Source organism: Larus michahellis, chromosome 16 (genome assembly GCF_964199755.1).
Source record: "Larus michahellis chromosome 16, bLarMic1.1, whole genome shotgun sequence".
Classification (NCBI taxonomy): domain Eukaryota; kingdom Metazoa; phylum Chordata; class Aves; order Charadriiformes; family Laridae; genus Larus; species Larus michahellis.
In genome coordinates this window covers 5050031-5118741 of record NC_133911.1, presented here as the reverse complement: position 1 = coordinate 5118741, position 68711 = coordinate 5050031, and the positions used below count along the sequence as shown (strand labels likewise).

At 47.1% G+C, this 68711-nt stretch overlaps 4 protein-coding genes across 13 annotated transcripts; 2 read left to right on the top strand and 2 right to left on the bottom strand.

Moving 5' to 3' along the window:
• The first annotated feature begins 26613 nt into the window (after positions 1-26613).
• GPR157 (G protein-coupled receptor 157) lies at positions 26614-40793 on the top strand. 2 transcript variants are annotated; one of them, XR_012583978.1, is made up of 5 exons: positions 26614-27676; positions 33953-34166; positions 36627-36821; positions 37344-37601; positions 39942-40793. XR_012583978.1 is itself a non-coding variant. In XM_074560765.1 (5 exons), the coding sequence occupies exons 1-4, from the start codon at positions 27155-27157 to the stop codon at positions 37557-37559; spliced, it is 1002 nt and encodes a 333-aa protein (XP_074416866.1). In that variant the 5' UTR covers positions 26925-27154; the 3' UTR covers positions 37560-37601; positions 39942-40793. The 2 variants fall into 2 exon arrangements, 1 of the variants encoding a protein (XP_074416866.1); XM_074560765.1 differs by having other exon boundaries at positions 26925-27531.
• Positions 40794-40940: 147 nt separating this feature from the next.
• Positions 40941-55673, top strand: SLC2A5 (solute carrier family 2 member 5). Of its 9 annotated transcripts, XR_012583977.1 has the most exons (14): positions 40941-45485; positions 47106-47204; positions 47625-47785; positions 48279-48403; positions 50080-50232; positions 50310-50435; positions 50728-50915; positions 51313-51423; positions 51915-52016; positions 52167-52257; positions 52429-52504; positions 52949-53174; positions 53638-53765; positions 54415-55673. XR_012583977.1 is itself a non-coding variant. In XM_074560760.1 (13 exons), the coding sequence occupies exons 1-13, from the start codon at positions 45429-45431 to the stop codon at positions 54495-54497; spliced, it is 1500 nt and encodes a 499-aa protein (XP_074416861.1). In that variant the 5' UTR covers positions 40941-45428; the 3' UTR covers positions 54498-55673. The 9 variants fall into 9 exon arrangements, 8 of the variants coding, with proteins under 8 accessions (XP_074416861.1, XP_074416865.1, XP_074416860.1 ...); XM_074560760.1 differs by lacking the exon at positions 52949-53174; XM_074560764.1 differs by lacking the exons at positions 52167-52257; positions 52949-53174 and adding an exon at positions 49627-49684.
• A 601-nt stretch (positions 55674-56274) lies between these two features.
• On the bottom strand, positions 56275-67896 carry CA6 (carbonic anhydrase 6). Its single transcript, XM_074560794.1, has 8 exons — positions 67818-67896; positions 65616-65798; positions 61276-61424; positions 60784-60879; positions 60169-60235; positions 59733-59890; positions 58478-58581; positions 56275-56377 (listed from the first exon to the last, which is right to left on the bottom strand). Exons 1-8 carry the CDS (start codon positions 67894-67896, stop codon positions 56275-56277), a joined length of 939 nt encoding a protein of 312 aa, XP_074416895.1.
• LOC141732067 (serum amyloid P-component-like) lies at positions 56584-58387 on the bottom strand. The gene is made up of 3 exons (XM_074560383.1): positions 58360-58387; positions 57804-57902; positions 56584-57270 (listed from the first exon to the last, which is right to left on the bottom strand). The coding sequence occupies exons 1-3, from the start codon at positions 58385-58387 to the stop codon at positions 56624-56626; spliced, it is 774 nt and encodes a 257-aa protein (XP_074416484.1). The 3' UTR covers positions 56584-56623.
• Positions 67897-68711: the final 815 nt, after the last annotated feature.

Sequence of the window (68711 nt, the reverse complement as noted above, 5' to 3'; positions counted from 1 at the left end):
CAGGGATTTGCTACCTGCAATGGCAGCAGCTAATCCTACTAGCGAGCTCTGTCCTTCACCTTAGCTACTATTCTTAGTTCAGTCCCTACTGGATTCTTGGCAGAGCAAATGCTAAGGCTTGGTCTGTGCCTTTGGAGAGATTAGTTGAACGAGTGAATTTGGAAGCATCTTCCCTCTCTTTAAGAGGCAAAGCCATGCAGGAGACTGGAGACCCTGCTTTTCTGAGGGAGGTAAGTCAAATGTTGGTGGAAATACTAAGAAAGCGGTGGAAATGCTGATGGATGAACTTGGTGAATTGTCGCTAGCCCGAGGCAGTGGACTGAATGACTTAAGTTTCTCATGACTCTTTGCTCTTTTGTCCTTAGTACAGAAATCTGTCTTTTGTCTTCTTGCCTTTTTTTATCTGAAGCTGCATCTCCAGCGTGCTGGTCTTTACTTGCTCCATCAGCTAATACACAGAATCCCTGTGCCGTCCAGGCCCTGCTCTTCTGAGTGGGTGTGACACTGGGGAGCAGTGACACGGTCCAGGAGATTAACATCTATTTGAAGAGGTGTCTGCTGCTTAGAGGAGTAACGTGACTGCTGTGTCCTCTGTAGCATTCTTCCCTGAGACTACAGGGACAGGATTTAGCATTGCAGAAAAGTAGTGCCTCAACTTTGGGCTTTTGCAGCCTAGTGGCCTCCAGTGTGTCTCAGCCTGTCAGTGGTACGAGTCCTTTCTAACAGGCCAATTGCAAACCACGTCAATGTGTTGAGGTGTAGCTGCGCCTGGCAGTTATTGCTGGATGCTGTCTCCCCTGCAGCGTGGAGATCTGGGGGCTGTGTGTGTCCCTGCTTCAGTTTCTACCTGATCAGGAGGGAGAAAGAATATCGCTAAGAGAAAAAAAATCCTGATCTTACAACAGGTACCCGTCTGAGCAAGGCCAAACAGACTACCGGAATGAATAAGGCACTTCAGTTTGAGCAGTCAGATGTTTCAGTCGCCACTGGAATCATACTCAACTGCCTGGAACGTCATCCCTTGCTCTGTGCTTCAATTAGTTCGGTTCCTTATGTTAATCGCTCTGCTTCTGTTTCCTGGTTCTGCAAAAAGGGGAAAAGTTCATAGGCTGTTGTACCCACAAAATGGTTCATGAGGGAATTTGACAGTGTTCTTGGAGGCCAGGAGCTTCTGGGAAATTATCATAGAATCACAGAATGGTTTGGGTTGGAAGGGACCTTAAAGACCATCTAGTTCCACCCCCTGCCCTGGGCAGGGACACCTCCCATCAGACCAGGCTGCTCAAAGCCTCATCCCGCCCGGCCTTGAATGCTTACAGGGATGGGGATGCTTTTGGTGATGCCTAAACAGCTTTTTGGCTGTTTAAGCCAAAGCTTGTATACTAGACCATTACCTGTGAGGTGGTCTTTTGTTATAACTTAAAATATTTCTCCCTTCTTGGGCAAAATATGCCTTCACAAGTCCTCAGAAGTGTTTATTGATACCTTTATTTTATTCCCTTCACCACCTTCACTGATTACTTTTATCTTCAAAGGCAGCACCTCTGTTTGGCAACAGTGATGTGCTATGAACACAGCCAGACTGCTGCCAGCAGCCCGGGCCACGCAGGACCCCGACAACCTGCCGGCCATGGGGGGGTCGGGAAGGCTCGCTGAACTCTGCAGAGACTTGTGTCTCATCAGGGCTCTTCTGCTCTTGTTGCTGGATCTTCAGCAGTCTTTCCAGATACTCTCTCCTTAAACGTGAAGCAAAAGGAAAGCCCAGCATTGACAGGTGCATTTGTAGAATGTGACTGCTAAAGAACAATCCAAACACTACAGAAACTAGATTGAGGATTAAAAAGACCTGGGTCCTTCATGTGGCTGCAAAAGTGGTCACTTAAATTTGCAAGATGAGTGGGAGCGCCAATAATCCAGCAACTTAAGCATTTGGTGAATAGCAGTATGCTCACAGGTGCTAAAGGCTTTGCTCCGTGTTTACCTGTGTGCAACTGAAGAGACTTTGTCCCCATCTCATTAGCTGTAATTAGTCTCTACAAAGTATGCATGTATGTCTGCAGCAGTCTTGCCGGAAGACAGCCTAAGGAGAAAGTACAGCAGAGGAGCTGAGGACAGGATCTGTTTCCAAGTCGGCGAGTTCATGACAGCTCCTTTAGCAGCCTGAGAACTTCTCTTATGCTTATGTTCGCATTCCAGGTGGTTAATGTGTCTTAGTCTCCAGCCCTTGCGCATCCTGTTGCTGCGAGTAAAACTCGAGCAGAGAGCTAGCTGCTAGAGTGAAGTAATGAGACGCTTAGACCCCAATCACATTATCTCAAGTTGAGTTGGCAGGTGAAACGTGCCTTCATAGTCTTACGCTATAGCGTATGAGAGGTAGCTGATTCAGGCTAATGCTCTGTCAGTGTGGGCTGGTATTTGTTGTGTTAACCCCTGTTAGGACAAACTATGAGCTTGTACACACGGACAGTTAATCCAGCTCTGCTGAAGCATGGCATTCCCTTAGCTAAGCTAAGGGAACTTGTTCAAACATATGACATTGCAATTGGATGCCTTCCACATTCACTTGCTGCTAAAGTTTCCCAGCTCAGATGCTAACCAAGGTATTTCCGCAATAGAAGATGTAAAACAGGTTATTGAGGTTTGTCAGGTTTGTATGAAGACCTTGGGCTATGTTTCAGCCATGTCTTACTGAGCCTCTGGGAAATGCTCATGATACGAGGTAAAAGGGCCTGTTGGGTAGGCACAAACTACTTATATAATAAATACAACCACAGACACAGTAGCTGGTGTTGTACATACAGTATTTCTGTTCACAGGCCACTTTTCTGCAATTAAGGTAACTGGATCCTCTGCTCATTAGCTACAAAGTCCTCTGCTTATCTGCCCTTGCAAAAGACATCTGGAAATGGGTACTTTGGGGAAACCCTGGTTTTTTTTTTTTTCCTAATTATGAAGAATTTCGCCATCTATATGTTAAAGTGATGTGTTTTGAGGGGAAAGAAGTCACGTATTGGTGACTTGTGACTGATGGTTTGCATTAAGTGTTTGTGGATCTGCCTCCATAGTGGTACCACTGAGGGGAAAGGGTGGGAACGGATGGGGAGGGGTTGGGACCTTAAAGGGGGTACCGAGACTGCTGTTTTCCCTTGCATTATTTGAGAATACTCTTTTACCCTTGGCAGGTGAAGTGGTAACTTGGTGTCATGATGTCTTGGCCACAGGGTGGAGATCAACGAGCTGACACTCAGTGAAGAGGGCAGGTAATTTTCCTGTGCATATATATTTCTTTCTCATCTGGCATTAAAATCTACTGCTAATATCTGTACACAATGTGGGCTTTTAACTAGTGCATGATACTATGATTAAGGATAACTGTGAAGGTAAAATGTAAGTTAAAGTAAATTCACGTTCAGATCGTAGTTCCCTAAAGTCTGAGGACAGGAAGGATCTACTAAGGTAATCTGACCAGTAAGCAGTGGTAATTCATTTAATCTACTAAATTGCTGGGCTGAAGCAGAATGTCAGAAAGGTGATTCACCTTGATTTAAAGATAAAATAATCCACTGTTTGCCTCGCTACTGATTTTCAGTCCCTAACGCGGTTTCTCTGCGTAGTTCAAGCTCAGCCTCTGCGCCTCGCATTTACCCACTGACTCTTCTGCTCCCCTCTGCTGCTGCAAAGAACGAGCCGCTCCATCCAGCATTTCCCTCTGGGAAGGGTCCCACCCTGCAGTCCGTCGGCTTGGTTTGGCAGTAAGGGCACTACCAGTGAGACCAGTTCAAGTGCCCCCAAGTGTCAGGAGAGCCCTAAACGCTCAGCAAGAGAGTAAGCTGAGCTGGAATTACAGCTCAGCTTCTAGTTGCTGTTTCTGTGCTCTGGAGAGCTTTCATCAGCGAGACCCATCCTTAACGAACTTTGCTTGGATGGGATCATCGCCGTTTTGAAGTGGCGACAGCTCATTCAGGTTATAGGCAGCCATTGCCCCTTGTGTGGCAGGATGCCAGTCCTTCCTCAAAAAACTGTTCAGTCATGGTGCCAGCATGCCTGTAGGAAGCCTTGGATTGCTGGCTTCCAAATGTGCGCACTTAACAAGGTCATGCAGCTTAGTCTTTCTGTTCAGCTGTAAAGTGTCTCAATTGTCTGGGAAATGACAAAAAGCCACTTGTTCCTGTGGTGGTCGTGCCCAGCAGTGAATAAGAGTGTATTTCCAGCCATTAAATCTGCTTGGGGTCTGTCAGATTAATACCTGCCCGTGCTTGGTAAATCTCAAGCATTTGGCTTCAAACCCTGCTCTTAAAGGGAGCTTCCCGGCGTGCCCTAACCTGTGCGGGTACCACAAGGCCAACCCAAAGGAATCCACGTGCAGCGTAGATATAAGGGTGGAGGCTGGCGCTGCCACCGGTGCACGCCTGGGGAGCCTCCCCTGGTGCTGCGGGCGGTGTGCTGGGGAGCATCCCTCGTCAGGCACACCGCAAGGGTGTGCGGCTGCTCTGCGGGAGGGTGGGGGGATCACAAAGCCCAGAACGAATAGGGAAAAGAAGTCATTTCACACACACAAGCGTAGAAATTCATCTAAGCTGTCCCCACGCAACCTGCTTCCTTCAGGCCACCTTTCATCTTTCAAGTTATTCTTCCCTTTTACGCCACGTTGGTGGGACATGTTCATCTTACTCTGGCTTTTTCTGCTCTTCAGGGCCAGAGCACAGTCTAAGAGCCCTGCAATATACAGGGAGAAAAACAAGGCAGCCACGAATAAATCCAGCATCAGTAGAAACGCGCAGTTTAAAGGGCCTTCTCTGATGCAGGTCTGTGTGGGCAGAGTACAGCTGAGTCACTGACGCCATTTCTCCTCCTCTGTAACAGACTCTCTCAGTTCGGTGCCAGAGGGCCACTTTGGCACATCTCTTCATTTCGGTAGCCCAAATGCGGGTTGTCAAAATGGCTGCAGTCACCACGCTTGTGTGCTCTTGGCCATTGTTGGCATGCGCCAGGGTGAATGCGTGTGTGCAAGCATACAAGTTCCAGCATGAAAATATTTCGTGAAAACTCAGTGTTTGTAGCACTTCCTCAGTTAGGGATACAACTAGTTGCTATTTGTGGCTACCTCAGCAAGCAATCTCTTCTTATTTCTTATGAAAAACATAGAAACTATTAGCTTAAAGCAGAGATGATAAAATATTTGCCATCTGGATTGAACGTGGTTTGCACGCTTCCTTTTGTATTTTAATGCAGTAGCTTTTACATTTGCTTCCTGTGTAAACTGAAGTGCAGAGACTCGAGAAGTCTGGAGACTTGAAATATTTATTTGTACCAAATCATCCAACCTCTGCGTCAAACTCTGAATTAGGAGGTGGGAGTTGGGAATGGCGCTGGGTGGGAAAACCATGGGATTTCCTGGGCTGCAAAGAGCTCTCCACTGTCTCATGTGGAAAAGAAAGGCTGTTCAGGAGTTGGTGGGATTTGGTAGGATTTTTTTATTATTCAGCCGTCACTTTAGAAGTTGGAGTAAGGCGGAAGCCTCAACCGCATGGAGAGCCCTGATGAATTGTGTCAGCAAATGCAGAACTGGCCCTTTTTGCTGCCTGTCGCGGTGGGCGCTCATCGACACCCCGTGCTCCTTTCTGGGGGGAGTCTCCTCTGCATCCTTCCCGAGTGGAAGATGTGGGGGAAAGGAGTGAAGGGCTCATCCCTGTGTAGTACAAGCTCAGGGAAGTCTGTGCATAAGGCTAGTTTATTTTTAAAGTATTCTTATGGACATGTATTGAAAAAAAAAAAAAAAAAAATGCTTTGAGCTGTCAGATATCCCACTCACCCCGTCATGCTGTATGTCTTGACCCCTTTTTCTTCCCCCAGCTGCATCTTCACATCACTGCAGGGAAACAAGGGCACCTGGAGGAAAGCAGAGGAGGGAAGTGCCGTTTGCTGCTGCAGCAGGGGACAGCCTCAGGGTAAGTTAGCCTGACCTCTCTGGGCACTGGGAGCTTCAGAGGGGCTCTTAACTGTTGGTTGAAAAATGCTGTAGCATTGGGTGGTCTGTACAGAAGCCTGTTTTTTGTTTTTGTTTGTTTTTTTTTTTTAAAAACCAAACAAACCAAACCAAACACCAAGAAGAACCAAACAAACCAACAAAAAAAAAAAAAAAACAACAAAAAAACCCCAAACAACCCAAAACCCAACAACCAAACCAGCAAACTTTGTTTCATTTTGCACAGGCTTTTTCTTGTTATCAGGGATGGATTTAACGGGCCAGATTCTTTACTTTCTCAAGCAGGTAATAGTGGAGTTATCCAGTAAGGCTGCTCTGAGCCTGTGCTCTGCTGAAATTGGAATCTGGCCCTGCAGCTTTATTAAGAAAAGTAAATGTGAACACTCACTGATACAAAGGAGAGGAAAAATATCCGCATTGTGCGAGTGGTGAGGAGGCTGCTGCAGCTCTGTCTCTGAGGGGGCTCCTTTTTAATTAGCTGTGTACACAATAAGTGCTTCTCTGGAGAATGAATGAGGTGCCTTAGTGCCCCTCCACAACCCCACTACCTCTAACAAAATTGCAGGGGGGGGAATATTTGGGATGCGTGGACTTAAGCTTTGTGGGCTGTCAGGAAAAAAGCCTCAGACCCCGAGGGATGGGTCCGGTTGTGTGTGCCTTTAAACCTGGGCTCCTGCACTGATGGGTTTCTGGTGGCCTTGCTGCAGTATGTCTCTGTTGCCGGTTCGCTTTTTCCAATTACTGGAGCCTCTGATGTGATTGTGAAGTTGTGGGTTACATTTCTTTGCCAGGAAGAGTCCTGGAGATACCCCTCGTTCTTCCTTAACGCAGGATTCCCTCAGTGAAACAGATTAAATTCAGCCCTGGCACGAGCGTGCTGAGGTCGAAGTGCTCCCGTTCGGTGTTATTTCAGCTTCCCTGAAATCGAGGATGTGGCACTGAAGAAACTCGGTCCTGTGCTGGCCCAAATGGCTGTGTGCTGACCTCTCCCACCAGCCCGCGGGCCGTGGGGACCGTGCCTGGTCCCGAGCTGTGACATCCAGAGGGCCGGCTTCTCTCGTAACCGGGCAGGCTCAGGAAGAGCCTTTATTTGGGCTTGTCTGGGCTTGTTCAGGCCTGAGCCTGCCTTTGTCCCTGCGATCACAGGGATCCCAGTGGATCAGAGGGGATCTGCCTCTGCGACTCACAGCTGCTCTGCTGACCAGACCTCCTTGAGAGACCCCGGCAGCCTCCTGAACCGGAGCCTTCCTGACCTTCTCTGTCTCTTCAGGTAAGTGCAGGCTGCGTTTGTGCTTGTCCCTGCAGATGTGCTGTGTGTCTCTGCCCGTGTTACACTCTCTGTCAGCTTTTCTGCAGAGCCTGTTTGTGTCCGACCGGGGCTGTGGAGGTGGTCGTGGTCTGTGCAAAAATGTGCAGCTAGGTAAACTTTCAGAGGTCTGGAAAGTCAGTAGGAGAATGTTACAGTAACTGCCCTTGCTAGTCTGTCCTGATGGAGAAAGGGGTGTTTCCTTTACCTTCTTTTCTTTGTCTTTCCTCTTCTGTAGCCCCCTGCCTTCAAGCTCTTCATACAGAAATGCACATTGGAGCTGGGGATACTGGTGAGTGCCTAGTTTTTGAGATCCCGGAAAGTAATAGCACCCAAAAAAGCAGCTGTGTGCTCACACTGTGTGAATGGGCTGCAGCTGGACCGGGAAAGCTGAGGATGCTAGCCAGCAGCTCGAGCCCAGTGAGCAGTGAGTGATTCTGGTGAGTTAGTTGTTTGACTTCTACGTTCAGGAGACAAGGTAAATTAGTTTGTGTGGTATTATCCACTCTGTGGCTCATTGCCATGTCTAGCATTTACATAGGGGAGCATGGAAGCTGAATGCTTAATTCTTTGCAAGGAGCTGGCAGCTCTCCCCTGCTCCTGCTACACTTAGCACAAAACTGCCCTCCCCATCCTATTCCCAGTGTCATTACCCTGCTCAACACGTTGCCTCCACGTTCATTTTGTAATGGAAATGATAAATAATATAGCTCGGATGCTGGTATCACCTGATGCTCACGTGGGGAAGAAGGCTCTGTTACGCTGTGTTTGGCTTTGCTCCCCTCTGCTCCCATTCAGTCCTCCTGAGCACCGGCAAAGTGAAGCTTGGCTTTACCCGCATCTGGGTGCCCTGAGCATCACTCACCTGCTTATCATGAGGTTTCGTGTGTCTGTGCAAACTGTCCATGGGACTATCTAGATAACCGCTACATTACATAGGAGGGCACCTTTCCATTACTTTGTGGAAGGGCTAGCTCAGATAAGAATTGAAAAAGACACTAGGAGTCATTTCAGATCAGAAGTACGTACGTACCAGTCCATTGGAGCTAACTGGCTACACCAGCCTGGGCCCAGGGTTTGGTGTTACCTCCCCTGCTGCCTTTCAGGGGCATCTCTGCAGAGCAGGTGGGCTGAATGGATTTGAAGTTTTTGTCTGTATTTTGAAGACAGGCCCACCCATGCTTAGGTCTTATATCTCTGGTATAAAATGTATTTATTTGTAAGCAACGTACCTCTCATCTGTACAGTCTGGTTTGGTATTTTCTTAGCTGTACGTATGCCAGTGTGTTTTGGAGTTTCCACCTAGTGAGGGTGAGTTTGGTTGTTACTGGATTCATAATTTTTAAGTGCTGTGGGGTGCTGTCTTGTTTTGTTTAGTAGACCAGAGATAAGAAGGGTTATTTTGCGGGACCTGAAAGTAAACATGTAATATCTGGTTCTGATGAATGCCATTCTCTTCTAGTGACTACTTCGCTTCTACCATTGATGGCATTGGCATGCAGTAATGTTAAAGGTGCACCATTCCAGCAAGGAATTACGCTTGCGCATGCGTTTACATTTGCAGACAGCTGCAGGAGTTTCAGATTGGGCCTTAACCCTTCAACACTGACAGTTCCAGTGGGCACACTGGTCAGACAGCAGCTCTTCTATTCTTTGAGGAACTTGTAGTCTAACAGAGGAATGGATCTTGTGGGTGGAGTTGCATCTGAGACTCTGCTTCAGGCCTAACGAATCCAACAAAGCCACGTGCAACTGTTGGCTCTGGGCTCTGCGAAATGACCTACTCAGTCTAAACTCCAAACAGAGTAAGAGGGGCGAAGGATTCTTAAATAATGAGGCTCCTTTTTCTTCCCTCCCACTTGCTGCCCCCTGCACCTGGCCCAAGGATGCTGAGTACAGGCAGGTCCGGTGACTACGTTTCTGTCTTGTCATCTCACACTGTGCTTCGTCCCCCAAGAGAAAGTTAACTGACCTATTTTAAGTAGCTTCACAAAGCTGATGCGCAAAAGAAATATTTGAGGGATGAGTGATGTTAAAGTAGTAACATGAGGCTAAAGTCACTGCTTGAGCAGCTCCGCTGATTTTGGTGGAGTAATCCTGGGGGTGCTTGTTGCTTCATCAGATTGGGATTCTCCAAAACTAGTTTTGTGGGGCTTTTTAACATTCTTCTCACTTAAAAAGGCTGACAAAAACGTCTATCTGGGCAGACAGAACTATGGATAAGCTTTAGGAGGAGAGTTTGATCAGAGCAGAAAAGGAAAAGCTCCTCTGAACACAGTAGCTTATGAATTGTGTGTTGCTGCTAGCTGCCCGTCATGTTCTCTAGTACTTTGCTCTGTTTCAAGCTGTTATGTATCATGGAGGACGGACAGGCTTGTAATGTAAGTGACACAATAGTGGATTTCGTACCAATAATGAGGAGAGAACATCTTGGTGCACGTTCCTTGTCTCAAAGAGTGCGGGATCTAGAGGATTTTTAGTACAGATTTTGAAAAATCTTTTCCTTGTGCTCAATTATACTATGGCCTTGGGAGGAAGATGGTTAAATGAGAAACAATACATCAGTGTGTTCTTGCTGAAAAGGTGTCAGTCCTCCTTTTTATAAAAACCAGTTATTTCTGCCTGTTCTCTATAGCTGGATGGAGAGGACTTCTCAGCAGGCTTCCTTGTACGATTAAGATCTCATTTCAAGCGTATGATGAAACTTGCTAGTCCATTTTGTAGGCAAGTCTGTGTTTCCTTGTGTTTTGAAGGTAGAACACCAGTAATCTTCCAGTAACTGGTACAGACCATCTCTTAATGCAAACAGAGAGAAGTTAATAACACATGAGCCATTGTTTTGTTTCCAAAGAGAGTCTCAGCTGAAGGGGCTTATACAACTGCGGGACTCTAATTCAAGCCTTCAGTTCTATGTACTTTTTTTCTGTTTGCATTTGAATGCATTGAAGGAGCAGTGACCAGGCATCAAAACACTATGCCCAGCCTGTCTGAAGTGACCTTCTCCCTGAAATAAGAATCCGTCACCCAGTGGACAAGAGAAGGCTTTGGTAAGAGGAATTAGAGCAAACAAATTGTATACTGCTGAAAATGGAGTTTGAATCTTTTGCACTCGAGCCTTCTTGTAGATGTTCTCCCCTTGTGATGTGGATCTACTGCTACACCTCTTCACAAGGGAGGCAGCTAAGATGCAAGACTCTTACCTTGTCTAGGGTATCGCAGTGCGCTCATGATTAATCGAAATGCATCTTACAAGGGACGACAGTCTTTTCCCTTGTGCAAGTAGATATAGCCCATGTCAAGTTTTGCTAAACACAGGCTTTAATCACCTCGAAAGCCAAGGTGAAGCTAAAGGCAGGAGTGATGTCTGGCACTGTTTCAGTACAGGTAACCTTGGGCAGGGGGAATGTGGGGAGGAAGACGTGCTTCTGGGGAGCACCTGGGAGTAACTTCCCTCGTTGTGTTGGAGGCATCCTATTGCCCTTTCACCAGCCTTCGGTGTCACAAGGTGTATCCCATCTCCTTGGGCAGATGGGAAGGCCGGATAACATGCTGATAATAATCCCGATCTTCACATCTCCCTGCACATTTTGGTGGTGCATGGTGAGCATCTCAGCGTAGAGGATGGTTGCAACGTCAGCCACTGGTGCATGGGACTCTTCTGCAGTTCTCTGGCTATTGCGGTGAGTGGCGGACTGAGCAGTAGTGGGCGTCAAAACGTGAATTTCCCTAATGCAGCTCAGACAAGGGGAGAAGCTGTGCAGGCAGCACACCCTGTTTGACACCTGGCTTCTTGCATTGAGGCAAAGATGTACAAATGGGTGGGTCTGACCTTGGAACAAAAGACAGGCATGTCCAGAAGGAGACTCTATAAAGATCCCTCGAAGTTCTGATAAAGGAGGAGCCTGAGCTTAATAAACCGGAAAGGACAGCACTGGCTTATTCTCCGCTATGAATCAGAGTCAGTAAAATCTCTGCTATGAATCAGCCTTGCAGTGTCCTCTCTGTCCCAGCAGACTGAACTGGGGGACAGGTCAGGAACTTTTTGGGCTGGATAAACTTGTCTTTTTCAGGCCCGTCTAGGCTATAAACCCACAGGATTTTGTTTTTCGGACTGACATGTGAGAGTATACATTGCGCTAGTGACAGCTATGACTTTGGGTTTATCATCTATGGCAATGCTTCTGCATTGCTTGGTTAATGAGTCACGGGTGCTTACGTGTGGCTTACACTCCTCTGAAACCTGCAGCGCACAGGATCCTGCCCAGGCCTGTCCCAAGATACTGAATCAGCATAATCCCTAAATAACCTGGTGTTCTTTGCTTAAACTGACTGCTGCAGAGTGGAGCCAGCTAGGAAAAGGGCTAGCCTTGCGTCCAGGAGCTCCAGCAGCATTGCAGCCTTGGATGGGGCCGTCCACCATGCTTTACTGGTTTGCACAACTCGCTGCTGGGAAGTACTTATGTCTGTGGAATGTCTCCCCAAAAATTAATGGCACTTGTGTAGACATAGTAGCTACCTTGGCTGCTGGTAGAACTGTGAGCTGTTTGTGTAAGCTCCAAAGTGACAACTCTGTAAAGACCTTCTCTAAGATGTAAGAGGGAGAAACAATTGTTATGGTATTTGACAAATGACCGCGGAGCAGGCTTAACAGGACACGTTTGCTTCTGCTTAAACTTTTGGGTGATGAAGTTCACTCTGGCTGTGTGTTTTATTTAAGTTAGATAAGATACGGGGAGGGAATTGTGTAAAGGGAAGAGATAATATGCAGTAAGGTCAATGTGTGAGATATGACGGTGCATGTGTCTTCGTGGTAACACAAGTGCTAGGTGCTCTTCCAGCCAGAGACTGGACTACTTTAAAGGGCTTGCCGTCAAAGTTAAGATGTTGCTGCTGGACATCTCTGATCTCCTTTGGGAGAGAAGAGGGGGGGAAAAAAGGTAATGAAAGCTTTGTTAGATGTTGGTATTACAAGGGAAAGAACAGAATTTGCTAGAATGCAGAGGGCTCTTGGCTTGTCTTCATGTAAAAGGAAAAATAAAATCTGAAAGAAAGGAAGAAGTTGCACTGAATCTGGCAAAGAATGAATTGCTTAACTGTGGTAGAAGAAGGCACGAGCCTGCTGTACTCTGGGTGTGTTTCTCACTGCACAGTATGTGGAGAAATTCAGAAAGTGAGGTGTGTATTCATTCCATGGCTTTATCTAGTTTTGATGTGGGGATTTAATATTGCTGAAGCCAGTGATATTAGCCAGGCCCGATCAGATCCCAAATGAAGATTCACTCGGGTGAGATGCGGTGGATTTTAAATATGATGCCTTTTAAGGAATGGGAGGAGGTGGTTGCTGTAGATTGTCTTCATAGTATCCTTAACCGCACCGTGTTTTATGGAAGTTTTGTGTCTTGGAGTAGGTGACTGAGTGACAGACAGCACTCCTGCAGATCTCAGTAATGTAATAACCTGAACTCCTCCTTGAATTTCCCCGGTTATATCTGAGAGCTTTTGTGCTTCTCAGCGTGCAGGAAAGTTTGCGGAAAAGAAGCTACTGAGAGCAAATCTGGCTTCCATCTGCAACGTGATCCAGGGCTACAAAACTGCTGCTGCTTTTTTGCTTGTCACCTGCAATAAGATGAAAACAGCCTGCTACCCAAATGGCTGTGTCCCCCTGAGCTAAGTGACTAGCTGGAAACCAGTGGGGTTAGGAATGCGACTGTCCTACAGGTAGGAATGCTGACCGATCTCAAACTAGGAGGCTATCTTTAATCTTATCTGTCATTCTGTCACTTACTTATCTTGTGTGATTTTTGCCTGTCTTTCTGTGTTTTAGGGAAAGGAATTGCTAGTACTGTCTATTCTTTTCTCTTAGTTCTGCTTTGTTTTAAACAGCCTGTGACTCACTGCAAAGGTATTGTCCCATTTCCTTATGAGCTGTGAGGCTGGCCTGCAGGAGCGGTGGCACTACGTGGGGTGGAGTCGTAGCTATATCAAGAAAGCCGGAACCGTCTGAGTTTGCAGCGAGAGTGAATTATGAAGCAGGTACCTGCGCCGCTCTGGAGCCCGCGTTCGGCTTGTTTGCAGTATATCAGGCTTGGCAGCAGGAAGCTGGGCTCACCTGGGAGCTTAGGTGGACTTCAGGTACCACTGCCAGCTGGATGATCTCCTACCACAGGACTGTAAGAAACTGGTAAATATCTTTCCTATGTCATTATATCTCATAAGGAAAGCTTCTGCCGTATGAGAAATAAAAAAAGGCAAACAGGAGTTGTTAAGCAGCACGTGTCCTATATTTGGGGTATTAGGATGCTATAGGGAGTTTGGAGGAGAAAGTGACAGGAAAAGTATGATGATAACAATGACTAATAAGCATTGCCAAGAGTCATAGCCTAGAACCATTTTCTGGGTGACTTGGTGGCATATTGCAGGAGATGCAGTAGGAGATGGGATAATACAGTGCTAGTTTGAAAACTTTTGAAGAGACTAACCCAAAACTCAGGATCCACATATCAGAGGACTTGTAGCAAATCAAAGTCAGAATTTATCAAATCTATTATCTTAAAGAGGGAATCCTGTCTGTAAGGTTATAAGTCAGGAAAACTGTATTTGGAGAAGCAGGACACTTCCTCTCCTACCTGAAGGTTCATAATAGGGAAGACTGACACCTTCTTTGGGGAAAAAGGAGAGGACTTGTTCTTGTTCTGCAACCACCACTATTGGTTCGGTGTAAGTTTAGATGCCTTAGAAGCTTTAAAATGTTTTTTCTTTGGGATTCCAGTTCATTCTAGTAAGCATAATAGACTTGGATAGACATTACTTCTAATTCTATGGTTTAGAAATAGACAGGGTTGATTAAAACAGCCTGTATAAGAGACATTGAGCATCCTGACCGAGTTTTGAAGTTAGCCTTGTTTAAAACAGGTAGTCGAACTAGCTGATAACCAGGAGTCTCTGCCATCCTAAATCTTTCTGAAGTTTCAGAAGAACTTTCTGAAGTTTTCAGAAGAAAACTGTCACTTCATCTTTCTCATTCAAGCTTTCTCCTGTTGCTCAGCTTCACCCACAAATTTCACAGATGAAAATTCGGCTTTGTTTTGCCTTAAACCAGGAAGTACTTGAAGCCTCCAGTGACAGAGCATGTTTGCATCAGGCTTCCAGCAGGAATTGTTCAAATCAGTTCAAATCAAAAACTTTGTTTCACGTAGTAGCTCAAGGCTTGTGACTAGGTCAGTCATAGCTTAAAACTCCTCTTGTTGACAATAGCAGGACGACACAATGCTGGGAATGAACTTGAAGTAAATGTGCCCAATTAAATGAAGCTTATGCTATCACATATTTTGTTGATGACGGAATGATTGCTGCAGATCTTACCTGGCAGGACTTCTTACCTTTCTTGGAATGCAGTATTTCCGTAACAGGAGAGTATCTCCATCCTCCACACCCACCAGCTTGTTGGTTTTTAGTAGTGATTCCTTTATAGGCTAATTCCTTGTAGCCAGTTCCCTAAAGCAGAATGCTTTGCGTAAATGCACGCTCACAGTAAATTTGCCAGGTATCTGAGCTAAAGGGAGGAGAAAAGATTTGCTGTTAGACAAGTTGCTGAAACGGAAAAGTTGCTCAGTTTATTGGCCAGCACCTTTGCACAGGTCCCTGCTAATTCTAAACTAGGTAAGTTGTTTGGTTTCCTTGTAAGGCTTCAAAGCTGTTCCCAAGTCAGTCATCCCTAGATATATAGCTTCTGACCATCTAGAAATAAGAGCAAACTCAAGAGCAGGATAACTTACTCTGGTATTGCAAATGCTTGCTTTTCCTGCAGCCACAGCAGTGAATAATCAGTTAAATGACTCCGGGTCTCTGCAGAGACGATGCTTTTGCTGCGTAGTTTTCAAACTGGACTTGTAAAACTTGAAGGATCCTTGCCTGATTGCCAGCTTGTTTGGGCTCCACATGATGGGAAATCCCATTCACATCTGTGGAGGCTTGTGCATTTCTTATTTGTGGGGAAAAAAATAGTCATGTCTATTGTCCCAGACTCATGTAATTAAAAACTTTTGAGCTGCAGCTTGTATGTTCTCTCCAGGTACATCAATAGGAAGGGTGGAGAAGAATGCTCCTACATACCTCCCTGCCTTCATTTATACTTAATACCAGGAAGATTTTTGTCCATGTTAAGGAAAGATGATGTTTTTCTAAGATGACTCTGCAGTGATTTGGGAGAAAGAATTAATATCTTGTCTCGTGCAATACCGTTGCTAATGTTTGTGCAGAATAAACCCTTCAAGGGTAGGAATGCATTCTTCTACCATAACGCTGTACTGTGCCAGTCCCCATTCAGTTGACATCTTAGATTGATTGTACCATAAAGAATATAATGAGCTGCACTAATTTAATAGATATTGTCTAGATTTATTGAGATCTTTGGCTACCAGGAGCAGGACTCAATGGATTAGATCCAACTGAGACACACGTTAGCATCTAAGATGCTGGCCCCTTGCAGCTGAAGGCTTGAGGCTCGTTTGGACCAGCTGAGCAGTACCCATGTACTGCTGCACTCCCTCTCTTCTACTTTGGGTGTTGGGCACATATTTCTTTTTAGGGCTGCCCTTCCTGTGAGCCTTGAATTACGAGGGTGGTTTTGCTGCTCCATGGTCTCCCAGAGTGTTAAATAGTTTCAGTTGTTTTCCTCTTTTCCTAAAGCACTAGGAACTCTTACAGGAAGCAAGCAGCAGAAGGGAGCTAAAATGATTTGAAAAATTAAAAGCAGGATCATTTTCCTGCTGCATACACACAAGGTTGTTCCCTAAAGCATCTTTTCCCTGGCCCTGTTGTGCTTAATTTTTAGTGGCTCAAAGGAAAGTTTTACAGTTCCCAAAACAGCAATTCTGCAGTCCCGTACGTCCCCGGAGGAGGATGAAAGATGAAGTAGTGTCTTCCTCTTCTGTACCAGATTGTTTTGCTCTCCTATAGCTGTGCTTGTCCCTGACCTGTTAATTGCCTTTGAGATAGTCTGGTTTGTTCTGATCCTGATGGGAAATGTTGGAGGGATGATTAGGTCATTGTTTAAACAAGACAGCTAGTTCCAGAGTGGGACACGTTTTCAGGGCAAGAGGGTGGGTACTGTTGTCAAGTCTCGATTTTGATGTTTTGGAATTGTTTGCTTTTTTCCTTAGGGTGAAAAGGTTACAGTCAAGAAGTGATTTCTTAATTAATTGGTGCTGGCTCCTGGGACAGGGGGAATGGAGCCCTTGTTCTGTTATCACAGTGCCTGGTAGGTATTATTGTTCTCTGCTGTGCTGGTTTGATTGACGTGCAGTTACAGCACTTCATTTCACCTTTGTCAGTCTCCTTCGATATCACGTAGAGGGCATGAGCTCTTCCCATCACCCGCACTGCCATCCTGTACAACAGAAGCCACTGAACTCTATCTCACGACTCCTGAAGTAAACCCAACAGGTTTGTCTTGGGTTACTCTGTCTTTTGGAAAAAATATATGCTCCCAAATGCTGGCCATTCTGAAGGCCCGGTGATAGCCAGGAGTCTGGGGTTTTAACGTCTGCTTTTCAGTTTGAAGTGTTTCCAATTCTTGCCTTTCAGCTGGTGCTCATGCCTTTCTCCACAGGATGGCAGGTTTCTGATAATTTATTGAAAGATGAAATGTAGTTTCACTGTGAGCAAAACAGGGTGACAGCAAGAAAGAATGGAGAGTCTTAGCGCTCTCTGTCTTACTATCCAAACACAAACTAAATTCCTGGGCTTGGGGAATTTTTAACCTGGTGCATTAGGAGGGGGAATGGAAGGCTTAGATGTCTCGGGGTATACAGACATAGTGTTGCCAGTGGATCACCTAAAGAAATGAGAGGCTGACGAAAGCCAGTGAGCTTCTAGTCATGCAGCATGTTTTACCTTTATACTGGAGTGTTGCACAAGAGGCCCTTGAGTAATAACCTGCTTTTGAGGCTGTGATGCAAGAGTTAAGGAATTGCTTTGCCCTGAAGGTTGTCTTCTCACATGTTCGTGTGTTTCCAGGAACTGAGGATTGCAAGAATGCTAGATAACACCGTATCTTGTGTATCTTAGGCTGTTCCACATGTTTAATAGCAAAGTCAAATGGCTTTAGTACAAGTAAGTATTGGTCTCCTTTTCATTTGTTTTGCAGATGATTGTGTTCCCAGTGAGCTCTCTTCCTGTCTGTGTGGCCTAAGAGCAGAGCTGTGCAGTCAACTGAACCCACCAAGAGTTTAAACAGTTTTGTGTCTTAAACTATTAAGCCCCTGGAAACACTCTGTTGTTCCACTGTCTTGCCTGAATGGTGGTATGTGAAACTTGGAACTCATTGAGATAAATATGGATTTGCAGACAAGTAAGCTGGGTTTACCATGTTAATGTTTGTAATTCTTAGAGGCCTTAAACAAGATTAGGTGTAAGGGACAGGGTAACTGTCAATTCATGGTTTTAAGCCTCTTCTCCCTTGAAGGCTGTTTGCTTCAGTACTGCTGCAGTTGCTTCATTGACTCTTTATTTGTCCCCAGACTCATGCCTTCTGTGAATGAGAAGAGAGGAGGAGCTCGAACAACCTGCCCTAACTTCCCTCCTTGCGTGATGCCAGCTGTGAGTGTTTCTTTGGCAGTGTCTTAGCTGGTTGTTGTGAACAATAGTCAAGGAAGCAATCAGCAAGTATACTGCCCTAGAAGTGCTACACATTGTTGGGCCTGCCTCATCTCCCTGGCTTGAGAGGTGGATGGGGATCCAGGTTGGGATGCTGCCCAGGGGTACTGTGGTGCACTGCAGCTTGAGGTGTCCGCTGGAGCGGAGCGCTAATGTGAGAAATGCCACAGGACGCCTGATGATGTGGTCACTGCATCAGAGATGAGATGAAGAAAAGAGAAGATAAACATGCTGCAAGTTGCTTTGCTTGTTCTTTGTCCTTCCCACATGCATCTTCCGGAGGGTAAAATACCAGCTATTGTTAGTAACGCTGCAAAAAGGCTACACTAGAAATTGGGAGAAGGATCTGCTTTTAGGAAGAATTCATCCAAACATCAATCTCGGGCTGCTAATGACAAGCTAACTTGGCTTTGAACCTAGCATGGGAGCAACCCACCTGTCGTCGCTATTTCTCCTGGGTGCTGGTGAGCAGGTATGCATCGCAAATACACCGACTCAGGTGCCCAAAAACTTAGCTAGTCTTTCTGGGGAAGAATTAGTTAGATTTTAATTAGGCAATGAGGCATTGCTACTTACATTGTCTGGATAAGAGGGAGGCAAGGAAGATTTATGGAAAGGACAAATCCATTATGGGATTGTTCTAAGGGAGGAAATGTAAGAGCATCCCAATCTTGAAAGACCGAAAGACCGTGCCTAAATCTTGTTTAGACTTCCGGTAGTCACACAGAGGATAAGAGCTTACAGTAATTTTGAACAAACCAAGTTGGTTTTGTCTTTTCTCTATGGCCCTTGCTGACTTGGCATGAGCTGGGTGTCAAAATCCGGGGACATGGGAACTCCACCCCTCTTTAAAAAGCTAGCTATGACTTTGGTTGCTAACACTTCTGTGTGCCTTTTTTTTTTAATCCAGACATGAACATAATTGCACCAATTACAGGAAGTTGTGCAACTTCATGAACTGTCTAGAAAAGTTCTGCACTCAGAAGGTAATGGGTGGCCAGGAGGGAGCACGGTATCCTTCTGTTGCAAGTCTTCTGAAACTTCATGTCTGCCTTTTGCAGGGTAATTGTCATGAGACAGATGTTTTGAGCTAGTACATCAGATTTCCTGATAAAATACTACTCTTCTATGGCTTTTTACTTTCATGTTTTTTGCTTCTTTATGGAGCCAAAGATGACCATGAGTTCCAGGCTTTTTGGGGAGAAACGGGGTGTTATAGGCAATAGGAATGGCTAAAAAGGATATAATTGGAAGATCACAGTGAAGATTGCTGCAGAGAGTGCCTCTTTCTATTCTATGTAAATGCCCTTTCTAGTGCCCCTTCCCAAAGTGCCGCTGCTCCATGCTGGCGTCTGAGCTGGGTGTTGGCTGAATGGAACTGAAGCAATGGCTGGAATGTGGTCGGAGTGACAAACGCGTGGGGCTTGACCTGCCTTGCTTTGCATGTAATTGCTGAGCAACTTCACCTGTGTTAATAAAGTCAGTGAATTTGAATTCCAGGTTACAAGAGTATGTTCTGCTCTTCACGTTTCCTGTAACGTAGCTCTGCAGTAGTGCTGAGACCAGTATGGCTGGCAGTGGCTAACCATCCCGTTTCTGTAAATACGTGTATTTCAAATAGTTCTGTTAAATGTGCTCTTTGCTACCTGGCAAAGAAGCATGACGCAAACAGCGTTGTTGAATGCCAAGTGGTGTTCTGGAGTGCCGTGTTGGGAAGGTGACCACAGCTGACCCCTTAGTTGGATGAAGGGTGGTGGCTGTGCGCTGGTCTGCTGGGACCTGAGCAGTCAGCACCCGCGCACGGGGAGGGAATCTGTGAATGGTTTAGCACAAACATCTTATGTCTGCCTTCAAAGAAGGAGGGTGAGAAGTATGATATTGTGTTTTACATCCCATTTTTCAAGGTCATATTTGGATTCTGGTCTGTAAATGTTGAGTGTCCTTGCGTCAATGAAAGAAATGGTCTCCTGGGGGCTGTTGCACCCTTTCCCTTTGGCAGAATTGTCTCTTTGCTGCTTCGCACTTCATCTATTTCAAATAACTTGTGTGAAATAACTTGAGTGAGGCTCCTAGCTCAGTAACCAGGGAAGCTGACATGCTTCATGACTCTTCCTACTTGAGGGGTCTCGTTATTAGCTTTTATATTCCTGTCTCATCTGTGTTAAAACTACAGGCTGTCGGCAGACCTTTCTGTTGCAAAGTACAGTGTATATGCCCAATTCAATTCACAGTAAAAGCTACACCCCAAAAATACTACTATTTGGCCTATTTTCTTACTACTAAGTAGAAGAGATGTAGTCTATACATTTTTATTATAGATAATGAGAATAGCAAAAAAAAAATAATCACTGAAAGATTGCCATGAAATTCCCTATAAAGAGTGCCTCGCTGTACTCTCTGCGAGTGCCCTTTCCCTAAGTGCCACCTCTCCGTACTTCAGTCTCAGCTGGGTGACTGTAAGACCAGGTCTTAAATGTAATGGGTTTTTTGTTCATGGCATACTCTGTTTCATTGTGAATGTACTATATTAATACCTTTATTTTTCTCCATGCAGCCACGGCACGAAGGAATAGCCCATATAAATCTCCTAATTTAAATTTGAAATGAAAAACTATCACAACACTTGGAGCACGCTCTAATTCATTGATTGTGCTGGCTTGATTCCAGCAGTGTAACTAATTACATTCTGCCTGTGAAAAATTCGCATTGCTCATGGCTGTTTTTGGAGAGTTGCTGGCTTGAATCCTTGTGTCATCTCTGCAGCCTGACTACACATTTTTGATGCTAATGGAAAACTGCGTTCTATGACTAAGCACCTCTCCTTGACGAAACGAAAAGCCATGGGGCTTGCTGAACAGATCCAGCAGAGTGCTCTGCTGGTAAGTGATGGGTGTCTCCCGTTTCAGCAGTCGCGTTCACACACTCCGCTCTGCTATCCCAGTGCACGGGAGGTGGAACACGAAACACTGCATAAATCCCAGGCTCATCTCCATCCAGCAGGTTTTTACGCTGTCTCCCTTGCCTCAGGGCCATTCTTCTATCCCAATGCCGAGCCTGCCAACAGCTGAAAATTTGTGACTCTAACAGTTGCCTGTCGTGTTGGTCTGGTTAAAGATGATAAGGCAACTGCATATTTCAGTCTCCTGAGAATCACAAGGCGTCAGGCTGGAGTAACATCTAACACGCCAGCTAGTGCTCAGACACCGAAAGCAGACCTGCCTGCCGCGGAGGGCGTAATTCTGTTTTGCTGTTGAACAACAGGGGGATGGGAAGCAGGAGAATGGGGGGTGTTAATCTAGAAGTAGCAGCAGCAGAGAAAGTCACAGTATTTAGTCTTGCGTAATCAAAGTAAAATAGGAATTCATATAGCATTTGTTAATTCCAGAGAACCTAGAATGAACTTAACTAATTACAAAACTATGGAACTTTGCTTTGTAGTTTCCCATGCAAGGAGAGTCAGGGAAAACAGTGCATATCCTTTATAGCTCCAAATTATTTTATTGGCTCTACGTACTTCTATGTGTGTTGCAATTCTGCTTCCAGCAAGTCTGTTCCCTGTATGTAAATGGCCTCCCACTGTGCTGAACTTCCAGCATGACTCTTCGCATCTGAGTGTCAGATTCCTCCTGCTCGACTCGGTAGTACCTTGCTGTACTCGTTACAGAGCTGTCCTGATGCCAGTGTTTGCCAAATAAAACCTTTCAAATCTCTGAAAGCTCTTTTTCTGAGAAGAAAAGCTGCGTGAGGGTTGGCTGTGGTGTCTGCGCCTGTTTAACTGACTTCCTTGTTGCTTAGCGTTCTTAGTAGAGGTGTAGGGAATGTATTTCCTCGTGGGTTTCTCTTGCTTGATTCTTCTAAATCTATTTGAAGAAGTTGTTGTCTGGAGGGGACAGCTACTGAGAAATTGTGATGAAGGCTGTCAGTGATCATTTTGGAATTTCTCGAGCAGCCCGAGATGTCTTTCACTAATGCTATGTCAGAAGCTGTCTGCATTAGTGTGTATCCAAAATGGAATAGATGGGGTTAATAAAGTCAAGGATTAGGTCCTTAATCTGCACAAGGACTGCTAGAAATGCAGATTACTGTTTTTTTTGTCACATGCTAGAAAAAGCAACAAAGGACAAACATGAGGATTTTCGTCTCCCTCGGAAGCCTTCTCTTAACCGTGCTGCTCTGGCTTCCTTTCAGCTGATGCAGTGGACCTAAGGATCAGGTGATGATTTAGAAAAATGGTCTGGTTCTCCTGGAAATGAAGAGCTCAGGTGCTGGTAAAGCTGTTGGCTAGCTTCTTTTTTTTTTTTTTTTTTTAAAATTGCATTAGGATTCCAGAGTTAGGTTTATGTTAACTCTTGGCTAGATGTTCTCGTACATACAGTGTCTCCCATGGGAGCAGCCCAGCTGTGCAGGTCTGCGTCAGTGAAAGGCTACACGCCGTGCGTTTCATTTCGCGTTCCTCTGAGAAGGGCGGGAGTTGGGTGCCTTATTGCTCCCAGGCTGAGCCCTGAGATGCTGATGAGTACACAAACAGTTGTACTGACAGTTCCTTGAGAGGAACTGCATGGTGATTTGAAAACTAAAACATTAAAGGGTTTTTGTCCAAACTGAGCCTTTAATGGCTGACTTCTTAAAAAAAAATATATATTTCTGGTTATTTCAGTAAGCATCTGCTTTCTTTTCTGGGTGCAATGAAACCGGGCTCTACTCTTTTCCAAGTTGTTACTTGCAACTACTTCTGTCTAAGCTGTGGGCACGAAGCAGGGATGGCAAAAGGTGACCAAGGTCCATCTGCTGGTCCATCTGCCTTCATCAGAGAGAACGAAACGGCGGAGAAGCTCTTGTCAGAGCAGGAGAATGATGAGGGGAGAACTATTACTGCCTGGAACAGCAGTGACCTCTTGCGGATAGTGAGGATGGCTGGTTCTGCTGGCAGCTGGCACTTGGAGTCGGAGAATATTATTCTGTTGTGATTATATCTGTGGCCTTAAAGTGAATATGGTACTGGAAGCTCAGATGCTCTTGGCTGGGTATCAAAAACAAACAGATATAAGTCTCTTCTAAACGGCTAAGTCTCTTCTTTCTCACGTGTATGTCCTCTGCAGTGGTGATGTGAAATAGAGTCCTAATTATTCAGGAGCAATCCAGACACTTCTCTCACCCTGCTGAACCCGAGTTGGCCTTGGAGCACATCAGGGGGGTGGGACAGAGTGAGAGCAGAACTCTTGCTCGTGTCCTTTTTCCATGAAGTGTTATCTCAGATAAAAGTTGTCTTGCTGATCTGGCAGAAAATCAGGAGAGTAGGGTGGCATGGAGGCAAGCAAGGACTGCGTCTGGGGTGTGCGGAGGTAGGGCTGAGCCCTAATAACCGCCCCAAAGCCCTAAGGCGTATAACCAGGTTCCCAGTTAACTGCGAACTGTGCCTCAGCCCAGCTTCTCAGCTGGCTGCAAAGGCGAAAGAAACGCTTCCTGTTGAAGCCTTTTCACTTTTTTTTTTAAAGGGTTATATCAGTACATTCTACCTCATGGTGGTTAGTGGAGGTAAATTTATGTACTTATAGCTCAACTCATGCTTTATAAGATGCAGGGTATAGCCTGTGTGTCAGAAAGTTCTTTTAGTAGTTGGGGAGATGAATTCAAGTCAGGAAAAAAGACTTTCTGTGTCTTTCCACCAAATACCAGGTTGCTTCGCCTCCCTGTGCTTTAAGAGCACCTGAAGGTGAAATTCTCAAAGGAGAATCTTCACTTTGAATGTTGCTTTAGGACAAGCTAGTCGCTTCGATTTTTTTACTTCTGCCTCGTCTGAGCTACACACAACACTGCCTTTGAATTGCCATGTATCACAGTTTCCAAATCATTCTGTCTTCTGGACAACTGCAGATTCCATGGGACTGAAGGGCAGGAATGTGTATCTGGGCAGAGACAGCTGCACCGCTGCCCTGCAACTAGCAGGGAACAACACCAAGCGTACAGGAATGGCGCAGAGATGCTGGGTGTGGGTGTCTTGCACGTGCAGATGTCAAGAAAATGAAAGGTAGTGGGAATCTTTAGTAAGACTCGGTTTTGAAGCACTAACTCATCACGCATGTCCTTCTGAGCGGTGACTTCGGTGTGTGCACTTACCATACTCCTATTTCTAGAAAATAGGGCGAGATCTGGCAGAAGATCCCTGTGCCTGTCCAGTTTCTTTCTGATTGCGAAGGGAAAGATACATCTCTCAGTGAGTTGAGACAAAACCAGAACTTTCATTTCCACAAACTTGTGGTTGTGATTCAGATATTCTCTTCTCTCCAGTTCTTAAAAAAAAAAAAAAAAAAAAAAAAAATAGTTTGTCAGGTCACAATAAATTGTAGAAACTGCTGACTATTTTACAAGACATAATGAAGCTGTCTTGTAGAGCCACATCCATCACCCCAAAATAAAAGCAACGCTCCGAAGCCCAGGGTATTTGATGAAGTGATTTCTCTGGATGTTTGCGATAAGTGGGTGACTGTCTTGAGCTATAAAAGTGGGCAAAGGGAAACCAAAGAACAATGAGGAAGCCAAGAATGTGTAAGAGCCACAACTGGGAATGCAGCCTTGACAAAGTTTTGTCTCGTGGCTTTTTTGGGGTCAGAGGGTAGCTAAAGAAAGCCAGGAATAATTAGTTAAAAAATGCTATCAGTGTCAGATTGTGTTCCGGGGAAATGCAAGTTGCTGCAACTTCCTTTTCCTACACAGAACATGCAGAAAGCATCAGACTCCTAAATAAACTTACAAATGTAAAAGCCTGCTTGAATGAAGTTTAACTGAGTGGTAAAGGTCAAAAAGGTCCGTAGAAAGATCTTGTTTCCAAAGGAAGTAACTTTAACAGAGCAAATGCCAGATGCGTCAAGGTGACCAAGAGGCAGCACGCTGAGCCTGGATACAGCTGGAGACTTAGTAAAGAGAATTTTAAAAAGCTCTGTGGTTCACATCTAGCAAGGTCTTGAGAAGTGTGGGGTGACTTGTCCTCGGAGGTGCATGTCTGGAGCAGAAGTGGGGTGTTTGGATGGCACGGGGAAGGCGATGGGAGGGATGGTTCATTTGTGGGGTGCTCTGTGTGCTGACCCACGCGGCCCCGTGTTGTACTGTGGGAAAACTGGCTTAAATCAATCTGATAAAAGACCTCTAAAGACTTTATTCAGAACTGGCAATCCTCGGTAGCCAAGGCACAGCTGAACGTTAGTGAAAAGCTCTTTGTGAACTGGCGGAGTGGGTGTGAAGACTTACCCTGACCAACTGATGGATCCCCAAGGACTTCCAGGATTCATTAGAAAATTGGATTTGAACTTAAAGTCAAAACCAGATGAAGATCATCAAAAGCTTGAGGCAGTGGAACTGCCTGCAGGTTTTGAATACAGCTGTGCAGCGGAGTAGTGGAAGAAGAAAGTGCTGCAGTGGAAAAATGGGAAAACCTGCTCTGAAAACCATGAAGCAGTAGTGGCCCTCTTATACATCTGAGAACAATAGGGCTTTATTTGTAAAAAAGTGCAATTGTTTGTTTTCGTGCAGTAAACTGGCAATAGTGCAAAAACAGAGTTCAATTAAATACTAGTTACCCTGAAAGCCTTAGTTGTAAAATGGTATGTTCTAAAATACAAGACTCCTCAAAAGAAGTGGTTTAAAACATTGAGAAGAACGCCTTCTCAGTTTGGAAGATGGAAATGTAAAACTGAAAGGATACCATGGCCCAAAGTAAAATGCAAACACTGAATAATTTGTGGGTTTTTTAAAGATATTTGTCAGATGCAAGTTCTAGGGTGTGTTGGATGGTTTCAGGGTACTGAGAGAAGAGGAGTGGGGGGGATAAGGTTTTACAGGTCAGAGTAAATCTTGTTAAAAACTGTGAGTTCAGCAGGGATTCTTCTAGGTAGCTAGGGTAGATTAAGCTGTTTGAGAGAACAAGGCACCTGAAACAATAACTATCTCCTTTGGAAACTGAGCACGTCACTCTCCCCATCAAAGGTGTAAGGTCTGAGTTGTCTGTGTGGAAGCTGGTGAAGTGTCAGGCAAGTTAGAAGCAAACAAGAACGTGCTTTCAACTTGTAAGTTCTTTGAAGGGGGGGAGGCACTTTCTTACCTGGAGAAATGTAAAATCTGTTTAACGTGATAGTGAATGCTCTATTGTGTCTGCTTATCCTTTTCTGTTTCGCAGGTTGCAGGAGTCACCGCAAGAGTCAGCGCTGGCGTTTTTCAAAGTAAAGAATGTGGAAGGTAAAGATAACATTGGTGCCACCTGGGGGGGGGGTGAAGGAACCGGGGCAGGATTGCTGCCCAATAACCTCTGATCCTGGGTATCTGAACACATACGGTTCAAACTGTGTCCCCACAAGTGTTCTGTGAAATACTGAGATACGTAGATAGATTGGGTTGTTCAGTCTGGAGGAGGCTTCGGGGAGACCTTAGAGCACCTTCCAGTCCCTAAAGGGGCTCCAGGAAAGCTGGGGAGGGACTCTGGAGCAGGGAGGGGAGCCAGAGGACGAGGGGTGACAGTTTTAACCTGAAAGAGGGTAGATTTAGATGAGATATCAGGAAGAAATTGTTTGCTGTGAGGGCGGTGAGCCCCTGGCCCAGGTTGCCCAGAGAAGCTGTGGCTGCCCCATCCCTGGAGGGGTTCAAGGCCAGGTTGGACGGGGCTTGGAGCAACCTGGGCTGGTGGGAGGTGTCCCTGCCCAGGGCAGGGGGTGGCACTGGATGATCTTTAAGGTCCCTTCCAACCCCAACCATTCTGTGATCCTTTTATCAATACAGTTCTGCCTTGGGAAAGGGTGGGAGAGTTGTGAGCCCTCCTTAGAAGAAGGGTATCAAGGATGCTTTTAGGAGATGGTAGTGGGAAAAAAAAAAAAGGCACTTATTTCCGAATCAGTCCCTTCTGTCACATTGCAGCAGGCGGTCTCGGCGGGTTGTTGTTGTTGTTTTCTGTGGGTTTTTTTTTTGTGTGTGTTTTTGGGTCGGGTAGGTTGGGGTTTTTTTGCTGTAAATTAAAAAGGTTGTTGCCGGGGCGGCGGCAGGCCGTGCCCCAGCGCCCCCCGAGCGCGCTCCAGCCCGTCCGGCGGCCGGGATTCCCCGGGGGCGGCGGGGCCGGGCCGGGCTCACATGACGGCGGGGGCGGGCGGGGCCGGGCCGGGCCGCGGGGCCGCTCCCGCCGCTGCCGGGGCCCGGCGGTGCCGCGTCCCTCCGCCCGGTCCGGCATGCCCGAGCCGCTGCCCCCCACCCGGCTGTACGCCTCGGAGCGGGGGGTCGTGCTGGTGTCCTGCGTGCTCTCCTTCCTGGGCTCCAGCCTGCTGGTCTGCACCCACGCCCTCTGGCCGGAGCTGCGGACGCGTCCCCGCCAGCTCCTGCTCTACCTGTCGCTGGCAGACCTCCTCTCAGCCCTCTCTTACTTCTACGGGGTGCTGCAGGACTTCGACAGGACGTCATGGGACTGCGTGCTGCAGGGCGCCCTGTCCACCTTCTCCAACACCAGCTCCTTCTTCTGGACCATGGCCGTTGCCCTTTACCTCTATATCACCATTGTGAGGGGCTCGCCCACGGGCACGGGCTTGCTCTGCTGCTTCCACGTCGTGAGGTGGGTGCTGTCGGCCGTCCCGGTGAGGCCCCGAGGTGCGGACCCCAAAGCCACCCAGCCTGTGGCCAGGAGCCACCGCTGGCACACTCGGCTCCGCCGTGAAGCACCAGGATGGCTGCTGGAGTCACCTGCGCTTTTCTTAAGGGTAGTGTGCCCTTCTCAAGTGCCTTTTAAACAGGGATTTTGCTGTCTTTTCACTAACCAGCCTTGCTTGTTCACCCCCCCGCCCTCTTCCCTCCCAAGTGAAGAAATGGAGATGTGGAAAACTTAAAAATTATTTGTTTAAGGTCACCTAGGAGAATCTCCGGTAAGAGGTAACGATTCGGAAAATCCTGGCTTCTGCTTTCCCTCCGCAATCTGCTCTGATGTCCTAGAAATGAAACTTGTGTTTGAAATATCAGCGTGCTGTTGCCAAAACTCCCGTGTTTGGGATGTGTTTCCGCAGGTCCCCGTCTTCCCCGTGGCAGCCTGGTCTGTAGATCCTTCCCCTCTGCCCAGGCAGGTTGCTGTAAATGTGGGAGAATATAGCCTGCAAGTGAGGAGGCTGCTGGCAAAGCACTCTGAAGGTTGTTTTGGCATGTTTGATTGAAAGCAAGACAAAACAGACCACAGTGCAGCTTTATGTCTCAGTTTCTGCTATTTAACAAGCTGATTTTCCACATCATGTTTAGTAAAAGCTTTCATTATGCAATTTGAGCTTGTGGAATCATGTGCTACCTCCACGCTGAGCAAAACAGTGATCCTTTAGTCCTCTGTGCCCTCTAGCTTTTGCAATAAATTATAAGAGGAATGATCTGTTTGGTTTTTTTTAAAAAAAAAGCCATCAGGGCAAGTACTGAATTTTCTTTGTTTTCTCAGTCAAATGTTTGTCACCTTTTATTTTCAAACAAGCGTCATTTGGGAGGCGATGGAATTGGAGCTGTGTCCAGGTAAAGGTGGGCCGGAGGAAGGCGTTAAGGCGAAGTGTGAATCAGGGAGGAACTTCCAATTCCTGCCCTACCTGTTCCGATTACGGCTGGGCAGGAAGGTCTGCATGGGAGGCAGCCCGAGGTGACTGCGCGTCCGTCGGCGTACACCGGGCTGAGGGAGGTGACGGTGAAATAAGATGCGGCGGGACAGTGGAGTTCGTTGGGTTATTTCATTTCAAGTGAAGGGAATGTTGCATTTAAGAATTCCGGGGGGGACGGGGACGGAGTGCTGGTGAAGAGCCACATGTTGCTGAAAGAACAGGAAAAAAAGGAGCCTGACTTTGTTATGGGTGTGCTGTCTGCATCAGGCTACATCAAAGAGTTGATGCAAATCTGGCCTATTTGTAATTTTCCTGTCTGCTAATCACTTGTTGTGTGGCTTTTGTCTGTGCTTTACCTTCTCCGTCGGGTTTAACGCGTCTCAGCCTGCAGAAAGGAACAGGCAAATTCGCTGCAATAACGTTGGCCGTAATCTGTGCACTCTTTTAAAACTGTAAGAATCCTGACAGATGGCTCTAACCCTGCGACGGAGGGGAAGGGAGTGTTCAAACCGAACTTCCTCTGGCTGAATCCACTAGGTTGATTTTTCAGGTCTTCCCAGGAAAAATAAAGTGCCATTTTCTGTTCTTGGTATTGATCAGCTCCACTTGCTCTGTTTAAAGGGCAATAGAGAGAGCTTTCATCGGCAACCTGTTACCAGGTTCTGCTTCGCAGACGGCTCCCATTCTGCGCAGAGATGGTGTTTAAAGCGTCTTCCTGCTTTACGATCTGTATGAAAAGCCAGAGAAAACAAGTGAGGACCTGTTCCCTGCCCATCCCCTTGTGACACATCTTCTTTCTTTCCTTCCCTGCAATTTTATCATTACCCGAGAACTCCATCATGAAATCAAATTCTGGACATCATCCTTGGAGGTGGCTCCCTCTCGTGCTTTTCAGTGCTTCAAAGTCCCGCTGTCTGTCTGTCTGCGGTGCTCTTAGCCTAAAAATCTTTCAATACCATGCGGATAGGAGCTTCTGCAACCGGTACCAAAAGGTACTAGCACATGCATTAATTGCAGAAGGTAGGTGATGGAGACCTGTCCAGGGCAAAGGGAAAGGTGACAAAGGGCGGATGATGTTTTAAGGACTTAAAGATAAGTTTCCAGTATTTTTGTCTAGGCAAGAAGCAGGGATTTTTGGATTAGGGATTTCCCCCCCCCCTCCCCACCCTTGCTTGATAGGTTGGTGTTGCAGCAACCAGTGTGTGAAGAGTCATTCTGAGACGCTTGTGGAAGGGACTCCAGGCAGGATGGAGCTCGGTCGCACGTTTCCTATTCTTCACAAGCAGTTACTCCTAAGGGGCAGGTGTTGGTGAAGACGAACACTCTTGATATTGAGTATGACCAGAGCGTGTTTGTTCTTTAGCTGAGTAAATATATGTTGGAAGTCAGTCCTTGAAATGGTCTTTTTAGGGAAATTAGGATGTCACACTGGATGAAACCTGTCAAACAAGTTTGTTCCTTGCATGTTGTTCCTTACAGTCATGTGGGAACACATCCACCTATTCCACTGCTAGACGAGAGAACCGCAGGCTCTGCTTTGGTTTTAAACTTGTGTTGAGCTCAGCTGAGCTTTGAAAACAAGCTTGCAGTTAGCTTTCAAAATATTTATGTAGTTGTAAGGTGTCCGTCCTGGCATCTGGAGTGTAGAGGTCCTGGCTGCCTCACTTGTTCTGGATTTCTAAATACCAAGCATCATTTAGCTGGGTAATGTCACCTCTGCCGTGAGAGTAGCTGATCCAAACTCGGGGTGAGGAATGGACCAGAACCCACCTTGGGATTGTTTCTTGCTTTGCTTTTGATAGCAATTGCTGTCAGCTTCTGAAGTGTTTGCATTTCATGATGAGGCTATGCAGATGGTTATAAGCATATACATGCTTGCTTTTATATACACGTAAAGAGGTAAAATACATGTGTGTGCTTATATAGAAAAGTGAAATACATGTCTATTCTTACATATGTTTATAACCATGCGTATATATGCATGCATGTCCATGGAGTACATGGGGGCCCTTCCATGCACTACTGTACATCCGAGCCCTCCATGGCGCATCACGCGTGATTGTGGCAGTGCTAAATTTCAGGACTGGGCTTAAGTTCCCTCAGCGCTGCCTGTAAGGTGCAGGGATCTCTTGAAACTTGCTGTGGCTTTGTCATTTAGTCTATAAACACTTGTCAGTTGGGCCAGCCAAAGCGCGAGCTCCCTGACTGCGGGTGCCTTAGCTTTTACATTCTGGAGTGCTTCGCTGGTGCTTTGGGACTGCAACCCGTCTGACGCTTGACGGGGAGGGAAAGCAAAGATTTAAATTGGAGCAGATTTGGTCTGGAGTTCTGCTTGCAATGTATGCTCAAAGCTCTTTCCTCAAATTGGCTGGGTATCCAGAAGACTGACTCTTATTATTTCTTTGTTTTCCCCTCTCTTTGTAGAGTAAAAATTCCTGTCCCCAGAAGGGATCGCCTGCAGGTTTGCTGGCAGGGTGGCTTGTTGTCTAACCTGTGCAGGCAGGTGACTGCGAATCTTCCCTGCCTGCGAGAGCCTCTGGGGGTGAGGAAAAAACAAAGCAGCTGTGCGGCATAAATCAGTGTGGTATTAACCCGTCTGACCCAGGCACGCCGAGGACAAGAAAACCAAAACAACTTGTAGGCTGCTGTAGTTTAGGGGTCCTTGTTCTCACCTTGTGTAAGCGCAGCGTTGGTGTTAATGTGGAAAGATGTGCTGGGCTGTATGCGCTGTTACGAATAGGTTGCTGGGGGCTGTATTAGGGACATAAGCGCTGATGTATCTCCCTTCGGGATGGCATTGCAAGCCTTCGTACAGAGGTGCAAGCAGTAGCTTCTTTCCCTTCTCTCCCACACTGATTGTGTTTAGATCCGAGTGTGCTTTTGAAAGGCCCAACCTACATAATTGCATTGTCTTTACGGCTCAAGAGTAAAATTTCTGCCTCTTTCTGTTATCTTGGATCCTTTTTATTCCAGTCTTTACATGTGCCCTGGGTGTTAGAATGGTCTGATTCTTCCGTTGCTCCATTCTTCTAAATGGGTATAAAGCATTGATATTTTGCAGTCCTGGGGAACCTGTCATTTAGGCGTTCTTAAGAATAATCAAATCACAACTCTCAGTTCTCCTTTCCAGTTTTCTAAAATGGAGCTGAAGAAGTTCAGTGAAATGCCTGACTAATTGCTAAATTTTCTAACTTCACTTTGGGTTTGTAATCCTTTGTCCTTGGTGTTAGTTGTAGTAGCCGTCTGATCCCAATATGCTATTTAAGTGAAAATGAACTGCCTGATGTGTGGCAGTTTTCTTCCATGTTCTTTCTTGTACCAGTTAAATACTTGAAGATTTTAAGTCCCTTGTCTAGTGGTCTCTTCTTTCCTACCGTGGCCTCTCTCACTGTGTCTGTATGCTCTTCTCTCTTATATCCCTGCCTGGTAATTTGACCTGGTTTCATCTCGTATAATTCTCTTTCAGTTTCAGGTCACTGTGGAGATCATTATTTAGGCAAATTAGTTTCTTAATACGCTTCCTTTTTCTTGCTGCTGGACTCATTTGTGCTTGTGTGCCTTGTTATGATTTCTTTAAGGAGGTGCCAGTTCTCTTGAATTCTTTACCTTAGTGGTCGCTTCTTCCAAGCGTACTGAAATTTGAATGTCTCTGCGTCTCTAATCCTTGTTTTCAGGTAAATCACCATTTTGACCAAAATGAGTCTTGAGCAGCGTAGAAATTTTCATGGTGGTGGCGATGTTTGGAATGTTTTTTAGAAAGCCTGTGCTGATAATAGCATGGGGAGGGCAGCACTCTCCTTAAATAACAGCAGTGCCTCGACGAGCACTGGCTGTTCTGAACTGAACGCTGAAACAAAATGTCCTAAACGTGCTATGAGGTTGACTCTGGTTTGTTTTACAGCATAATATTTATACTTGTTTTGTGAGCAGGTGAACCCAGACGTTGTTTAAGAGTAGGAAATAGGCTATTTTTGAGATCTAATATCATGGGATTATCTCCGATTTTTTTATTTTTTTTTTTTCAGTCGGGCTGTGGAATTTCAGATAATCTGGTGGAGGCAACTGCTGGTTGCCTGTGTGGTGTGATGCATGTGAAACTGGTTTTAGGAGGAAGATCTTTTTCATGTTCTCTGCAGCTGCTCCAGGCTGTTGGTGAAGGAGGAGGGTGAGGCAGGAAGGTAATGAGAGCAGTGCAGTAATGGCTTTGTTTTCTTTGCATCTGGAGAGGCCAGGAGGGCTGCGCTGGAAGCTCGAGCTGAGCATTCCCTGAAGCATTCGTGTCATGTATTGAGGAGTTGTGTCACGTATTGAGGAATTGTCCTTGTCCTCCACAGAACCCTTCTCTGAGGATGACTATGGGGCGGGCAGGTGATGCATTCAGCTGAGTGCAGGGCAGTGTTCCAGTTGTGGGTAATTGGTGGGTTGCACATCCCAGGCTGCGAAGCCCTGGCTATTAGCAGCACCCAGAAAGGGCTGAGTGTCTTCACATTTGGGCTCATGGAATTTTTCAGTTCTTGCTCATGGGTGGTTTTTTTTGTGGGCAGCCTGAGCTGCTGAATGACTTAATTCATGTGTGTCACCAGTTATTTTTCTTCTAAATGCTTCCCTGTATTTGCCTCTGCTGTCAAGAGAGAAGCCGAAGTCAGAACACCGCTCCCAGTTAGGAGAATATTGCTCCTCTTCGCTTTCTTAGCTTTTTGCTGTTGCTGACAGCGCTTTTACTTGGCGAGAAACTTGCCCTTTGTCCTTCAGAAATTATCCTTTTGCTCCCAAAATATTGACTACATCTCCACTTAAAAACAAACACATCTCCACTTAAAAACAAACAAACAAAAAAAACCCCTACTGATGGAATAAAACTGTGGATCTCTTTGTGTGCTGGTCCTTTGTGCCAGGTGTCACTCAGGAATCAGAACATGGCGTCGGTCGCTTGTTCTGACAGCCGTGCGTCAGCCGGCGTGCTCGTCAATGGCTGGGTCCTACAGGATGGTCACCTTGTACAATGCTCTGGCCTCGTCAAATCCTCCACCTCGCCTGTATCCAGGGGGGAAGGGGAGTAGGTGGGATGTCTCCTGTTCACCTCGCTGGACGCTCACCGCTTGCCGTGCGGGCCCGCTTCCAGCTCAGAGTGCGGCACATCGTTATGCGTCTGTCCTTCGGGACTGGGGATCCAAATTCCTCGAGTAGGTCCCCGGGAAGCGGATTTGCAGTCCACGTTTGTGTGCTGTCAAATACCTCTTTGTCTGTCGCTCCCCTTCGGCCTGACGCGGGAGTGTTGATGTTCTGGAACGGGTATTGCTGTCCTGTCTGATGAAGAATCCCTTGGTCCGTCACCCATTTTTCCCTGGAGTGTGGAGGGACTAAACTGAGTATGTTCTTGGCTTAACCTTGCTCTTCATCTTCTTTCCTCAGCTGGGGAGTCCCCCTTGGCATTACGGTGGCTGCTGTTGCTCTGAAGAAGATTGGCTATGATGCCTCCAATGTTTCTGTGGGCTGGTGTTGGGTCAACTTGGACGCAGAGGACCGGGTCTTGTGGATGTTGCTAACAGGGAAAGTTTGGGAGATACTGGCCTACGTGACTTTGCCAGTGCTCTACATTCTCATCAAGAAGCACATTAATAGAGCGGTGAGTATTTTGCTGCTTTCAGCTTAGGTTACAGAGTTGCTGTGTGGTTCTGTCCTCCCCTGCTCTGAAGATTTGGCTGCGTATGTAGCAGGTACCCAGGCAGGAGGTGCTTCACGTACTGCTGAAATGCATCCAGCACTGGAGGAGCAGCACACCCGATGGAGCAGCTGCAGCAGCATTACACAATGACTTAGCACTAGAAGGATGTAAAAGCGTTTTGGAAACTTAAGGGGTTATGGGATGTATGTGAGAGAAGCATAAATCCTACAGTAAGAATTGAAACAGGATGTGAAGGATGAAATTCAGCTTTAGTCAGTCTTCCATGGTTCCACTTGTGCCAAGCCTGAGATTGGCATCCCGACTTACCTAACCTCAGGCATTTTAGGATCTCTAATGATAGTTTGCATTTATGAATACCTGTTTGGTACTAGCAGCATAAAGCCCCCTTTGGGAGTCTGGGCACTATAGCATTAGCACCATAGGCATCAGCAATACGCTCCGTCCTAGGAGGGTTTCAGAATTCGGAAGCCTATTTGCTGCTGTTCCTTGTGAACACAGAGAATCCAGGGGGCATCTAGGACAACATCTGTGTAATAAAACATCTGCATAATAAAGACATCTAGATTGAGCGTGGCAGGAGGAACGACATCCAGAGATTCCTTTTTTTTCCTCTAAGTTGTAGTAGGGGAAAAAACCCCAAACATCGGGACAGATGTCCTGGAAAATGCTGCCACTGCAAACCTGCGTGCTGTGGTTGTTAGGGATAAACACGGATCTGGTTAGGGCAGGATCCCACAGACGTGTTGGAAGAAGGTAGCCTTAAGCAGTCCTAAGGGCCCGGGGAAAGGGGTGTTGGGAAGGGCTTGCTGGTGCTCGTCACCATCACCTGACATAAATCAGACAGGACGCTGTGTTCCAGCCGCTGTCAAAGATAGCAGCGTGACTGCCGGGGAAACCTGAGCCCCCACCAGACCGGGCTGTCACCCTCCTGCCCTGCCAGGGACTCTCGGGCACTCTGCTCTCCTGGCCCCGCTCCCAGCCCTGACGCCCGCAGGAGCAGTGCTGCGGGCAGGCGGTGGTCACCGTTCTCGTAACGGAGGGTCTGAGGGCTGGAGCAGCAGCACACAGGGCCTCCTGGACTGGAGGGTCTCTCTTGTCATCACTAGCGATTTTGCCAAGCCTGGTACCTGCTTACTGAGGCTCTTTGCTGGCGGGAGGTCTCCCCCTTCCATGGAGGAGCAAGAGGCAGCCAGGGCTGGGTTTGGGACGAAGTGGGTTTTGCAGCAGAGGCTTCTGCGCAGTCTGAGAAACTCTGGAAGTAGCTGTTGTGGGGGGCCAGGCGCAGGGTGTGCACGAGGGGCTTCCCAAAGGGAACAGACTGCATGGGAGCGGGTGGGAAGCTGCGCTGAAAGCCCTCAGCAGGGTTCAACTGGGGGCACCGTGCGGCGTTGTCACACGGCTCTGTTCTGGAGGAGGCAAAGTGTCGGGACTGGGGGTACTGGAGTGAAGGAGAATACTATGAATCAGTTGTCTATTCTCTGTAGCCCTAATGGTAGGAGGAATCATTTTCTGCAGGTCAGCTATCCTGAGATTTTAATCTCTTCACCCACGTTAACACCCTGGTATTCAGCATCCTATGTCCCAGACACTGCTCTGGGTGCTGTGGTGACCTGCTCTCCCCCATCCAGGAATCTGAGTGCATCCAGTAGCTTCCACAATAGGAAGGTCTCATGGGCCTTACACCTCTGCCCACCCTGACCCAGGACACAGATCCCAGGTTTTCGTTCTACATGTGCTGGTATAGAGAGGCTGGCTGGCTTGCCCAAATCCATGGAAGCACATTGCTGGCAGTATGTGGTTGGAAATCAGGCAGCAGGTTCTACACAAACATACCGAAGGGCTGGCTCACCTGGGCATAAATTCCTTGTGGAACTTGTTGGCTGTAGCCATGGTGAAGGCCAAAAGTTTTAATAGTTTGAGAAAGATGAGCTGGACTTCTCCCACATACACGTACATGTGTATGTATATATATATATATATAAAAATATATATTTTTATATATATATCTGTCAAGAGACATTTGCAAGGCCAAACCATGTATTTACGAGGCAGTAAAGCCAGCAGCAATGGGGCCAGGTCACCAGACCAGCAAAACTATTTCTTTTTGCTCTTTTACATTGTTATGACCTGGTTTCTTGGCAACTGCGTAGTGATGTTTGTTAATATAAAGCTTTAGTGGGACTCTGATAAGGGTCGGATTTCGTTTATTTGCCACTCCTTGGCTTCAGTAGGAATGTTTTGCGTTACCAAGGGCAGAATGTGGCTGAAGACAGTGTTCCTGCTGACTTCCCACAAGATGCAAAAATTTAGTTTGCTTTGGAAAGAATCCCTGGAGCTAAATGTCCGACTTGTATAGCTTTTTGTTCATGTTTTTTGTCTCCCTCCCACCCTCCCTGGAAGCATGCCGCGCTCTCAGAGTATCGCCCCATCCTCTCAAGAGCACCTGCATTTCCACCCCGGACCTCCATAGCAGATAAGAAGTTGATTCTCATCCCTGTCATCTTTATCGTCCTCCGCATCTGGAGCACTGTGCGATTCATTCTGACCCTCTGTAACTCCCCTGCAGTGCAGAATTCGCTCCTGGTTGTCCTGCATGTAAGTATTTGCCAGGAAATGCATTAGAAGGAGGATCTGGGAGGGAGATGAGGATTAATTGCTCTTAATGCCACTTTTTCATGGCAGGATGCGGCGCGTACTGGTAAGAAACGCGCGTTGCAAGGGCATCTACTCCCTGCTGGCAAGCGCTGTCTGGGATGCTCGCTCTGCAATGGCCATTTCACAGCATCTAGTGGCTACAGAGAGTCACTGCAGTGGGCGTGTTGGGCGATGCCGGCTGCTTGCGGGAAAGGCAGGCTCAGAGGAGGGATGCTGGGTGTCTGTCCTTCCGCAGGGCTCAGCCCGCTCCTCCCCTAGACCAGGCTGCAGAAGCAGCAGCCCACAGCGGCCGTCTGGTCTGCTTTTGGGTGCAAGGTTGGTTTTTCTGAATCTGTTTTTCTCGTCTAAGTGGGATTTGCTGTCAGTTGGGCAGTACTGTAGCTGATCTGACGCGATGTTTGCTCTTTTCCGGGGGATGGTCTGTAGGAATGACACCGGTTAATTCCTTTCTTGCCCTTGCAGGGAATCGGTAACACGTTCCAAGGAGGTGCCAACTGTATTATGTTTGTCCTCTGTACGCGGGTGGTCCGGACTCGGCTATTTTCCTCCATTTGCTGTTGCCACCACGATGAGTTGGACTGGCCTTTGCGAAGATCGGACAGCCACTGGCAGCGCCCAGAACCCCCCAGGGACGTGCCAGGCCCTGAGGGGACGAAACCCGTGCTTTCCAGCACCTGAGCCTGGGCTGCCTACACCTCGGCGCTGATTTCTTCTTTCTTGGTAAAGATCGAGCGTGTCTTTCCTCCTGCCCTGTCTCTGCTCGGCTTCGTGAGGTGAGGGGTGGGGGACAGCAGTCGACAGAGGCCGGTTTCTGCTGCCGCTGTGGGGGTTCCCTGTCTGACTCCAGAGCAGCTCCCCGTCATGCTCCTTTGGGGTGAAACCATTTACAGAACTGATCCGCTGCCCTTCCCTGTGAGCTGGGGTAGCGTCTGTTACTCCAGCCTGTAAAATGAGGAAACAGACTGCAGTGCTGTCTGGCCCATGGGGGCAGGGCACCAGTGAAAACTGAAGAAGAGGAATTAGTGGCTCCTTCTGATGTAAAACACCACGCACATATACATTTCTTCAGTGCTGCACGGTTCAGATGTATTTACTGCCTCAAGTATTCCTCGTAATGCAATGCAATCTCTGCTGCTGATCGTTATAAGGAAGCGGAGGGTGACTCATCCAAGCTTACATAGGAAATCTGCAGCAGCAAAAACTTGACAGAAGCTCTTCATCATTTCAGGTCCAAGACTGGCCACTGATGCCCTTGCAGGGGTCCAGTTGTGTGAGCGTCTAGTTCTCAAAGCATCTTGTTTCCTTGGGCTTGACCCCATGAGTGGTTGCAGAGCGTGCAGGGGTGTCAAGACTTAACGCATTTAAGAGCGGTTGGGGTGCTGTGTGGGTTTCTGCCGGTGAGGCGGATATTGATGGCACTCTCGTCAGTAACAGAGTGCAGCTGAAGGAGGTAAACACCTGCAGGGCAGGTCTGAAAGGCAGGGAACCTGCCTGGCTCACGGGCAGAGCAGGGGCCGAGCATCCTGGAAAGCGAGCTGGGTATTGGTTATGGTCGGTCTCTGAGTAGACTGCTCGTGTACATCTGTTTCTAGTCCTCCCAGACCACAAAGCCCCCAAAACAAAGAATTTTTTAAAATCCATTGGCAATTCGTTTTAGCTTGTATAACAAGTTCCTGCAAAAAGAAGAGGAGCCTCGTGAATTGCCTGGGGAGAGAGGGCAGCTGTTGGGCTCCCGCTGCTCCAGGCACCCAGCTGTTCCAAAGCTGCTCTTATTAGTTTAATTTTAGTCATGTTAACAGCATGCAGAGCAGTTAAATAATACAGTGATCTCATGGGACTATAGGCAGAGGCAAGTCCTGCTATTTCCTGAATTGAAGACTTGGCATTAACTCTATTATGATACTAATATACCTAAGCCCCCTTGCGCACAGGCTGTGTAAGCATGGGAAGGTGGTGTCCTCAAGAGCCCATTGACACGTTTCATGGGGCTGTAGAGGGGTTCAGCTCTTTAGCATCACTAGAGTCTTTGAAGAGTAGATGCAAACATCTTATCTCTGGCATAGATGACTTCAAGAGATTTTTGGCTCCTTTCAAAAGGCTTTTGGAAACTTCTAAAAGCTAAGTAGCAACCGTGGTACCTCAACCTCGTGTTAATCCAGTATGGCTTGGAAAGAGGACCTACGTTAAAAACTTCTTGCAGAAGAGCAGGGTACTAAATCTTAAGTGTTGAGACTTAGAATTGTGCTGTGTTTTGTTGTTTGGGTTTTTTTTTGAGCCATCCCTGAAGAGAAGAAGTGAAATTGTCACCGGCTTGGCTTAAGGGAAAACAAAACAGAACACCACAAACACAAAAAACCAACCACCCCCTCAAAAAAAACCTAACCCAAACAGACTCCTCATTCTCAGTTTGCCCTTTTCCATTACAGAGCTCTGAGAAATGTTGTTGGAGGAATGTGCAGCTCAAGAGAATTACATTTCCAGCTCCAGGGGTTCAGGGAAGCACGGTGGTTTGTAGAGGCCAGCTTTTGGCAACAGCACTTGTGCTGATACAAGCGGAAAGTCTCTGTCCATCTTCATGTCGGCAAGGACAGAGAAGGAAAAACAGCCAGCAGAGGACTTCATAGAAGCGTCTGTGGCTCCTAACACTGAAGCTGACTGCAGCCCAAATATAAACGATGATGGGATAATCGGGGAGGTGGTGTGCAGAAATGCATGGCTGCTCCTGGCAGGTCCCCCTCGGCCCCTGGCGTGACGTGCGAGTGCAGGGCGGTGCTGGGGGCAGTTGTCCCTCCAGCCCCCGTTGTCTGTGGAGATGACTCTGAACTCTTTCCTGTCAGCCACGGACCGGGGGATTTTAACTCTGTTGTTTCTGAAGGTGGCTGAGGTTGGGGTATCTGGCTGCGCTTTAGGAATGGGTCCATCATGGCTGTTTTCAGCTGCTGATGTCCCTGCAGCTTGGGCTGCAGCAAGCCTGTTGTCCTGGCTCAGGGCAAACCAGGGCGCGCTGGCTGCGGGAAGGTGAGGCAGTCCTGGATTTTAACTGTGCTTCATTTTGAGCAGGTGCAGGATCATCCCGGAGTCCCACAGAGGGAGCTAGAGCCTGGGGAAAAGCACCGCTGGAGCAGCCGAGCAAAGGGAAGAGGCCCCGGCGTTCCTCCTTGGCATTTGGCCTTGAACTTTGCTCAGGACCCTCTGGAAGATACTGTTTGGCTGCACTCTAACTGCCTGGTTTTCTTCCCTCCTTCCCCTCTCCCTCCACTATAAATCTGAAAAATTGTTTGGGGTTTCTGTCTGACAAGGCAAATATGTTGTGAGTTCTGGGGTGAACAAATACTGTGGCGATAGGAAAACTTTAGTAGCTGCTGAGTAGGACTACTATCCTGGGCATGGATTCTGGTCCTAGTGCATGAGGTCTTCCAGGGAGCTCCGGTCTGGCTCCTGTTCTTCACTTGAATGTGGACAGTGGTGTGCAAACGTGCTTGTTTGGTGGTGGTGACGGGTAGTTCCTCCTGATGGTTTATTCCTCCTCCATGGTGGTTAGGGGTTGTCATCATCGGGGTTTGTGATGGCAGCGTGCTTATTGCCTCCTGGGGAAATCTGAACTCTGCAGACCCCCTTGGTGCTCAGGGATCTTGGGATGTACCACCCCAGCCTCCAGCAAGGACTGCCCTCGCCAGCAGCAAGACGGTGCCTGGCGTGTGCTCTGAACTCCGGACGTCCTCTGCTGAAGCACAGGCTGCAGTCGGCTCTTGCTTTGGGAGCGTTATATCCGAGCTGGGGAGGGAATGGTTTTTGTTTGCTATTTGGAGATAGTGTTTTACCTTATTTACAGCTCCTCGCTTGTTGTTTTGTTTTTTTTTTTAAAAACATTTTCTCCAACTTTTACAAAATAAAGTTTTGTTTCTTTACCAAGATGTTGTTCAAGCATGTTGTGGTGGGTCTCAGCCCCTTGGAGAATTTGGATGAGAAACTGTTGCGAGATCTTCCTTCAGGTTTCTTTTGTGTCTACCATAAAGACTAAGACATGTACAGGAAGGCAAATCTCTTCTACCTATTTGTAGATATGTTCCTCTTATCTTTTTTTTTTTCTGTGTATGGAAATGTAAACCTTTTATCAGTTTGAGCAACCTGTTGACCGGTATGTGTTATAGGTCATTCTTACTGACCTCTTACTAGGACCTGTGGAAAGACCTCTGAGGAGTGCGTGTGGGACTCCTGTTAACCTTATGGACTGTGGCTCTTGGCTGTGTGAGATTACAAATACTACATAATGGTGAGATTACAGTTGCACCCTCTCCAGATGAGGCTGTAAAGTAGGTGGGACTAACACTGGAGAGAGCTGGTGCCAACCCAGGACTTGCCCAAGTAGAGAAAATTCAAGTCATTATGGGGGAAAAACAAATGAGGCGTGGGCAGGCTGGCGGTTGAGTATTGCTTTGTAAGTTGCCATGTGATTCCAACCTGTGAATGAGCTTTTCTCAGGATAGATTCAAACTTTTGCCATCTCTTGGCTGGAAGCAGCCAAGACCCTGTTCCCCCTGGTGCAGGAAGTGGTGCTGGACCGGGGCTATGTTCACAACCCATGGAGTGACAGTGTCTGTTACTAGGGTTGCCCAATGCTTCCCAGCTGGGATATCTGCTTTATCCTGCTTCATAACTGAGTTCGAATTTAACTGATTGACCTGGGCAGGTGAGGAAAGGAGTCCAGATGCTGGAGACAGCAAGCAGAGGGAGGATTGTTTGTTCTGCAGGGTTAGACGCGAGCGAAGGCTCTTTGCAGTGTTTTGGCTGCCTTGTTGGGAGGACTTGCACTGTGTCCTTTGTGTCAGTGCTCTGCCTCCTGACTGCACAACAAGCCTTTGAAAAAATGTTCGCTCTATACACCTATACATACGAGCAGTACTGTTAGACTACTTACTGGTACTGTTGATACTGATCTGGTCATTGGAAAATCCTATTTACTCTTTTTTTTTTTTCTTACCCTTTTTGTCTTCTTCCCAAGACTTGAGTCCAACTGCAAGATGATCCCTGGCTCTAGGAGTGAACCAGGGTTCTGTAGTACAGAAAGATTTGGGCAGTGTCGGTTTTACTTTAAAACCTAGAAGTTGTGTGTTTAACAAACTGCATATTTGCAAGAAAAGGGTAAATCCTGTTGCTAAAGCAGGGGAGCATCTTAGAAGAGTAATTTCTAGTTATGCCACTACTATCTTCTCATCATGAAGAACGGTTACAGAGGTGACACCAGAGTACTCTAACGCTGCCAAACCTAATGTTTAGAAGATTTAACGGTTGCATAAAACAAGTCGTTCCTGCTGCTCAGGAGCAGTGGGAATGTCTGTTGTGCTGCACTGAATTCGGTGTATCTTGTAGTCTGTGCAAGCCTATATGGAACTGCAGCAGTGGAGGCAGAGGGGCACGAGCTGGCACAAGGCAGCGTCTTGGCTGGCACAGTCAGTATTTCTGTCCTGGAGAGAAAAATGGGCTCACTAAAGTCCAAAAGGGCAGTTGTAGGTATTTTGATAGTTGGGTGCTTCTGCAGCTGGGTGCTTGTGCTGAACAAAGTACGGATGGAGATTTAACATCCAAGCATTCCAACGCTTTCTGAAGCATCTTCAGGTCACGCAGCCCTGCCAAGAGAGAAAGGACCACACAGTTCCCAGGCCAACTTAACAGATCGTGGTACGGTAAGGTTACAGATCTCTCTGCTCCTCTGGTTTTATCTTGGGGATGCAGCTGTGTGGCTGAGGCTCTTCCGAGATGGTCTTTGAGGGCAGCAATGGAAAAGGAAGAAGGTTGGCAGGATGCTACCTAGCGTCGCCTTCGTGCAGCAAGAACAGGGTCTCGCTTACCTCTTAGTTCCAGAGGCTCGTGTCTGCTGTCGTTTCCCTGCCGAGTGTGCTTATTTATCCAGCAACCCCCTTTCCTATTGCTAGGGATGAGACTGCTGTATCTGCCTCTTGCTGAATTGGCTGGAAGCGACTTACACAGCTGATAAGGCAGTATCTGTGCATGACTTATTTGCAGGCAAATAATTTGTTACTTAAATTATTGTTTCACCTTGAGGCCCCAGTGCACGTGATACTGAATTAGCCTTGACTGAACATGCAGTTCCTTCTCAAAATGCAGGTGAAAAGGCTGCTAACATCACACTCGTGCCATATACTGTGGGATGTCTCCTAAGAAATCTTACTGCAAGCACTGCAATCAGCACACTGCGGCGTGGCTGACTGCCAGCTCCTCGGCTCACCGTCACTTCTGTATAGCTCACAGTTGGTGTTCTCCAGCAGACTCATTCTCCTGGAAACTAAGCCCTCCCCTCTTAGCTATTTTTGCCAAAGCTGCCAGGATTTCATAGGATCCAACTTTGAGCACAGACAATTGGGCTGAGTGTAAATAGTTCCCTGTATACATGCATGGGAACTCTCACCGCGTGGTGGATAAGGCCAGAGGAGAAAAGATACAGAGCTGAGTTAATGTCTTCAGGCAAACGCAGTCTGGGGTGAAGAGCAGGTGTAAGAAGCTTAGTATGTGCTGTAGCTGAAATTGAAAATGTGCTTGTAAAATGCCTGTAAAATCGTCTCTCTTTACTTGTTACTGGCTCTGTTCTTTGCCCAAGTCCAACAGGTTCTCAACTGTGGAAAAAAACTATAGCCCTGCAATTGCTTTGAAAGTCCAAGAAGTTCATTCACCATCCTGTCTCCCTTCATCAGTCTCCTCCAAGATCATCCCAGTGCCAGTTACTACTTTATGGATGTTGTTACTGTGGATTCTTGTGTGTTTGGCAAATATTCAAAGTGTTCTGCTGCCATAAGCAAATATTTACTCTGGTGAAGGGTTTTGGAGGACAAACATACATGTCCTGATTGATTTCTGTATGTATCAAGATTATTTCTTCAAGTTCAGGGAAGGGGTTTAAAGACCAGGACAGAAAATGCTCCTTTCTTATAAGAGTTATCCACAAGAGTGATACTGTCTTTAAAGAACAGGAATTTCATGAAAGAAGCTTGTCCTCCTTGCAATTTCCCCACTGCTGGGGCAGAATGGCTCACTTCCCATTTTCCCTCTTCTGGCCAAAGATCTGTGAAAGTGAGAACTAAGCCAGTTGCGGAGTGAGCATGTATGCCCTGTCCCGTTTGTTTTGGGGTGCTTTGAGCAATGGTTGAAGGCAGCGTGGGAAAAGCTGAGCGAGCTCGGAGTGTCTCGGTTGGCGCCAGCCGGCTACGTTCTCAACGGGAATGCAGAGGAACGTGGAGAAACATGAGTTACGGGCGAAGTGGATATTCTGGTTTGCACCTCTCTTCAGTTGAGACACCACATGGTGGGACTATGAAGCAGGAGTGTTCCTGAGGTGTGATCCTCTGTCACAATATCGGAGCAAACAGCATCCTTGAGGTTGTTAGCTTAGAACAAATGAAATAAAAGACAAACGGCAAGAAGTCTAGGGACTGCATTCCACTGCCCCGACAGCAACAGGGCTCTGTTCCCCTTCCTATTTTTAGAGCCAAATGCTTCCACATGGGGCAAGGGAGGCTGCAACCATGCAAGGAATGCATGCAAAACACGTGAACAACTCCTGTTGCCCAAGAGGGTGCGTGTTTGGTTTTTTTTTTTTAGTTGGCTGTTAAAGGCAGGTGCACCAGTAACAATAAGGTTTGGTTCCAGTTTCTCTGATTGCTGGAGGTATCTGTGAACTTTGCATTTCTCTGTGATAAACTCTACAAATTGTAGTTGACTATTAACCAAGTCCTGTACTGTTCAAAGCAGTCTCATAGTGTAGGGGGTTAATAATAAGCCTGAAACCACATGGTGTACCTTGTGTGTTGAGGGGAAAGCAACATGCTTTAGTGGAAAGAGTGTTCTGCGCACCGTCAAACCCACGGATCTGAGAGGATGAACCTGCTCTCTGAGCAGATTGGTCCGTGCGAGGTGGGACAATGAGCAGTATTTCAGCCCAAAGGCAGACACGCAATTTGTGGCTGCAGGAGGGTTAACGCTGTTCGGTTTTGTGGCTGTGGCCATGGCAAACACCCTCTCTGCCGCTGAGGATGCTCCCACAGAGTGGCCCCTTTCCACCAGAATGTCACAGTTGCTGGGTGGCCTCTTCAGCTGCACCGTCCACCCATCAGCTGCAGGGGGAAGGAGCGGTGGCTCTATTGCTGTAGACTGGTCTTGTCCAGATGCGTATAGCTGGGGGAAAAGAGCTCGTTTAGCACATTTTGCGATATGTCTGCCCCTTCTAGTTGGAGACGTGAGCCTGTTTCCCCTGTAGCTGGGCGGCACCTCTGGTTTGAGTCAAGATTTGGCGGAAGAGGTGACCCAGCGGCAACAGATTTTAACAAAAAAAAGAAAGAGAAGCCACGAGGCAGTCACGCAGAGAAGGGGAATGGTCAGACGACAACTTTCTTCGGCTGATAGAGCTTGTCGTTGATTGGATGTTTCCTGAAAAGTCACAGAGGCGGGTTTTCCATGCGGGGCGTTTCTGTCCCCTGTGTTGTCTGTTTTGGCTATAAAAGCCTGTTACTCGGCATCTGCGGTTAAAACACCAAAATGAAGTTGAAAGGAGAGAAGCGGGAGAGCTCCGACTGCGATGAAGGTTCAAAGGGGGTAAGTATGCCAGGCTCCGCGCTTCCAACTTCGGCCTCCCACAGAGATGCAGGGCAAGCTGTTTGAGATCGGCAGGTACTTGGAAGGGAAGGAGAAGACCGACGTCTTTTTGGCTACCACATCCGCAACTGATCTCCCAGGGAGAGCAGAGGCACCTGTGTTCTTAAGCCCCATTTATGTTTGTCTGCAGCGTAGTCTTGTGCTGAGTCTCCTGGCTTTCTCTGTCTGCAGCTGACCGACCATGTCACTTCTGGGTGACTTTCCCCTTCCCTGTGTGAGTTTTCTTTCCTACGCTCTAATCGGTTCCAGGCAGCAGGTGCTTCTGGATGGGGGCTGCCTTTACAGCAGCGTTTTTTGTGGGATCTTGCACAATGCAATGCTCGTGTATGCCAGAGGTTTTCCTAAAAGTACTGAGCGTGAATAATTAACACCAGCGGCTCTTTTGAGCTCCTGGGATTTGTGTAACGAGAGCAAGGCAGCCTGCTTGTCGTCACAACGCCAGAATGTCAACAGTCTATTCCTAGAAAACGTAGCTGGAAGCCTCAGCTTCCTCCTGATCCTTGGTCTGAGATCGACTTGAATTTTGACCTGCAGTGCCTTAAACTTTGCAGACCTCTGGAGGTGAGCTGCTAGAGGCTCTGAGGAATAGCAGGAATATAAGGAGTACCAGCAGCTTTTTGGACAGATATTTAATTAGGGAAATGACATATCCTTCACGTGGAACCTGGAGTTGAATGTTGGGACGTAAAACCTTGCAGATATTAAGGCTAATGACGGTGACAAAAAATTACATGTGTCTGAATGAAAAATTACTTTATTGACATAGCAGCAATGAGATATATTAGTGGGCTATTAAAAAAAATATTAAAAAAAAAAAAATCCCCAAAACCCCAGTCACCACAGTAGGACCAGCCTGAGGACTGAATAGAAGCGAAATTGTTGCGAAAAACGAGTTGCTTGTAGCCCTGAGGAGTGTGTACCCACAAACGTGGCTGATGTTTGATCCTACTCCAGATGGCAATTTCGCCCTTCTGTTTAACTGCAGAGGCTGCTCTTACAGCCCCGAGCGAGCCCTCCCTCAGCCTCTTGGATAAATTCTAATTGGCTTCAATGGCGATCGAATTAGATCCATAAACAGCTTGATCCTGAAATGTGGGAGGCAGAACAAGCCAGCATGTGAAAGCAGAGCAAATAAAGAGGTAAGAGATTTTGCCGCTTTGTGCAAAATCTTTTCCTTTTAAAGCTTTCCTCTGCCAATATCCTGTGTTATTTCACTAACCAATTTGCATGTTGGAGAAAAGAATAATTGCGTACAACTTTTTCCCTGCGGGGTGGTATTTTAAGCATGATAACTTAAAAACTATTCACCACCCAAATGATCCATCAATAGCGGGAAAGAGTAGAATGAATTACTGTAATGACTATGTGCAAATCAAGCAGAACAAAATGATTTATAACGAAAACAACCCATTGGACTTTCTTTATACAGTAGCGTGAATTGAACAACACAGAAGGCAAGTCTTAGGGTTATTTCATTATTTTTACTGAGTGTTGTTTATGCCTAAAAGCCAAACCTGCTTCTAAGGTGGTGTTTGTGTGTGGCTTTTTTCCCCTCTGCAGAAAATGACGTTTTTGCTTGCGCTGGTAGCACTGATATCTGCGTTTGGATCTTCTTTCCAGTACGGGTACAATGTGTCCGTCATCAATTCTCCAGCCCCGGTAGGTCGGACCCCAGGAGCAGGTTTACAAACAAAAGGAGGCAGGGGTGTAACAGAAGGTTCTGGGTGGGCAGGTGCTTGTGCTCCTCCATGCTCTGAATCACCAGGCACCTGGTGAAAAGTGGTTCCCCAGCAAAGGAGAGGTGGGTGTTCAGCTGTTCGGACTTTGCCCAGCAGGGATGGGGCACGAGGAAAGCCTTCGCTTCTGGAAACCAGGCTAATCCTATAAGGCAGGATAACTTGTAGGAACAGTTTTCTAGTGCAGGCTTCTCCACCCCTCTCTTGCATTCATTTTCCAACTCGGCCATTCTGGTTTTTATCAAGGCATTTGTGTAAAGCTTTATGGCTTTTGATGTTAATTAGCTCTTACAGCATGAAAATTTTACTGACTGTGCTAAACATGCTCTGTATTTCTTTCCAGTACATGCAAGACTTCTACAACAGAACCTACTTCAACAGGACTGGAGTGCCTATGGACAGTGGCTTCCAGACGTTGCTCTGGTCCCTTACTGTGTCCATGTATCCTCTGGGTGGCTTGTTTGGGTCCCTCATGGTGTGGCCTATGGTCAACAATTGTGGCCGGTACGTGACAGTGGTGTTTAACATCCTTCACCAACAGTTCGCTGGGTTCAGACAAGACTTGCCTCACTGGTCACTCCAGCCTGCCGAGCCCCTCAGGAGCCTGACTGTGTCACACGCACCTTGATTGCACGGCAGATGGGCTGGTGATTAGTTGCCGGACTCGGCGATACCGGTTGCCTCCCACACATAGAAGAATTTATATGGTTTTAGTATAGTCAAGGCCAGGCTGTACGCTGGGCGCTGAGCCAGGTAGAGAGCAACGATGACAGTTCTGGGCTGGGGGCTAAGAGCGGGTTTCCTGAGAAACTGCAGTTCTTTCTTGAAGCCTTCATTCCCTGCAGGAAAAATGGGTCAATCACCATTTTCTCTTTGATTAGTCTTTGGGATGGTGATTCATTTGAGTTTTGGATAGTATAACACAGAGGGGATCTACCCGCTCCTGGGGCCTTAGAAGAAATCACTGGAATCTGTCTCCTTCTCTATTGCTTTGCAGAAAGGGCACTTTGCTGATAAATAACCTCTTCTCCATTACTGCTGCAATCCTTATGGGAACCTCAGAGATAGCAAAAACCTTTGAAGTAATCATCCTTTCACGTGTTATCATGGGAATATATGCTGGTAAGTGAGAGGTTGGATGGTGAAAGGAGAGCAATAAACGTATTCTTGGCTGTGTGAAGGGGTTTTTTTTATTCTCGTGACAGATGGTTTTACAGGTAGCACATTTCAGCCATACATCTGCATAACAATGCTGTACTTGCTTGAGTAACAGTTGTCATCTGCATGTCACGGAACTGCTAAAGTAGTAAACTCTGGCAGTGAGACTGGAAATTAAGATGTACAGAGGAGATGTGTGTCTGTAGATGCAGCTATCCTCTGTAATAAGCATCTGCTAGGCACTGGAGCTCCAACAGCCAGAAAACCTGATGATGATAATCTGTTTTTTCAGACAGCTTAAAGCAGATAGCCTAGCTTTTTTTTTTTCTTTTTTCTTCTTTTTTTTTTTTTTTTTGCTTTTTAACATAATCAGAAATAGAATAATCCTTCTAATTTAACATAATCAGAAATAGAATAATCCTTCTAAGTCAAAATCATTGGAGGCAATGCCAGATCCAACAATCCAGTTCTGGAACTGCCTGTTCTTCCTGAAGGAGAAAAGAAACTTTAAAAGGGAGAGTGAAGGGTTCAGAGCCTCCGGGTTTATGGCAAAGGCAGTGGGAAGCCAAGGAAAAGGGTGTGTGTGAGTTGCTGGTATAAGCGGCTGTTTTAGAGCTACAGTAACGTGGAACAAACAGCGTGGCTGGGTACCCCGTGCAGTACCGGACGGAGTGCGTGCAGAGCAGGTTGATAACGATCCTAACAGCACTTAGGCTCAATTAATTGGCTTTGGGCTGGGTGAGACTGACATGCTCCACGGTTAATTAGTGAGTTGGGGTAGCCTGTAAAGATAAAATGAGAAAACAAGAACCTGACGTAGGAAAACAACTTCATCTGACGTAGGAAAGCAACTTGCAGCAGGCGCGGTTGGTGAGCTAAGGCAGAGGAGTTACAGCGTTCCAACGGGTCTGCTCTGGCTTTTGACTCTCCTAAGCCTGGCAGCTGCTCTTAGCACTGCTTCTCTGAATAAATACTAAGGGACCTGTTAACTGTGATCCCTCTTTCCAGTTATTTATAACTCATAAAGGAATCTGGACTGGCTGTCCCGAGTTGCCCTTGACAGCTTGACCTCGCTTGAACAGTGGCCGCCGTGCCCGGGGAGGGAAACTGAACACACAGCACCTCGTGAGATTATTCTATGTTTTCTAGTTGCTTTAGGACTGACTTCCACACCTTTTGGCTTTCAGATAATAGCTTGATTACCTTCGTAACTCCAAGCTCCTGGAGGCTAGGATCTTTAGAAATGTAAGATCAGTGTCTCGTGTGGTCACTTGACTCCAGGAGTTTGGGTTTTGAATGCTAAGATTTACAGCATAAGCACGGCACCTGACAGCTCTCCGGGGTTACTGTGGGTAACCATGCAATGTTCCTCAAATAACCCGTGTCCTTAATGTCTATTAAAATAGAAATACTTATTCCAGCATGCTACTTCCAAGAGATTTCAAACCAGCAATGCTGTCTGCAAAATGTTACTAAGCATTTCTAAAAGCCAGCAAGAAATCACATCCCTCCACCCTCCCATCGGCTTGTTTGGATACTGATTTCTTTTCTTTGGTCTTGCACAGGGGGAAAAGGAATCTTACTGGGGAGTGTGCTGACATCAGGCAGCTGCATGTCTAACTTTGTTCTCTGACTACTAGGTCTGGCTTCCAATGTGGTTCCCATGTTCCTTGGAGAAATATCCCCCAAAAATCTGAGAGGTGCTATGGGGATAGTACCCCAGCTCTTTATCAGCATTGGGATCCTTGTAGCTCAGATCTTTGGTCTCAGCAGCATCCTTGGGAATGTCGAAGGTAAAGCTCAGGACTTTTCTGTGGGCTCCACTGGGGAAAGATTTCTCCTAGTTGTCATCTTGTCTCACTTGTTGCAGGCTGGCCCGTGCTGCTGGGGCTCACTGGGATCCCATCGCTAATTCAGCTCCTCATATTGCCCTTCTTCCCTGAGAGTCCCAGATATCTGCTGTTACAAAAGGACAATGAAGAGGAGGCACGACAAGGTACAGTAGCATCCTTTAATGAAAGGGGAGGTGGAATGGGATAGATCTGACTGTCAGACGTGACTGAGAGCAGCCAACAGTGAAGCGAGTGTGAAATTCTTCATTGGCATGTTGCTGGAGGATGGAATTCCTGCGACATTGCTCCTCTCTCTGCATATGTGAATCCCTGACTTCCCACCACAGAAGCGCTGCTGCCCGTGGTTTATATATTGTTCTGTCTCGATTGGAAGCAGGAGAGCTTGCTGTAGACCTGTTCTCTGGGGTCCATAACTCTTCTTCCTCTCCCAACTAGCTCTGCAGAGGCTGAGAGGCTGGGATGATGTGGATGATGAGATAGAAGAAATGCGCCAAGAAGACCGGTCAGAAAAGGAAGAAGGACATTTTACTGTACTCAGCCTGTGCACCTTCAGAGGCTTGCGATGGCAGCTCATCTCTATCATTGTCATGATGATGGGCCAGCAGCTCTCTGGGGTTAATGCGGTGAGTGGGAAGGCATGAGGGAAAGGGCAGCGGGGTGAGTAACAAAGGGATGGATGATGTGGGGCAGTGCCAACACAGGAGCTAGAACCTAGGACGCAGGAGTACCCCTTCATCAGAGGCACTGGTTCTGCATCATGTTGTGGTGGGCTGACCCTGGCCAGTACCAAATCCAGTACACACATGTACTAGATACAGAGTCAAGCTGTCCTGTTAAGGATAGCTTGGATGTTTTTAGGGTAAGGTGCTAGTACCTGGATCCAAACATCGATGTCTCCAAAAATGAAAGAATTCAGTTCTTAGCCTTCTGTGCACCAGTTCCAGGATGTAAAAGCAGCCAAAATGGGATTCTCGCGTTCTGCCTTTAGCCACATAGAAACCTAGCTCTGGTTTTCTGCAGGTCTTCTACTATGCGGACAGAATATTCCAGTCGGCCGGTGTGGATGGCAACAACGTTCAATATGTCACTGTGTCGATAGGTGCCATCAACGTCGTCATGACGTTACTTGCTGTAAGTTTCTGTTGGGGCTCTTTGAGCTCTAGCTTGTCCCATCTCCCCTGTCCATCACTGTTGAAATTAGGTTGTGTTATTTACACATACTGTGATGCGCGTTGCGCAGTAGACGCCCTGCAGTGTCCCTTGGCCGAAGGCAGCTATGTTCACCAAAGTGATTAATCATGCTGATTTCTCACGCGCCTCAGAAGCTTTCCGTCTCTGGTCTCCAGGCTGATCTGCCCTCCTCTTGCTCTCCAGTGTTGCCATGCGGGGTGTCCATGCAGTTCCTGCTGGGACTGGGTACTGCAGGATGGCCTGCCTATTCTCTCGGTGTTACATCCAGCTTTTTGCTGTTCCTGGGTGATTTCATGCCCACAATCCATCGGTAGATGGTAGAAATTCCACTGAATTTCATAAAAGCTGAGGACTACCTTAATAAATTTTGCTGGAAAAAGAAGTGCTGTTCCCCAGGCGTCTGGTCTCTCACCCTCTTCTGTCTTTTTCAGGTTTTCATCGTGGAATCCCTGGGGAGGAGAGTCCTTCTCCTTGCTGGCTTTGGGTTGTGCTGTGTCTCCTGTGCAGTGTTAACATTGGCCCTCAATCTCCAGGTGTGTAGTTGAATGGCCGGGGTGATCCTACCCATGCCTTTCTGGACCTTCCAGGGAACAGGCCAGTGGTATATTTTGAAGTTGCTTCCACACCCTGCCAGGGAGGGAGGGGACCATATGAAAGGTCTCTGTGCTTTTATATCTACCTAGATTAGACCCAGGAAACTCTGCGATACTGCTTGTCTGAATACTACTTCTAGTACGTCACGTTCATTAAACCTGTTGCATCCATTTGTTGGAGGTGAGGATCACGCTCAGGCTATGATTTTTGTGTCTAGGCATGGACGTGTCTGGCAATAGAGGGTGACATTGGCTTTAGAATGTCTTCGAACCTTACTGTAAATAGCGCCTTTAATGTGCTGGTGATGTTCAGATAGGAACCACATCTAACCGGTGATTAAACTCTTCACAGACCACTGTCTCATGGATGTCTTACCTCAGCATAGTGTGCGTCATTGTGTACATCATCGGACATGCTATCGGAGCCAGTAAGTACGCACAGCCTAGTCCAATCCCCTCCACAGGCTGGGTAAAGCCGAGTGCTATGCTGAATTTCAAATCAAAAGCTTTGTGGAGCTGATCTAAGGAGATCTAATTTCTTCTCGTTGTGGCTGTGCACCTCGCTGATTGTCAGCAGCTCCAGTGATTTGTGGGCTGTGCCCCTGAGGCAGGGGAGCATCTGGCTTTGAAGAGAAAAAGCAAAGGCACAATTGTGCCTGTCACTGAGAGCCCCCCAGCAATATCTGGAGCAAAACTACGCTGAGATAGTGAGCGCTACCGACTGGGCAGAGACCTTGCATCCCTAGGCAACAAATCAAATTAGAAGCAACTGAAATTATATATGTGGCCCTGCAGATCACTTGGCAGAAAGGAGATGCGCAGATAGATGCGGGTATTGGAAAGGCTTTGTCCTGACTCATCTTCTCTCTCAGCACGGTAGAGTTGTCTGTTGAGCTTGGAAAGCCCCGCCAGACCCTCGCTGGATGCAGCAATGTGGTTTTGAAATTCCTGCGGAGGTTTCACTGGCAGATGGAATTACATCTACATACTTTCTGCTTATGCCATGGGTCAGATTCAAGCGCCGGGGGCAGGGAGGTTGCTGGAGGGAGACCACCAGGCCAGCTGGACCAGTGGCCTGACCCCGTTAATGAGAACATGGTCTGATTCTGCTGAACGGTACCACGGGGCGGCAGTACAGGGCAGGGGCCTGGGGGCTTGTCCCACCAGTCATTTTTCCAACATCTGCATGTGGTGGGGTGTTTCTCTGTTTTTCTCTTTTTCAAGAAGCAATCAAGAAGCAGCTTAGTTGCTGCTCACCGGGTGCTCTCTGGAGACACAGTTCGTGTTTATCAACTTTATTTTACAATTTGTGCAGGGGATGGATTCATGGTTAAGGTGCAGCCATAGGAGAGAAGAGGTTGATTGCTGTGTGTGAGCATAGGAAAGTCATTTAGTTGCCCTGGCTTTTTTTTTATTTAATCCCTTCCTTGATTTATTGGGTATTTCTATACACTAGTAGTTTAGAAACCATTGCCTGCCACTGAAATGAATAGTGTAATCTAGGAATTCGGGGGTGGGGGGGATTGCCTTTGGGATTTCTGAATATGCAACTACCTTCCAGGTCCAATTCCCTTTCTGCTGATCACGGAGATGTTCCTGCAGTCATCCCGGCCTGCTGCGTTCATGGTGGGTGGGTCTGTGCACTGGATATGCAACTTCACCGTGGGACTTGTGTTCCTCTACATGGAGGTAAGATGCAATCACACGACAGGACGAGACTTCGGCCTAAAATTAGTATCTTCACCCCTGTGTTCTTACAGAGAGCCTTTTTAATCCTGAGAGCTGTAAATGCCCAAGCTGGTTCCCAATACCTCTATGCAGGATTATATATTAAGGGCAAGAAACAGATGTTAATCAGCATTCTCTTATCGGTCTGTTGCACAGGCTTCAAAAGAAAGCAGTTATTTTTTTCAGGTGAACGTCTGATCCTGAATTCAGGAGCATGGAAAAGATTGCAAATTCCCCATCTTCCATTTTAGACAATTTTAGCTTTTGATCTCGAGGTCACCAGTTCAAACTGATCCCCACCAGTAGTGACCCATGAGTTCCTACAGTTGCCGATTTTTGGCCCGGGCAAAGGGAGCTGGTGAATTTAGTTTGATTTATGTAACAGACCCTTGCCTTCCTTTTCCAGTAAATCCATGGTGGCTTCATAAATCCACAGTGGTGGTGTGAGAAGACCACCCCTGACTTCTAGTCGTTCAACTTAAGATACGTGCCCATCACCGTGGCTGCTTTTTTTTATAGCTATTGCAGGGTTCAGCATGCCCAAATCATGTAATGTACACAACTGGAGTATTCCTCTGATCCCTGCTCTGTCGTCTTTTGTTGCCCCTAGGCTGGACTGGGGGCCTACAGCTTCCTCATCTTCTGTGCCATCTGCCTCGCCACTATAGTTTACATCTTCATTATTGTTCCTGAGACGAAGAACAAAACCTTCATGGAAATCAACAGGATCATGGCCAAGAGGAACAAGGTGGAGATTCAGGGTGACAAAGAAGAGCTTAAAGATTTCCACACTGTCCCAGGCGGGCAGACAGAGAAGAAAGAATTCGCCAGCATTGAGCTGTGACCCAGCTCAGTGACACAAGCTGGCCCTTGGACTGGGTTTTGGTCAGTCACATGCAAGGAGTGCACTATATTCCTCTGAGGAACTGCCATTCATGTGTTTGAGGGTCCAGCATGAGTGATGCCAGGCCTTTGGCACTCTGGGGTGGAGAGCGCCTTATTTGTTCTGAGGTACTTTGTTAAATGGGTTGATAATGGCATTTATCCTGTCAACTCTTGTCCTTTGTGTGCTTCAAATGACCGCTAAACTGGAAATGCACATCACTATAATCTCACCCCCTCCCTGCTCACCCAGCTCTCTCCTTCAGATCAAACCTAGTCCTCAACTGTTGCTGCTGAGTCCTTCCGAAGCCTTATTCTTGAGGTTAGGAGTCATCCGTCCAGCTGATGCTTATTCACTGCCGATTTATACCCATTTTTTTCACTGGTACTCTAGTCTTTGAGCTGTTTAGCTCATTTCACTCCCTAGTGTTTACATTTCAGTTGCCAAAGAGCAAGTCCCTCTCTTAATCCTTTAATAACCCCCATATCCCTACTCTGTACACATGAGCCAGTTGGAGCTCATTCGTCCCAGAGACACGTGGTGTTGAACCCAGTAAGAACCTCCCAGCTGCGTTGCAGGGATCAAATCCGGGCTGATTCTGTGCAGTGGGCTACAGGTTGGAGCCTGTGTTTGCAAATGTGTCCAAACTTGTCTTCAGCTTCTCGCATTGAGTTGCTTAAATTTAGTATTTGAAATAACTCAGTTCTCAGGTACTTGAAACAACTTGAAAAAGTCATCAAATGATTTAAAGCTTGGTCCTTCTACAGGTTTCTGGTTGTGTCCCCTAAGGGGGCACTATTCCACCTGAAGGCTGATTTTGTTTGGAAAAGCTGAGTCTGAAGAATTGGTGCTGACTCTCAGAAGAAAGTAAAGTGCACACTGATAAAACCCGAGGATTTCTTAAAGTATTTTTTAATTTAATGGGTTGGGGGGTTAATTATGGCATAATTTAACATGGGGAAATTAAATTTAATTAATTGTTATGAGGACTGCTTCCCTCTGTTTTGAAAAAAGCAGAATTGTTGAACAGCCTGGCATGGATTTTGTTGTTGATGGAGATAGCCCCTCGCATGGTTTATTTTAACGTTAGAAGAAGAGTTTTATACCTGCCCTCAAACTTGTGATGTATACGTGTTGAAAAAGAAGCTGTTTCCGTGCTTGGTCTCTACATCCATTTACAGAAAGGAGGGCATGCCACTGATGAAAGCACAATGATTGCGTAGCACCACACTGTCCTGCCAAGGGCTTTACGTACCCTGTCCTGTACAATACATCTGTAGGGTGGGGATTTGATGGTGAGAAATGGGGATTTGATGGTGAGAAGTGGGAGGTAGGATGCATGCAGGGAAGACTGTGAGAAATTGAGGCTTGGTGAAGGGTGTGAGAGATATTTTTACTGGGACAGTGGTGAGGCACTGGAGCAGGTTGCCCAGGGAGGTCATGGCTGCCCCATCCCTGGAGGGGTTCAAGGCCAGGTTGGAGGGAGCTTGGAGCAACCTGGTCTAGTGGGAGGTGTCCCTGCCCAGGGCTGGGGGAGGGGACTGTGTGATCTTTAAGGTCCCTTCCAACTCAAACCATTCTATGATTCTATATGTCACTTGAGAAAGTGGCTCCGTTGACCAAAGAGAGTGGCTCTTTGGCATGTAGGAAGATCTGTGTATGGTGACCTAAGTCAAACTCCTGGGAAGGATGTGACAGCACAAGGTGTTGGACTCTGCCAAGTTCCGCTCTATTCTTTGCCTCTCTCCCACTGATGGAGGCTTTGCTCCCATGTACCTACTTGGAAAAATGACCTGGAGCACTAGCGGGTGCATAGTGAGCCTATACAAAGCAGAAGGAGAAACAAGCAAATCATCTAAGGTTTTCTTAGTTTCCCCAGCAGTTTGGGTTCTTCTGCTGCCTTAAAAAAAAAAAATAAAAAAAAAAATAGTTGGGGTCACTGACAGCTGGTGTCAGACTCCAGAACCACCCCTCCCAAGAGGGTCATGGAGGTTTCTCCCCATGCTATGATATCTCCCTTCAGTTGCCCTGGTTTGCACAGTGCAAGTGCCCGAACATCTGCAGGACTGAGAACTTGGCTCCACAGGTTCACATGAGTCATCCATCCTGCAAAACCATTGGAGAACGTCCCAAGAAGAGTGTCTCTATCTTTCCCAAGGACAAGTGTCCCTCCAGCCTGGCTCACGTACCCCTTCTGGATACTCTTTGCTTTACCAGCTGCTCCATTGAGCCATAAATTTGCCATTCCAGACTGGGAGGCCCATGCCATGCAGTAGTGCAGCCAGTCTTGTGCCTTGTGGTACAGGGGGAAGCTGATGAAATGGCCTCCTATCCATAGTCCCACATCTGTGCCTACGGTCATCACTAGCTCGTTATCCCTCTCCTGTGTGGAGTAGGAAAGAACAGTCTGAGTGCCAGTGTGCTGGGCTCTTGTCCAGAAACATAAGGTGAAGGCTTGGAGAGACATATCATGGCGAGGATGAACGTTGACAAAACTCTCAATGTTTTCCACAGGGAAGTAGAAAGCTGGAAAAGTGCTGGATTTAATACCTGAAATAACCAAAAAGCCAGCTGTTACATTTCCTGCGGTGTTTATAAATCAGCCCACATCCGAAAGAATATACCCATAGGAACGGGCAGGGCTGTGGCAGTCTTGAGCCACAGTAGCTGGCATGTGTTGTACCAACGGCGGGGGGGGGTGTGTTGAACTGATGAAAACTTTAGCTCCCGTACTCAATTGTTTGGGAAAAATCACTTCCTCCTCCCCTCCCTCTTTTCTCATCTTGTGTAAAATAGAGATGATGATTGTTTATCCTAGGGGAACTGTGAGCTTAAATCCCTCACTGTTTGTAAAAATGTGTTTACATGTTTCAGGAGAAAATGATGGTGTCACTTCTTTCAGAAGAAAGTCGCGGCGAGAGTAGCCAGATTAGAGCTAGCTTTAATGATGCCGTAGTTGAAGCATTTCCATCAGCAGGCCTAGATGTGGGACAAAATTCTACCTGCACGTATCAGTACCAAACCTGTTAATGATTTAGGCTATCAAGGACAGTAGGGCATGGGCTCTCCGTCCTTGGAAGGTAAGCTGGACTCAAGAATAGATGTGTGTTTCTCACCTGTGTGGCTCACTCCATTCAGCAACTCTCTCTTCACGTCTTGGAGCTGCATCTGGATTTGTTCCAGCCTGAGGCTGAATTCTTCTGGATGGCATTGTTCTAGAGCAATCAGACAGCTGAACTTACAGGAGGCCAGGACCTGCACATGGTCGATTTTCTGCTTTCTAGTTTGTTGAAGGTCTGGGGGAAAGCTTTTGTTTTAAAACGCAGTGTCTCACCTCCGTATGGTGCCTGGCTGACCAGCCACGCCAGAGCGGTTTCTGCGATGGTGAGTGTACCTCACCTGTACGGATGGAGACGCACCTGAACCCAGTATTCTTGCGTGGTGTCAGGTAGCACCACTCATCCTGGGAGAGCTGTGTGACCCCCTTGCAGTTAAAGCAAGGGGCTGGCGGCTGTGTGACATCGCTGCAGCCAAACAAGGGGCTGGCACACAACCTACAGCCACCACTGCGCCGTTAGAAGCAAGATGTATTGGCAGGGGCCAAAGAGGAACGTGGGCCACCTCCACCTGCTGTGTAGGGACACTGCTGCTCCTGGGAGAGGCGAGCCCCACCATGCCCTAGCTTAAGTGTCTTCGACATAGCTCCTTCCATACAAGTTTCTTGTCCCTCCTGGGGGAAAGCCGGGATCCTCGCTGCTGGCTGCCCTTACCTCGGGTGAGTTTGGCGCTGAAGGAGGACTCCACCACCCGCCCGTTGAGGGGCTGAGCGTGCCGGTAGTCGTTGCGCAGCGTCCTGTTTTGCCAGTCCAGCAAGGTGTTCTCCAGGAGGCTGATCTGTGGGCGATGCGGGCTTATTATGGAGGGGAATGGGAACAACAGCTTTGCCTGGGAGTGCAGCGCAGATCCTGCAGCTCGGGATTTAAACAGAGTAATTTGTTCTAGAGGAACCCACAGCGTCTCTTGCTGAGCATTAGCAGAAGGAAAGGAACAGAACACGAGGGCTCTTACCAGCTAATTCAGGATAAAGAAATTTCGCCCGAAGGCAGTTTTTAACATCTGCATGATGATATGCATGGATGGAGATTTTGCTGCTATCCTGTAGCACATTGTTTTCTCACAAGTGCCTGCTAGCCCTCCCCCTGCCAAAAAGAGTATTTCTTTTTCAAATAAGAACACGCTGTGATCCCCCACTACTGCAGTCTCTGCTTCATCTTGTTCTTCTCCTAGGAAAAAAAACGTTTCTAATGCTTCTCTGTTATTAAGGAAGATGAATCACTCTGCAGGATTCAACAGTCAGATTATTACTTTTTCCTGCTAAAGCCTTTGTCCTGCCAAGGCAGGCAGAGAGGAGAGAAGGGGATCTTGCCATGGGACACTATTCAATTGCTGGGACAAGTGGGGTTGTACAGGGGACCACAAGGTCCTCTGTAATGCCTCCGCTGGAGCCTGGACAGACCCTCTCCTGTCACGGAGCAGCTCACGGCTGGCACTCCTGAAATGGTGGGATCCAGCTGCACAACGTCAGTGCAGACAAGAAAAAACCTGAAACAGTCTTCTAAAAACGTGCCAATTATTTTGTCGTTATTTTAACATTATAAATGGCTCTTTTACGGTTTGTAGGGGTGGGGGTTGGACACTCCTGCAGCAGTTTTTTGCCTTGCTGATTCTGCCTGGTCTCTTGTTTTTATAGTGCTTCAGGATGGTTGAGCTTACCTGAGCAGAGCGCTTTGTTATCACTCACCAGACCTCAGGTAAACTGCTGCTATGCAAAAACCGGCCCTTGCTGTGATGTAGCATCACTGTGCCGTTGCAGTCCCCTGTAATTCCAGTTGCTTAGGAGTCTATCCCAAAAGCTCTATGTGAGAAATGCCCTATTAGATCCTCTGTTCCCAAAATCACTGTAGGACAGAAAAGGAAACTTGCGTGGAAAGGTGAAGCGTGGAGGAAAGAGAAACTGCTCTGTCTGGTAAACAGCCATCACTTACCTGTGTGTGTGACAGGACAATGGGAGAATGAAAGATGGTCCAGATCACGCTCTCGGAGCAAGGCGGGGTTGTTAGTGAGCCCTGGTACCTGTAGAAGTGTGAGAGGTTTTCTGGCAGCATGGCTTGGACATCCAGAGAGAAGAGCTTTGTTGATTGACCTCAAAAGGAAGCAGAGAGGCAATATATTAATAATTAATGGGGAACAAAGAGGAAGATGAGAGTGGTGTCAGAGCTGGGGTTGGCAAATCACTGCCATAGAATCACAGAATAGTTTGGGTTGGAGGGGACCTTTAAGGGCATGAAGTTGTGCGTGGCTGAGGCTGCTTGGCCACGTAACTGCAAGCAAAGCAGCAACAAAACGTCTGTCCCCAGACCCAGTACGTATGTACAGGATTTGAGAATATCCAGGATGGAGAAAGGCATTTCCAGGTCTTACCTGCAAACCTGATTTTTGCCAGTTTGGAAATGAATTCACTGTAGTAGGTATTCTCGAAGTGTCCATCCTAAACACAGCATGGAAACTTGAACAAAAGGTTAGTGACCTGCCTGTCCTTTTACACTACTAATGAGCTTGGGGGACTAATTGATGAATTGGGAGACAAAGAGAACAGATACTATTGCATATCTCGATAGGCTGGACAATCCCAGGCATGATAAGGTATGTACACGTAGATCTCGGGTAGAATAGTGAACTATAAGGATCCTTTTTCACCCCTTCTAAATCCCCACAAAATCAAGTGTTCCCACTGGCAAATCAGAGCAAGGCCTTGAGGAACAGCAGGGAAAATCTGTACAGATGATAATCCATCTGTACTTATGGGGTAAATTTTTCTGGGGCTCCCAGGTCATACTGGCTGGTACTGTGTCAACCCCAGATGGCATATGGAAAGAATGGTCCTGCTGCAGCACAGCTTCCTCAAACCGGTGGCAGGCGTCATCTCTTAGGATAGATGAGCACAGCGAGTACAGGCTGCTTGTGCCTGGGCGGCGATTTTGGTACAACCAGCAATCACAGGCTGGCCTTGCTCCGCAGCCTGGGCGACAAACCTACCGCATACAGGAAGGCGAGCACAGCCAATCCGTTTGGTTTGTCTTTGGCTTCTTCAAAGCTTGCGTAGTCAGCTGAGTTGTAATGGACAATGTGCAGCTGTCAGAAGAGAGACAGGGTCATTTAGCAAGAAGTGATAAATGGCTTCCTCGGTGCTCTAAAGGACCCAAGGGGAGATTCACCATGCCAATTCCTGCTGGTTGTGCCTCCCAGCGCAGCCAAATAGACCTTTAGTTTAATAGGTTTGTGATGAATGTGGAGGAATAACTCCATCTTTGAAGGATATTAGTGCTATTGCAACGGCTTTTAGCCTTCCGTGCCAGCACCCTCAGGTTCAGCCCTTGCGTAGCACCAACCACCTGCACTTCTGGGAGCCCCATTTCTCCCGCTTGCTTCTGCATTCCTTCCTGCAGGCTTTGTGGGCTTCAGCATCCCATTTCCCCATTGCCAGCCTTGCAACACGCCCTCCCTCCACCCCGCTCCATTCGCACGTACCTCTGCGAAGTATCTCATCCCGTCTATGGTGTGTTCGGAGCCGCTGGTCTCCAGGTCCAGGCCACCCCAGTGCAGATGCATCTGTACAGCTGTGTAGAGGCCTGGGAGCCCTCTGGAGATGTGCATGGTGGGTGGCAAATCAATCTGAACTGAAAAAAAAATAGGATTGGAGTCAGTAAGGTGTGCAGCCTTGCCCGTTCCTGTAGCTGCACTGACAGCGCCTTGTGCTTTCTGCCAAGAAAACCCTCTCAGAAATAAGCTGGCACAGTCATGTTCTGGGAAATAACTCCAGTGTGCGAAGAAAACCACTGAAGCTTAAACTTAGGTGTGCATAAAATTTTTCCTGACCTCAGGCTTGTGCACCACAAAGATGACTGGGCGCTAGCTGTGTCTGCAGCCTTTTTTTCGTCTGGTTTTTTCCCCTTAGGCACTAATAAAAGCGCTTTAATGCTCATCTCTCTCCTAGCACATCACATCTTGCAGGGCTCTGCACAGATTTGTTAACGACTTAATTTCCACAGAAGAAAAGGGGGATAGAAATCAACAAAGTGACTGGCCTTATCTAACCTGTCATCAGAATTTCCAGTACTCTGTATTTTCTAGGAACGGGTGTGCCAGGCCAGAGCCCTGAAAATTTGAAAAAAGCTGCCTTAATGCTTGAAGGATTTGTAGAGACAAATCTCTTCGCTTCTCCTTGCCAAGGAGTATTCACAAAGAGACTATGAAACATTTGTCTTCCTGCTAATGCACTGCCACAAATCATGTATTATGTTAATAAATATGCCCAACCTAGGAGTGAAAATGGAGAATTGCCTCATCCTAATGAAAGCCTAAAAATAGCAACTCTCCTTGCAAAATGGAGCACAGTATATACGATTCATTAGTCATAGTTTGAGTTTGTGAGGTTTCTTTTGGTTTTAAACTGTTTACAGACAGACAAGGTGAAAACATGTTTCTTTAATATCCCAAAGAGTGTAGAGTGGGGGGAAAAAAACCCATCTACCTTACCTTTTACGGAAGATCTCTGCTGACTGCCTTCTGTAATTACGGTTATTTACCTCAAGTACCTCACTATGGTTTCTACATTGTGTAAAAGCAGCCAGAGAACTGTGCTCTGAGTTTACGGGAAGCTTAACCCTTCCGTAAGATATTTTATGCAAATACTTTGCTGAAAGCATATGAAGGTAGGAAACAGCCCGGTTTTCTTCTACTTTTCACCCACGTAAAGTGTGTGTGGAAAGTGTGAGTGCTCTGAGATGGAAGTGCCTTACTCTGGCTTCCCTCTGGTTTTGCCAGGCAGTGGGAAATCCGCTGGGATTCTGAGCTCCGGGGAGACCTTAGAGCTCCTTCCAGTCCCTGAAGGGGGCCTACAAGAAAGCTGGGGAGGGACTGTTTGCAAGGGCATGGAGCGACAGGACGAGGGGCAATGGTTTAAACTAGAGCAGGGCAGGATTAGGTTAGACATCAGGAAGAAGTTCTTCACACTGAGGGTGGTGAGACACTGGCCCAGGTTGCCCAGAGAGCTGGGGGAGGCCCCATCCCTGGAGACGTTCAAGGCCAGGCTGGATGAGGCTCTGAGCAACCTGATCTAGTTACAGATGTCCCTGCTCACTGCAGGGGGGTGGGACGAGATGGCCTTTAGAGGTCCCTTCCCACCCAACACATTCTGTGATCCTAATCTGAGCACAACCATGCCATCTTCTAGCGTTTCTGCTCTGCAGTTTGGGCTCTTGTCCCTCACTGCCTCACAGGACCCAGCACACGCGGCCAGCTTCTCTTCCCAGCTCCGGGAAATGAGTTAATGAAGGCCACAGTTGAGGTCCCAGTTCTAAGAAAAATCTCCCACTGGAGGAAATCGCACATACCTTGCATGAATGACGTTTTAACCTTCCAGAGCTCTGTGTGTCCTCCCTACCTACTACAGGACTAATCCTGTTTGGGGGGCGGGGCGGAGGAAAAAAAAAAAGTCCAAATGCCAAATACAAAAGGCTTCATTAACCTAAGGTTACCTGTGCGAGTGCGTCTGCACAGACGTGTTAGATTGGTGCAAATTCCTTATGCAGACACTCTGCACTACTGCAAATAGGCTTTATCAGGCGGGATTAACCTGGTAATTACACAACTAGAGAGGAAGCGTAGCTGTTTCTAGGCGAGACGCTTGGTCTCCAGCGCCTGAGAGCCTGTAAGGAGAGTCCTGCTGATAAATCCATCTCCTGTCGCTTTCAGAGCTGCTAATGTGGCCCGGTGGAATATTTTCCTTAAGAGGTATTTCTACCCTGTCCCGCCTCACTGAAGCCAGTAGGAACGCCTAGCCTGACCTCAGAGCTGTGAATAAGGACAGTCATTCTGCTTTGTGCTTGACTGAAGTGCCCCGCATCAGAAAATCGCTGTTTTGAGGTTAACAAAAGAACAGGAAAATACACGTGTGCAGTCAGAGATCTGAAAGCTAAACCTGCAGGAATTAATTAGTAGGCAGCCAGGGTAGCAATGCTGCCATGAGAGCGTCTAAGTGAACGCTGAGCTTGTGTGGGCGACAAACAGGAGTACTTATTCATTTTGACTTTTAGAAAGACAATCACAACGGTCTCTCTCTGAAGGCAGCATGTCTCACATCACTTCATTGCCTTGCTCTCAGTCCGTACTTCTCTCTCCGCTACAGAGGGGAAGAAAGGACTGTCGTGTGGGATTACAGAGCTACCAGTTTGGCTTCAAACACCTTCCCAAAAAAATACTCATTCCCTCCCCACTGCAGCTATTAGAAAATTCTCTCGTTGCTCATCTGTAGTCCAAACGCATTATCCCAACGGTACCAGCTGATGAATTATTTAGACAATGAATTGCAGACTGCAGGAGGGGAATCTGGGAGCTCCTAAATCATGAGCCTTGCCCTGGGACTGTGTGACCGCAGGCAAGGCTTTTGACCCGCGCTGTGCTTCAGCGCCCCGTCCCGAGACCTGAAATACAGAGCCTCTGCCAGCAAGGGAGGGATTCTCCTGTGCGTTGTACTTCGTGTGACCTACACCTACCCAAACCCCAGGTGCAAACTGGCTACTGAACTGTTCTCTATTCCTGTCGCTTCTAGTTCTTGTTATTGCACAGGGGCAAAAGATGCATTTTCTGAGTGCAGAGAGGAGTCGGTATGTACCAAATACCATTCACTACTATAGTCTTTTAGTACGCTGAAAGAAAGGGTGAATCTGTAACGGTCTAGCTGCCTTTTATCCCTTTTTAATGTCTGTCAGAGAAAATATCTTGCAGAACCATAACCGCCTTTTATTTCTCTGGTTCATATATGCGTTTCTGGAGAGCTTTCCTGTGTGATTGGGGAAAACAGCAAAACTAGGAGAGCAGGAGGAGATAGCAAAGCAAAGTAAGGTGAGTTTAAAAAAAAAAAAAAAAAGGAAAAAGGGTATTGTCGTGAATAGCATTTCAATCAGCTAAAATGAATAATCTGTTCCTGCACTGTCATGAGCTTGACATCCTCCCAGGACATCTGCTCAGCCAGGGAAGAAAAAACTGCCTACCCCTACGGCAAAGCTGCCTTATTCCACTGCATTTCAATCTAGGGTCACTTGCTGGCCACAAAAGGTTTGTGCTAATGTTCTAGCTACAGCAGAATGCCAAGATGAACACGCAGGAGCTGTTCCTGTATCCTGCGTGCACTGGGAGAATACGTACATGAACTCATAAAGTCTCCTTTATGCCGCAAATGCAATATCATAACTGCATGCTACAGTGCCTGGGTGAAATCTCCAGAGGAGACACCACAGCCTGCTTTGTAGCTTAAAAGCAGAAAGCTGTCAGGTTCAGGTGTGTCTTCCATCAGCTGTCCCAGCAGAAGGTATGTCCTTTCTCCCATTGAACTCAGCCCAGTTTGATGCACGGAAACCTGAGCTCAGCAGTGCAGGATGTGAACCAAGAGGCGTGGATAAAAGGGTTGGGTTTTCAGGGCAGCCCCACCACTAAAGAGATCTGCATCTCAAAAATGTAAGGCCTTTTCTTTGCTGCTGCTGGCCTCTTCCCTGTGCTGTTGGCTGCCAGCATCATGCATTGCCATGGAAACGGGGCACAGGAGGCCCTGGGATGCCACGTGTGCAGTGATCCGTGGCACCACACAGTGGCTCGGGGCAGAACGGGGCTGGAGGGGACAGACAGCCTTTGCTGCCTTAGAGTTCTCCTTCTGACAGAAAGGTGTCTGACAGCTAGAGCTGCTGCAGGACCAAATAACCTCCCTGAGATGTATCCCTGATTTATGATTCACACTGCTCCTTTCCCAGCAATGACTTCTTCACCAGCTCCTCATTTTGGGTAGGTAACGAGAAGGATCCCCCCAGTCTTACCAGAGTGACCGTTGTTGGTCATCGTGAAGTCCCCTTGCAAAGGCCCATCATAACCACTCAGCTCCAGCTGCAGTAGCTGGGGGTTGTACCTCACTCTTTTCCTCTGGATGTCAATTGGAGACTGGTGTCTGCCAGCACAGCCTGCAAAGTGCTTTCCCCAGTGCTCTTCATCCAGCTCGCCTTCTGGGTGGAGGAGAAGCAAACCAGGTTATTAGGACATGGTGAGAACTGCTGTTAGCTCAGGAGAAGGAAAACGCTTCTCATTTGCCAGCAGGGCATGCCAATCCAGTTATTATAACACCAGGAGCTGCAGCAATAAAAGGTTGCTCTGCCTTCCCTAGGGTGAAAATACACATTATTCTGCCTGCAGGACAACGGTGCTGCAAAATAAGAAACCTGCACTGCAGTCAGAGCTTACTGATCGCTGGAGACTGAACCTCCAAAAAAGAGAAGCAGTGTTTATATAGAAATGGGGATTTAAATGGCTCTCAGCTGCTGAAGGCGTGGAATCGGGTTCTCAGCCAATGGGAGAGTGAACAGGACCAGGGCAATAGGTGGGCAGTCTCTGCTTAGGACCAGGAACTGGCAGCAAATTTGCTATTTTTAACTAGGGAGAGACATAACAAAAGAAGAATAGGGATGAAATGGTTTAAATAAATGGAATCTTGTGTATGTTTTCTGGGATAGGAGTGGTCTGGGGTTGCTTCGGTGTCCTGGGTGTGTTTTTTATTAACAAAACCTCCTCTCCTGAGCACAGCGCCATGCTTCTTCCTGGCACTCCCTTTGTGTGTTGTGTGTAAAACACAACAAATAATGACAAAGTGATCCTTGGTGAGACAGATCCTGGCATGGAATAGGACCTGGGCGTCCCAATTTCAGGATTCGGTTGATTGCTCTGAGCTCTTGATGCCCCTAGAGGTTCCCCCTTTGACACGGGACTAGGAACTAAAGTCCCTGGCTTCACCTGCACGTGCTCATCGTCCCTGCAAGTATTTAATGCTAAAAACCTCCTGTGGTCACCTATGGAGGGAGCAAACGTGTAGGAGACCCGGCACGCTGGATGCTCTCCTTTTCCCAATGGCTCTAAGCCTCTAAACCCTAATTTGAATCTTTCCTGCAGAGGTCTGAGCGATGCTGAAACTATTAATAAGTGCTTGAACCCTTCAAGGCTATTTGCCCTCTCCATAGTGCTATATTTATGATTTTAAGCATAAGTAGAAATTTTGATTCTATTTCTGCCACGGCTGTGACTGACAATCAGTATGGAAACCTTTTCTTTTCCACCCCAGAACTGTAATATATTGATCCATGTCAGAGCCATGTCCGTCTGCGACAAACAGAGCTGGAGCTAAGGCATAATCACCGTGCGGTGTTGAACTCGCCCACCTCAAATCCTGCAGAGATGGCTTGGATGGAGAGGTGATTGTTTTAAAAAGAAAATAGTTCATCGTCCTAACTTTCAAATTATTATAATTACAGCCGCACCTGGGGATTCGTTACTATTTGCCAATTCTTTTATTTTTATTTCATTTAAGCAGGTATTTGTTTCCTGACGTGGATGAAATGGGGGGGGGCTTAGGAGATGCAGACAGCCTGGCCAAAAAAAAATCCAGAGAAAACTTCCACAAGCAGCTTAGTGTCCTAATTGCAACATCACCTCTATTCAACAATGTCCTTTGTTTTAGCTTGATTCCCAGCCCACTGAAGATTGTAAGAGGACTACCATTTACTTCAATGAGCTCTGCAAACAACCCCCTGAAACTAACGAAAAATCAGATAAAACTTCACAAAATATATAAATACATAAATAAGCACTTCTCAGTGATCTGTACCGCATGGGATATGACAATAAAATAATGAGCAGGCAGTATTTAAAGCTTTTCCTTACAGGATCATCCAAAGGGCAGCTTTTATTCTAACACATTGAAAAGATTTTCCCCATTGTTTGAACCTCGTGTGTCTGCCAACTCTGACAATGCGTCCCAGCCACACAAAGGAGTGAAAAGGGGTGACATTGAAGAGAATCACTTTCAAGACACACGGGCATCAATAAAGTGGAATAAATTAGCTGCTCTGCAGAGATCTTTCACAAATGGAAAGAGAGTCAAGCCGAGTGTTGCTTCTGCGGTACAAAAAGGATGGGAGCGTCTTTAGCAAGCCGGCAGTAAGTAGCAATCCCAAAACAGCCTCATTTTTCATTACCTTTGTACGTCCAGTGCAGTAGGTGAGAGCAGCTGAGACGCAGCAGGAGCAGGTGGAACGGGGCAGCTGTGAGCCACATGTCCCTCGCTGTCCCTGCAGTCGGAACCAAGGCAGGGAGCGCGTTTCTTTAAAAATCCTCAGGAAGCGTCAATACCAATTTCCTCTAGGTCCGGGCTTTCCAGCACCCATCCCGCCCTTCTCCCCCATCCAAAACAATAACAGCAAACAATGCTACAGAGACATTTTATTTGGAAAGTCAGCTTTAAACGCTAAAGGCATGTTATTGATCCTCTGAACCCAAGCTGTCTGCGCAAATGGAACAGGTTTGCCCCCATGGCTCGGAGTCACGGTCTGGCCCCAGCTGATACACACTCTCTGCCCATTTTTCCTGCCCATTCAGTCCTGATGAGCAGGTAGAAAAGCTTCCTTGCAAGTACGTGTAAAACAGGTAGAAGATCTTCCTTGCAAGTACGTGTAAAACAACACTTTGTAAGCAAAGCTACCTAACACAGCTCTCCAACGCTGCCCTGAGGTGGCCAACTCTTTCCTTCTAACACAGAGGAAGGAGCCAAGGCAGAGGGCATTTACGCGACTGGTTTACAAAAGCGCTGAGCATTCACAGCCTTATTAGAAGTCAAAATTGTAGACACTTAACTCCTTTGAAAATCGTACTTCTGAGGCCAGGTTTAAAAGTGCTTCACTCCTACAAGCCTAGCATTTCAAAGCATTTTGCTTTCAACACCTTCCCTGCTCACTGAAAACTTAGTTTGGAATGCGTGAGATTTGCAACCTTTGGAAAATTCAGAGCTCTGAAAAACTGTTTAGACCGTTGAAAGATACAGGCACGATACAAGATGCTGAAACCCTGATGGCTTTTTAAAAAAGAGAGAGGCA

Excerpts from the sequence above, each read along its gene's own strand:
- GPR157 (XM_074560765.1), top strand. The coding sequence starts at position 27,155 with ATGCCCGAGCCGCTGCCCCCCACCCGGCTGTACGCCTCGGAGCGGGGG. Across the intron at positions 27,532-33,952 it reads TGCTGCTTCCACGTCGTGAG|CTGGGGAGTCCCCCTTGGCA; the intron begins GTGGGTGCTGTC and ends TTCTTTCCTCAG. Across the intron at positions 36,822-37,343 it reads CGCTCCTGGTTGTCCTGCAT|GGAATCGGTAACACGTTCCA; the intron begins GTAAGTATTTGC and ends TTGCCCTTGCAG.
- SLC2A5 (XM_074560757.1), top strand. The coding sequence starts at position 45,429 with ATGAAGTTGAAAGGAGAGAAGCGGGAGAGCTCCGACTGCGATGAAGGT. Across the intron at positions 48,404-50,079 it reads TATCATGGGAATATATGCTG|GTCTGGCTTCCAATGTGGTT; the intron begins GTAAGTGAGAGG and ends TCTGACTACTAG. Across the intron at positions 52,017-52,428 it reads CATTGGCCCTCAATCTCCAG|ACCACTGTCTCATGGATGTC; the intron begins GTGTGTAGTTGA and ends AACTCTTCACAG.
- LOC141732067 (XM_074560383.1), bottom strand. The coding sequence starts at position 58,387 with ATGTCGAAGACACTTAAGCTAGGGCATG. Across the intron at positions 57,903-58,359 it reads GACACTTAAGCTAGGGCATG|AACAATGCCATCCAGAAGAA; the intron begins GTGGGGCTCGCC and ends TGATTGCTCTAG. Across the intron at positions 57,271-57,803 it reads GAATGGAGTGAGCCACACAG|GAAATGTAACAGCTGGCTTT; the intron begins GTGAGAAACACA and ends TAAACACCGCAG.
- CA6 (XM_074560794.1), bottom strand. The coding sequence starts at position 67,896 with ATGTGGCTCACAGCTGCCCCGTTCCACCTGCTCCTGCTGCGTCTCAGC. Across the intron at positions 65,799-67,817 it reads ACTGCACTGGACGTACAAAG|AAGGCGAGCTGGATGAAGAG; the intron begins GTAATGAAAAAT and ends TCCTCCACCCAG. Across the intron at positions 60,236-60,783 it reads TGCTCGCCTTCCTGTATGCG|GATGGACACTTCGAGAATAC; the intron begins GTAGGTTTGTCG and ends TGCTGTGTTTAG.